The following is a 70,431-nucleotide window of genomic DNA, read 5'->3' on the forward strand; positions in this document are numbered from 1 at the left end:
GATAGCTCTCACCCAGGTCTGTGTCGTTTGTCCTGAAAAGCTTAATGGGCTGGCCAAGCTGTGTCACCATCTCCGAGCAAAGCCATATGGAGCATCGACCCAGACTCCCCGCTCAGCACACCCTGGATCTTGCCTCTCCAGCCTCCGTCCTCGTAGCCAGAATGGGCTCGTTAATGGAGTGGCCTGCGCATCTGCATGAATGACAGGCAGCTTCGTGGTCTGCTTGTGAGCTCTCCAAATTCAAATCCTAACTCCAGGATTAGCTCCAAACCTCGCCAGCCTACGCCCAGCACTCTTCTGATCCACCTCTCCCTGCCCCCATCCAAAAGCAGGACCACACCCTCCAAGATGAAAAAGAAAGAAACCCAAGGCAAGGTACCGTCAGGAATTATTATCCTGGCCGATGCCCTCTACACACACACTCAATGAAGTGAAAATTGGAAGCTGACTGTTCTTTCAGCGAGTAATTCAAATCCTGGCTCTGCTCCCCTCTCTCTCCCTGAAAATCAGACACATTGTTCTTGTCCCTTCCCAGTTTTCTGGTCTCCCGCTCCCTCCAGCTTCAGGCTCTGTGTTGTGCTGAATAAAATGAACATATTTTTTTCTATGAGGCTTCTTTTGGTTCTTCTCTAAGTCAGAAGCAGCTCAGGGGCTTCTGGGCCTCCTGGAGTGGAAAATGCACAGAGAGCTTGAGGTCAGGTAGGACCTAGCGACGGTAGGAGTGGTCGGGGGACACACAGTGGGCCAGGCACCTAGTGACATGAGCTACACGCATCAACTCATTTCCTTCTCAGAACAACCCCTTGGCGGAGGTGCCACTGGAACCCAGACAGTCCAGCCCAAGCAGCCATCCTCCTAATGCCTGTAATAGATGAACTTGGGTTTGAGGCCTAGCTCTGCCCTGCCTGCCACATCTGTGACCTTGGGGGAGTCACTGAACCTTTTGTGCCTTGGTTTCCTCACTTGGGGACAACAGTGACACCTACATCATGAGATAATGCAGATGATATATCTAGCATAGAGCTCAATAAGTAATTACTCTGATCAAGAAGTTCATGTAGATAAAATGCTAGCACAGCGTCCAGGCCACAGTTAGCACACAAACGTTCGTGCCATTTCCATATTTTCAGCACACACACACACACACACACACACATACACACACATCCATTTACAGCTTCTTTCTGAGATCTCCAGAGACACAGGGTCTGGTCTTAGTTCGGCCTCAAGGAGCTGCATGATTTTGAACAGCTTGCTTCCCGTCTCTGGATTTCTACATTTTCTTCCGTAAACGAGAAACTGTATAGTTGTTCAGAGGTGAAAACGCCTCCTCTGGTCTCTCAAGTATAGAATCCATCAGTTGCTGGAGCAAAGGGGCCCCGTCTCCCTAAGTCTGGGTGATGAGTCGCTAGACTGAGCAGAGTGGGGGCAGCCTATTCTTCACCCACCACCAGGCCTCGGGCTTGAGCAGAGGAGTACCCAGGAACCCCAGATGGGAGACAGAAACAAATGAGAAATGTTTACTTCACAGGCAGACAGACTATTTCCCCTCTTTGAAACTCCAGGCTCCTTTCTATAGATTTTTATTGGGCTTTTCACTTGTACATCATTTTTAGTTATGTTTCTGTGTTGGTCCAGGATTCAGCCTCAACGGAGAATGAAGGGCAAGGACACTGCCCAGCCAGGCGCCCTCCACTTGAGAGCTCCTGGTTACAATGATGTGGCCCGCCTCCACCATGTCTGTCCCTCAGCGGTAGTTGTCCCATCAGCCCAGGCTCAGCTGCAGCCCAGAGTAATCCTAACAACTGCACACCAGGGTGGTCCAGGCTGTGCTTTAGGTTGCATAAAATCTTCCTGCAGCTGGACAGTATTCCAAGCCAGCCTGGTCCCCAGAAGCAAAGAGGGCAGATGAGCAGGGCCACAGGCTGGACGCTGGCGCGTCACTTGCAGGTGGCGTAGTAGAGCACGCGCCCATTGATGTGGTTCCGGATCTGCTCCACGTGCTTCTCCAGCCCTGTCAGGTCCGCCGAGCGAAGCGTGATGGCCTGGCTCCCCCGAAGCAGCTCCGACTCCATGTCTGAGGGCAGATGGAACACCAGGGGGAGGAAGACGAGCTGGTGAGACACCTGAAGACTCCCAACCCTTCCTTCTCCTCCCACCCACCTGGACGCAGCATCTGCGGGAGAAATCACCTCCACCTTGAGGGAGTCTGGCCCCTAAGGCAGCTCTCTCCAGCCTCAGGCCTCTCCAGCCCCCATCCCACTCTTAGAGAAACATGGCAGGGGCCAGACCCAGGAAGCCCTTACCCCGAGGATCCTCTGCCCCTACTCTTCTCCTCTGCTCTAGGCAGAGTTGTCCCAGGCTGATGAGGGAGGCCACTGGCACCAAGATAAGAAACCCGCTATGTTGGACCCAGACAGCTGCCATCCCACCAATGATTCCTCAGGTGGGCACCAGGGCAAAAGAGCTGGGTGACCAGAATTCCTCCCCATTGTCTCTCCCCCAAAATGCCACTCCAGATAAATGTAGTCCTCCCCCTTCAGTCCATTCCACATACCACCACCAGATTATGTGTGGAGGATATGAAGGACTCCAAAGTGATTGAGTCCAGCCTGTCCCCCCTGTCATCCTAGGCAGAAGCCCCCTGTACCACATTCATGAGAGCTGGTACCCAGCCTCAGCCTGAACTTTCCAGGAACAGGGCCAGGGGGCACTGTCTCACAAGGCTCCAACTTCAGGCAGTTCTGCTTGTTAAAAAGTCTTCTCGTTAAGCCAGAATCTGAGCACATCTCGCTGCCACCCAATTGTCCCAGGTCTGTCTCCTGGGGTGTCGGAATCTATTCTTTCTGTTTCCTACATGGCAGTCCTTCACATGTCTGAGGCCCCATCTTCCCCAGATGAAACCGCCCTAGCTCCTTCATCCACTCCCCATCTGATATAATCACCAGGCCTTCCCTACATCCCAACCTTGGCCACCCTCCCTCTCAAGTGTGTGGGTTCGTCAATATCCCTTTTGAAGCTGTAGTAGCCTCCATTGAACTCGATCTCACCTGGGAGATCAGCAGAGTGTAACAGGGTTATTAACAGACTGACATTCAGCCAGTGGGTACCCACATGGACCTATGGGTTAATAAAACACTGAAATTTTTACAGTTGCTGTTCTGTTCCCCGACCCCCATCCCCAAAGGCTCCTTAAGCATGCTCCTCCCCATAACCCTGCAATTAAAGGTAAATTCCTGCAAGCAGGTAAATGCTTGCTCCAGTGCTACAACCTGAGCCTTTCTGGCTGGTAGGTGCAGGACACACCAGTTACTAAATATTCTTAATATCATCCTTGAGCCATTACTCCCTTTGTCTTGGCTGATTTGAATTTGTTAGCTCTTTTGGCAGGAGCAAAGGCACTTCTGACTTATATCAAGCTTACAGTTATTCAAAACTCTTGGGTCTTTTTTGGGTGAGTAACAACTCATACGTGTTTATCACTAACCAGTTATAAAGTGTTTAGCTATATTATCCACTGAGAAGCCAGACCTCACCTGAGCTATACTTGTGAGTTTAGGTCCAAACAAGGCCAGAGTGAGAGGGAATTTTTCTCCTTACTTAATTTTATCCTGTTAGTTTCAGCCCATCCTTTTAGACTTCTGAGACTGCCTTAGAATGCTGGTTCTGTTACCTAGTGCATTAACTACCTGTCATCCTCAGATCTGGTTAGCAAATTCTTTATCTTCATACAAGACACTGATGGACAGGGCCAGGGCATGCACTGACCCAGCCCTGGACTCCTCCATCTAGGTCAGCTCCTCTCGCCTCCCCCTTCAGTTGTGGCCGGCCACAGCCACTGTCAACTTGCCAGCCCGCCTTTCTCCATAGTGTCCATCTAGCTAGCCAAACAGATTTTTGTCCAAAGCTTTCTCTAAAATTCAAAGAGGCTCTGGTTTTGTCATTCACAGGGCAGTGACCCCATCATCACATCTCAGAGACTGAGCCTGAAAATCTCTGTTCTCCTTTCCGAGGAACCTCAGAACCCTTTCGAAAGCTTCTTTCATTATGGTTTGCCGTATTCAAAACCCTTGGATGGTTTCCTGCTGCCTCCAGGGCTGAGTCTACCCACCTCCTCCTGGCATCAAGGCCGGCCACGTGGACCAGCCACACTGGCTCCGTGCTACTTCTCTCCCACCTGTTCTCTCCTCATCAACCCTCCTCTCCAGTTGGGTGATCCCGCCTCCATCCTCAGAACATGTCTTGATGTCCCTTCTCCTCCTCACAGCCTCTTCCAGGCTTATACATCCTCCCAGGCCCACCTCAAATCTTATCTTTTTTGAACATTACCTTCCCTGAACATTTCTCTCTGACGTTATTTATCCTCTGAGCCCCTAGAGCTTCTATTATTCGGGCTTTTATCACAGTCCTCTTTGTGCTATTAAATAGTTCCATGAAGCTGGTGACCAATAGGAAAAAATGGGTTGCGAGCCTCTTGAGGGCAGGCCTAGTCTTTGTGAACATGTCCACATGCCTTAAAGCCACATTATATGCCTTGTACTTACTAGGTGCTCAGGAAATCCCTATTGATCTCACTGCCTTAGCACTGCTAGCTCCAAACATTAGGCCTCAGAAACCCTGGGTTGGGAGCAGCCTTCAGGGATGCCCTGAAGTCAAAGCCCCTGGACCACTCCCTCACCTTTCATCTTGTCCATCATCTCCATGGTTTCCCCAAACAGTTCCTCCGCCTCCATCTTGATGCTTAAGATCCGGCTGCCCGGCTCTCCCAGCGTGGGGCTCCGACCCAGCCGGTCCTTCAACTCAGCATACTTTTGCTTTATTCTCTCAAATCCCTGAAAAAGGAAGAACAGTCTCCACATCATCATCATCCCAAGTCCTAAAGACCTTTGGCTAAAGGACCTGATGTAACCCAAATCAGCACACAGAGATGAGGTGCCTCCTCATATCCGCAATGGGTTGATTCTGCCTATAAAAGCCCCTGGGCCACAAACCATACCTTAACTTCTGTATTTCCCCTCCCTTCATCTACAGTGCCAGCACAGGGCCAGGTACACAGTCGTCACTTAATAGTATGCTTGGCAGCTTGGCCATTGTACCGGGACCACCGGTACGCTGGAGACACTGAAACTGGCTCTTCGACCTTCTCTCTGATCTAATTCTGACAGTGATGGGGCTCAGGTTGGGCTAAGTCAAGAGTTTCTGTCTGGGCTGGATAACCATGACAGGGGACAAGCTCTGGATCAGGTGTCAAGAGACCTCCTTTGTAGATGAGCTTTAGGTCTGGACAGAGTCACCACTTCATCTGTGAGAGGAGAGGGATCGGACTGGCTGTTTCCAGCATCCCTGAACCAGCTCCACCAAAGGCATCCAGAGGGAGAATTCAGGTGCCTGGCCAGGTGCGCCTTAATCCTGAAGCCCCCGCTGGATATTTCAGAATAACTGGTACTCGAAGTGCTTTGGAGCCCATGGTCTTATGAAGTGTACAGAGTCCTGTCCTGCTCCTGCCGGCCATGCTTGCTTGGGCTAACTCTGCCCTCTAGGTACCTCCTGGGCACTCAGTGCCTGCTTGCTGGCCTCCTCTGCCAGCTGCTGGGCCTGGGCGGCCTGTGCCCGCTGCTGCCTGGCCTGGCGGCCGAGCTCCTCCATCCGTGCTCGGAAGCCACCCAGCTGCTCCATCAGGCTGGTCACCAGTCTTTCCGCTGGCCCCAGCACCTGCTGAACCTTTGTGGAAAAAGAGACCCGGAGTTTGGGGTGGGTCTCATAGGCAGTGACCTTCATTCTTCTCTCCTCCAACTCATCAGGCCACAAAAACTCTCTACAAGCAGGACATCACTATCGCCACCATCCCAATCCTCTATGTGCCCCCGGCATCCAGGCCTCCCAGTTCTCCAGCTCAGCTGACCAACCCCACCCACTCCTGCAGCAGCCATGAGAGCAGAAAACCAAAGGCTCAAAACCAGGCTCAAGGCTCATAGGCTCCCTTCTTCAGGGCCCCAGCTCAGTTTCCACCCGGGTCACTTCCTGGCATCTTCTATGCCTTGCACCTGAGTCTGAATGTTCATTCCCACAAGTGGGGGAAGGAAGCCATAATGCCTACCTCAGCAACCCTGTCTTGGATAAGCTGAAGGGAGCGGCGGGTGCCTTGCATGGTGTCCTGGGCCTCCTGCAGTGCCAGCGTGCCCTGTCGCAGGTTCCCCAGCACATCCTCCACCTGGCCCTCCACTGTGTGGGCTCGGCTCCTGGGGCCGGGGGAATGGAAGAGGGGGGAGGGTGGAATAGGTGCACAGTGAATGAAGAGATGTGGGATCCAACTCACTCCCCAGTCCAGAGAATATCATTTCCAGCCAAGATAAGAAGCCAAGTATTAACTCAGTAGCTTTTCCACCCCAGGACCCCACCAAGCAGGTTGTCTGAGGCAGCCTCTGGGGACGGTTTCCAATAAGGAAGACGAGGCTGTGCCGAATAAAGTTTCGGCTGGATGCTGTATATCGCTTCACCATCCCCCACCACAGGAAGCGCCTCCTCCCGTCTCCCAGCCCTCGGCACCCCTCTGACTTGCAGACGTTCCTCTCTCGCTTCCAGCAACAGAGTTGAGGGGCAAAGCCCCAGCCCGATCCTGGGAGAAGTTCAGGGCCCAGGGCCACACCTGGCCTGCTCAGCCTCCGCCTGGAGCCTGCGAGCGCGAGCGATGTCCTGCTTGGTCTGAGAAAGCACCAGGTCCACATTGGGGAGCCTGGCTGCGATGGCCTGGATCTCATTCATCTTCCGCAGGACTGTGGCGGAGTCTGTGGGCAGCCACAGGGCCAGCACGGCCTCACTGATCTCCTGGATGGTGGCTATGTCAGTGTCAGGGTCTGGAAGACAAACCATCCATTGGAATGGGGGAGCTCAGCCACCTCCCCAAAGATCAGAGGCCTCTCCAGGCTGACAACACCCGTGGGCAGCACCTCCATGCCATCTCTGCCTGGGCTGCCCAAGGAGCTGCGGCTCCCTCCCAGGCACACTCAGGCGCCCTGCTCTGAGGATTTCCGGGCTCGCTGCCGCGGGAGGATGGCTGTCGGCACAGCTGTGGCAACTGAGTGGCACCACAGGAAGCTTCAGGCTGGGGAGAAGGAGGTGGTACCAGGCAGCTGGTACTGAACAATGCCTGGAGCACAGATATAATCAGCCCTGAAGTGGGGAGACCAGCCAGGCACTGGAACTGCTTCCTTGGCAATAAGAACCCTTCCACGTGCCCCTCCTCTGGGGCAGAGTGCTCGCTTTTGCAAAGGCAGATCAAGATTACCTGGGCTTTGCTCACATGTCACCTTCTGAGAGGGGCCAGCCCAGGCCATCCAATCTAGGATCGCAACCTCTACCCTCTGCCAACACTCCTTACCCTCCTTCTCAGCTTTATCTTCCTCCCTAACATTTATCGCCACCCACATGCCGGACGCTTAACTCATTTATTGGGTTTTCCGTCATTTCCCCACTAGAATGTAAACGACGTGAGGACGGGGACTGGCTTTCACCCACAGCTATAGCCCAGCCCCTAGCACAGTGCATGGCGCTTGGAGGCACTCTGTTTGTACATTGAAAGAATGATTGAAGGGGCTCCAGTCTCAGGCCTCCTCTTTACTATTCAAGCAAACCGGGACAAGTCAACTGGCTTCGTTGAGCTCAGTTTCCTGATCTGTGAAATGGGAATCACGATGCCCAACCTCAAGGGATGATATGAAAAAATCAATTTAGCAGGAATTTCACAATCCAACTCTGGGTCAGAGAGTAAGGTCAGAAGTACAGAGATGGTATCTCCTCCCCATGGTCATTTTTACAGATTCCACTGGTACTGACACGGTAGGGAAGGGGGCACCCGCCCACGCAGATAGTTTGCCCTAGGACTTAACTCCTCTGGGGCCCACCCAGCCTTACTCTGCAATCAAAGTTTTCCTCACCAGCTGGCTACAGAGGTCCTAGACCCAGTCCCCTCCTCATGCCAGGTGGAAGGACATTCCTGGAAGGTGGAAACCATGCCTCTTTATTTGTATGTCCTTTTGGGGCCAGGGCAGCACACCGCAGGAGCTCAAGGCATAATTGTGGCTGAGTTTAATGAAGTGGGCTTTTCCCCAATTACGAGCTTTCACAGGGACCTCCCCATAGAGACCACCAACCTCTCACCTAACCCAGAGTCCTACTCTCAACGCGGCTTATATGTGCCTTCCCTAGAAAGCCTCTTACGGCAAGCACACCCTCACCTAGCGCCTGCCCTTCCTTTGTTCTGCCTCACTTCAGCTGCACCCGTGGGCTTGGTCTGAGTTACATTCAGTTTCATGGGTTTCTGAGTCTCAGGGTGGGCTCAGCAAACACTCACTGCTCCGAGCTGCAGGATGTGGGGAGCTGAGACTGCAGGTCAGATTGGCCTTGGGCCTTGCCCTCATGGAGCTTGAAATCTAGTGGGGCAAGGAAGCACAACCCTGAGTGACGGGGGTAAGCTCAGGGTGCTAGGACGGCTGTTACAGGGGCTCCTGACCCAGTCTGACAGGTCCAGGAAAGCTTCCTGGAGAATGAGATACCCAGGGGATCCTTAGAGGGTGTGTAGGAATTAGCCAGGTCGGGAGGGGTGGGGCAGGGCAGGGGAGACAATGCAGGGAGAGGACAAACATTAGAGAAGGCAAAGAAGCAAGGTGGGTGGTGGGGCGCTGGGAGGTGGTCCATCTCATAACGCAATAATCTAGAGTGTGGACTCCGGAGTGAGGTGAACCCTACCCGTACTCCCTCTAAGCTGGATGCTTCTAGGCAGGTTTCTTAACCTCCCTGTATCTGGAGTCCTCACATGCAAAGTGGTAGGCAGTCGGGATTAAATAATGTGAAGCACTTAGAACAGTGCCCAGCACTTAGTGAGAACTCAGTAAACCTGACCTATTATCTTTGTCACTTCCTCTGATGACCTGAGAAAGATGGTGTCCCCTCCCTCCTCCACTGGCCTTCCAGTCTCCCGCCCTCGCTGTGACCCTGCGCGCCCACAGCAGCTGGTACCCATGCTTCCTGCAGCGGGACTCTGGACCTTAGAATCCACAGCCATGGAGACTGTAAGAATTGTCCCAGGTCCCTCCCAGGAGCCAGGCCTCTCTCAGGCCCTGCTCCTTCTCTCTGCCCCTCATCCTGTCCAGGGACTCAACCTGAGATACAAGACACAAACTGAGGGGACAGCAGGGACCCCGCAGCCCGGCCACTCCCTGCCCATTCATGGGAGCCCAGACTGCACCCCAAGGACAGGCTTCCTGTCCCACCACCCCCTAGCTGGGGTTGATGCAGGATGGGGGGCCACCTGGCCTGCCTTACGTAGCTTCACTCAGGGAAGGTCTTCCTTATTTGTGAGTCCCATCCCCAAACTCTGGCCTGCCCTGCTTCTCTCCAACCCGCCACCTGCACCCCAGAGGGGGCTCTGGCCTCTTGAAGGAGAAGCACTGCAATAGTAGCAGGAAGAACGACTGTCATTACACCAGGCCGTCAGCTCCTGTTAACTGGGCTCCCAGCCAAGCACATTCCCTGGCAGGGACCAGAAATTTAATGATATCAGTTCATACTCCTAGGGCATCTTTAATTTGTCAAAACACATTTTATGTCGTTGCTTGACACCCGGAATAAACTTGTAAAATACTATCAGCCCCGTTGGCAGAAGCGAAAAGATGAGGCAAAGAGGAAAACAACTTGCCCAAAGTCCCACAGATTCCCTGAGTCCTGTCCAGGGACCTTCCCACTCCCCAGGTGGCAAGGGAGGAGATCGGGTTCACTTATTCAATCAATCAACATTGGGTGCTTTTCTGGGCCTGGACTTATGCTAAGTGCCAGGGACACAGTGAATAAGACAGACAGCCATCCCTGCCCTCTCAGAGTTGAGAGTCCAGTTGGGAGACAAACATTACACGTGCAGACAGGTGAGCTCAACAACAACAGGCTCGGAGTAGAGCAGTGAAGGTCAGACTCCAGAGGAGAATATGGGGGAGGGGGATGACCAGAGGGGGTGGTCAGAAAAGGCCCCCTGAGGGAGATATTTAAACTCAGACCTGGAAGGCAAGAATCAGCAGCCTTAGAGAGAGCATCCCAGGCAGAGGAACAGCAAGACCCTCCGAGGCTGGCAAGAGCCTGGCCTGTTCAAAGACGGTTTGTGAGCAAAGTGGAGAAGACACAGGCCATACCCAGGAGGTAACAGAGGCCATGGTAAGGAGCTGAGAGTTTATCCCAAGAACAAGGGAAAGGCAGTGAAGGATTTTAGGCATGAGTGGCATGTGACCCCGCTTACGCATTTTTCAAAGATGCTTCCGACTGTTCTGCTGAGAACGGGCTATGAGGGAGCAGGAAGGAGGTGGGGGGTCACCTAGAGGCCCTGCAGCCATCCAGGTGAGTGATGGGGGCTGGTCCAGGGGCATGGAGACCAGGGAAGGAAGTAGCTGACTGACAAGTGAGATGAGGGACAAGGAATGGGGCACTGAGGACAGGCGGAAGTCGAAACATCAGCCCAGGGAAAGGTGAAGACCAGCTCACCCGAGAGGAAGTCCCGGACCTGCTGAATGAGGAGCCGCGTGCGTGTGACGTCTTCCTCCATCTGGGAGCGGCTGGTGCTCACCTGCATCTCCAGGCTCTGAGCATCTGACTGCACCTGCAAGGTGGCTTCCTCGGCTGCCCTGATCTGCTGACACACGCTATGCGTCAGCAGTGGTTAAAGCCCCAAGAGGGCCTCTCGGCAGCCCCCGAGGATTCTGGCAGCACCTGCTACCCAAGATCTCCCTAGGAAACTTTTGTAACTAGCTCGGTTTGGCCCCAGAAGAAATGATGTAAAAACACTGGCCTCAAACTCTCTCTCTCACTTGCTGTAGGGCCACGGGAAAGTCACCCGACATCTCTGGGCTTTCGACTCCTGGCTGCAGAATGGGAGCTCTGACTCGCTTAGGGGCTCTGTCCCCTCTGCCTCCTCCACCACGGGCCCACCCCACCTCAGCCACACCTACCATCTGCCTGGTCTGCTGGAGCTGGGCGTTGAAGCCCCGCAGCTGCTCGGCCACCTGCCCTGCCGTCCAGAAGGCCCCACCTGCCCTGGGGAGAGCACCCCTGCAGTGGGAGCCACAGGCCGTGCCGTTGTCTCGGGGACACAGCTCCCCAGGGCATGCTCCCGGGGTGCAAGCCATCTCCCTGGGGCCCCCACAGAGCTGTGGAGAGATGGGGGGGCATCAGAGGGGGTCCCCAAGCCTCCTCAGTGATCACTCCCCTCCCACACCTGGGAAACAAGCAGCCAGACATCTCCACGGCAACTTGGGCACCAGAAACGTGTTTCCTTGGTAACTGCTGAACACACTATGCGGGGTCAAGGGTCGGGATGGGGGGTGTGTGGGAGGTCCACGTGGCCCCAGGGGGGAATGCGGAGCAACAGTCGGTGAGTGACAAGCTGGGGCGGGGGGCCTCTGGAAGTGGGGCTCCATGACAGGAGTCACCTTGTTGGCGGCGGGTGTCAGATCAGGCAAGGAAGCCATCTGCAGCCTCAGGGCCGCGAGCTGGGGGCCGCCGGCCCCTCCTGCTCCTCCCAGCTGCTGCTCCAGCCTCTCCGCCTCTCTCCGGCTGTCCCTGAGCTGCAGCAGCCAGCGGGAGCTATCCGCGACCTGCTGAGCAGCCTGGGATGACCGCTGGTGGGCCGCGGTCAGCATCCGGAAGGCTCCTGTGGGAAGAAGAGAGGGGACCAAGCTGGCCCTGGACCCGGAGGCCTGGAGACGGGGATGAAGCCTGGCCCGGTGTGGCGTCTGTGTGCCCCTCCTCACCTGAAGGATCGGCACTGCTTATTTTTTCAAACTGCTCCCTCTTGCTCTGATACATAACGAGGAGGCGATTGAAGCTTCTGTCCAGATTCTCCAGGTCTCCCGAGAGGGACAAGGTCTCCTCCTCTAGGGGCAGATCCACCTGCAGGCCCTGGAGAGTCTGCCTGAAGTGGGAGAGAAGCTTCCACTAAAATACAGGAAGGGGGCTTCCTCCCTAGAGCCAGCCATCCCCTCGGAGAAATCGCTACTGAGTCAGCAAAAAGAGACGCCGTCAGTAAAAGCCACAGAAGGGAGCCTCCGCAGGCTGGAGAGGATCCCGCTGGGCAAAAGCTAGCACAACCTCCCTCCACCCCTATGCGGGCAGATCCCTCCTTGGCGTGTGTGACCCTAACAGTCCCCGCTTTCCTCCGCCTCCCAACGTCGGCTTCCACGAGGAGCATCCCCCGAGCCCCTCCTCCTCCTCTGCTGCCTACAGGCCGACATCAGCCACCACCTGTACCCCAGGCTCCCGAGTCTCTCTTCTGCAGCCCACACCTCCCCACAGAGCTCCCGTAGCTGCAGCCCACTGGTGGTCTCCACCTGAAGGGGGTCTCCTGCCCTGACCCACCAGGGCTGAGCTTCCAGACGTTCCTCCCTCCCAGGGCCTTTGCAGCTCCACCCACCACCATTCCCTCCACCAGCCTCGCGTACTCCATGGCCGGGCTTTGCTCAGCACGGACCGTCCTTCTGGAAAGCCCCACCAGGCCTGCACACCCAGCCCACCAACCGCCTGCGGACTCCCTACTCAGTGCTGAGACCAAGGTCACTGGCACACCTAGATGGCTCAGGCCCTCACAGTCAGCAAGTGCTCAGGGAAAGCAAACTCATAAAAACTTCAGAAGGAAACCTCACTGAGAAGGCACCTCGGCTGGTGGGAGGAGACCGTGGGTGGGACTGCTCCCATTCCAAAGGCAAACGCAAGTTATTTTTAGAGCCCTGCCTCTCAGATGCCCTCCACAAGGCTGACTAATGCAGAGCTGACTCTCCCACGGGCGGCACCGGGCACTTGAAAGAACTCAGGACTTGGGCTCGTGCCTGTGCTCCCGCTGCCCCGCTCTGCCCCTCGGTGGCCACGTGACTCTATCATGTCACCTATCTGTGCCTGTTTCCTCATCTGCAAAATGCAAGGAATAACACCCACCACGCCAACCTCCCAGGACTGTCGTGACAGTGAAAAGAGAGGCGCCTGTGAGAAGCCTCGGTAGACAGTAAAGGGCTGTAACCGATGTAAGGAAGGACCAGTGTGCCCCTATGTGGACCCACGTGGCTCGGCAGGGAGAGGGAATGACCTGATGGAGACGATGGCATTGGCCACCTGGGCCACCTCCTGCTCCGTGACCAAGGCGCCGCCGAGGATGGCTTGGACCTGCTCCAGCTTGTTCTTCGTGTCCAGCATCCGGGACGCCAGGCTGCGGTCCTCCAGGCCCGGCCCAGGCCACAGGCTGGTGGTGGCATTACGGAGGCTGCTGAGGCGGAGGGCCCGCTCCCGGAGGCCGGCGTCGTAGGTCTGGAAGCAGGGGTGGCAGGCCACACACACCGGGTAGCGGTCACAGTAGCCTCGCTGGCACTGGTCGCAGCGTGGCCCGGTCGAGCCAGGGCGGCAGAGACAGCGGCCCGAGGCCTTATCGCAGCCTGGTCCCTCCGTTCCCCGGAAGTCACAGTCACAGGCTAAGGGGGGAGAAATGATGGTCAGAGGCCTGGGGGTCAGGAAGATCAGGTGTTTGTGGGGAAAGTCCGAAGAGGAGGTCTGACCTCAGGGTCTTTCACACTTAGAATAAGACAGTCAAGGCCAGAATGAAATCATGGTAACGACAGCAAGCCCTTACGTAGCACCTCCGACGTGGCAGGCCCTGTTCTGAGCCTCACCAGGCACACGCTAACGCTTCTGACCCTCACCACACATTCTGTGGCAGAGTTAACACGCTCGTTTTCCCATTTGCACAGATGAAGCGTCTGAGGCAGTGTGCCCCTTGCCCAGATGAGGAAACTGAGGCCTGAAGAGGGGGAGCAACTCCTCCGAGGTCACAGAGCTGAGAACAGACTCGGGTCTGCGTGCCCTTGTCACTACTCGTCAAACTGACTCCCCCTCAGGACTCACTTTCTCCACCTATGAAGAGGGAGAGGAGGATGTTTCCTGCAGATGGCTTCTGGGAAATGGTTTCTCAGGGGAGCAGGAAGCAAAGCAGCCCTCCTGTCATGCGCACATAGGGACATGGGGACGGCCTGGTGTCAGCCCCGGGGCAGCGGTGGGGAGCGAACGCTCCTATGGGTTGCCAGGGCCCACCCCGCGTGGACCAGTACGGGATGCCCTCCCCCACCACAGACCCACGTGTCCCCACCACGAGCCCACCCGAGCACACCCCCCCATGTCCTCCGCGTCCCCACTCAGTGAGCACACCTCGGCATCCCATAGCTGCCTCTCCGTAGGTCTTGTCAGGACACTGGCGGATGGCTGCAGCGTTGCAGGTCAGGCCACCAAAACCTTCCTGACAGGGGCACTGCCCTGTGAACTGTGCGGGGAGAGACCGGTCAGGGGGCAGAACTCCCCAGTGCACCCCAAAGCAAGGGCTCCCACGAGGACACAAGCTCTGAAGTCAAAGCCCAGGACAGCCCTGCAGAAGGTGTGCGAATGTGGCATTGCCAAAGGCTGCGAGCCACGGACGGAGGGACATTTGGTGGCCTCCCCAGGGGAAGGCGGACAGAAGCAGCCCAGTCTGACTTTGGAAAGACCCAGAAGGGCAGTGCGGAGGGGAGACAGAGGCTGGTGGGCGGGAGCCCTCCCTTGCTGAGGGGCCCATGCTCTACCCCGCCATGTACCTGGTTGCACTGGGGGCTGAGGGAGTTGTGCGGGTCGCAGGCACATGGCTCGCAGCCCCGGCCGCTGGCCAGCTTCCAGTGGTAGCGAGCACACTGGTCACATTTGGGGCCCACCACGTGGGGCAGACACAGGCAGCGTCCACTCTCCTCATCACACGGCATGTCCCGCCGGGCACCCAGGACGCTGCAGTCACAGCCTGCACGGGAGGGAGGGCTGCTGAGCTGGGGGGCCGGGCCACCAAAATCTTACCCCCAGAGGACGTGCACCAGGGAGGGGCACAGCCTGGGAAAAGAACGAGGTAGGGCCGTTCCCTCCAGATAACCTGGCTGACTCATAAGGCCACCGCACTTTCCCACCAGTCCCCACACCTGGCTGCTTGGCCACCTGCCTGCCCTCCCTCGGGAGGACTCTGTCCCACCTTCCACCTCAGGCCTGTGCTGTCACCTGCTGGAAGCCAGTGGCAAAGCACCCGGCACGCAGCTCAGTGAGTAGGACCGGTCACAGATCTGGTGGCCCGCTGGGCCCCCTACTCACGGTGGCAGCCCTGCGGGTTGGCATAGGTGAGTCCTGTAAATCCCGGCTTGCACAGGTCACAGCGTTCCCCCTGCACTTGCTCCTTGCACACACACTGCCCGGTCACTGGGTCACAGGGCGCTCCTGGCACTGCCCCATCCGGATCACACTCGCAGGCTGAGAGACAAAGGCAGCCACGGCAGGAGGGACAAAGAAGAAAAGCAGAGAGCACATTCGAGAAGCCAGGCTTCCTGGTTCAAATCCTTGTTCCACCACTTCCTGACTTACAACCTTACCACCTTAGTTGAGTTATTTAATCCCTCTGTGCCTCAGCTTTCTCACCTATAAAATGGGGGTAATTATACAACACTCATAGGCTCCTTATGAGGAATCAATGAGTAAGTGTAAAGCAGACGGAACAGTGCTTGGCACATGTTAAGTACTATAAAAGTTGTGGTTGGCATTATTGACTGAATGGCTACTCTGTGGCCAGCACGGAGCTGGGCACTCTTGCCTGTCACCTTATGTCATCCTCACGATAATCCTGAGAGGTGAGGATGCTTATCCCCATTGCACAGATGAGGAGACTGAGGCTCAGAGATGTTCAAAGAACATATGCAAGGTCACACTGCAAGCATGTGCTGGAAACAGAAGTCAAACTCAAGACTTTCTCACTCTTTCCATAAATAGATAAATATCAACAGGAAGTGAACCAACTTTCTCCCACCCCAAAACCCAAGCCCCTTTCATGGCTTTCAAAACGAAGACTCTTCCTTCACCTAGGAAGTCTTACCTGATGAACCCCACCCGGATCGGAGTGCTTCTATCTCTTTGCTCTCTCCCATATGAACTTACTGGCCCTTGTGATGTGTTAAGTCACTCCTGGGTGACTTACATGTTCATTGAATAAACATTCCTGGAGCATCAATTATTTGTCTGTCCTTGTGCTAGGGCCCAAGGATATAAGAATAACCCCTGCCATGGAGGGGTCCTTAATGTTGGAGGAAGCAGAAAAACAAAGAGCAAACCACACTGACTTGCTTAGAAGGGCACAGCTAAGTTAAAAACAATTACCCACAAGTCCTGACACACAACCAAGTCTTCATGCTTCCTGAGGGCCTGTATGTCCTTAGGGACGTGTGCTCTGTTGAGCCCAGAACAGATGGGGATTAACAGACCTATGATGCCTTGGGTCCCTGGAGCCCCTACTCACGGATGCAGGTCTCCTGAATGGGAGCACCAGGACGCCGGTTCCGGAAATAGTGCAGCTGACACCGCTCACAGTTCTTGCCCTCAGTGTGGTGTTGGCAGTTGTCACACACACCTCCATGTGTCCCCTGGCTGGCGGCAAACACGGCTGGGTCAAAGTGACATGTCTCTGAGTGTCTGTTGCAGTCACACCCTGCAAAAGGGATTACTAGGGCTGACATTTGAGCAGCACCGTTGCCGTGTACAAAGCACGTTCCACACTAACTCACTGGCACCCCAGCAACTCTGCAAGATGCTCAGGTCTGCGAAACAGGGCAACTGAGGCCCAGGGAGGCTCTTGTAATTTATTTCAGGTTATATAGCCAGTAAGAAAGGAAAATAGAGAACTCAGGCCTCTTGACTCCCAGTGTGGGGACTGACCCAAGAATAATACCCATGTTGAGCCAAAGAGAGAGCCCTTTGGATGGTCCCATGTCAACCCTCCCCCACTGCCACCTGCTGGGTCTCCTCCTGGGTCACTGCCCTTCTCTGGGCTGGGAATCTTTGTTGCCCTCATTTATGCAGGGAAGGGCCCGGCCTCCAGGAATCTAATTCCATGGATTTCAACTCTGGAGGCACATCTGAAGTAGAAAGAATGACAACAGGGAACCACGTATGTCCTACACTGGATAGGAAGTAGAAGGACTTAGAAGTAGAAGGAAGTAGAAGTAGAAGTAGTAGAAGTAGAAGGAAGTAGAAGTAGGAGGACCTGTGGTTAGCACGAAAGGCACGTGGCATCAGAAGCATGGACCAAATCGTGGTCCCTCCAGGCCTGGCTGAGGAGAAGGGCCAGGAGCAGTGGGAAGATGCAACTCAAACACTTTCTCAAATACCCTCTTTCCCCAAAGAGCAAGGAGAGCGTAAATTACAGAATGCAATTAGGTTTAGATTTAAATAATAAAGACTAGATTCTCCTTGTGTCCCCGATGCGCCAGCACCCCAACCAGCTGCTGCAGGGGAGGTGGGTGATCCCAGGCTCCTACTTTGGCATTCGTGGGGGTCCTGGTCATCTGCGGGTTTCCAGGGCTTGTCGTTGTAGAAGGGTGCACAGTGTTCACAGTTGGGGCCGGCGGTGTTGTGCTGGCAGACGCAGACCCCATGGACCTAGGAGAGGGGCCATAGGTTACCATGAATAATTATCACAGGAGCGTCCCAGCGATGGACTTGCCCTCTCTGCTCTGTCCCCAGGGTCCAGCTCAGACCCCAGGTCCTCCAGCCTTCACTCAGCTCCTATGACACTCCCAGATGCCGGCTTGTGTGGTCTGTGTGTGTGTGTGTGTGTGTGTGTGTGTGCATGCATGCATGCACACCTGCACTGCTCCTCCATTTAGGTTTTTAAAAGCTCAGCCCTTGCATTTGGCCATCCCCATGCTGCCCAGTCCAAAGCAGCACCTGTAAAGTGCTTAGACAGCCTTGTTGGTAAACTGTGATTCTAGAAGCTTGTGGGCCCTCTGGAGATGTACATTCCAACAATCTATGACTGCAGTTGTTTGGCTAATAAGACTGCAATGATGAATTGTTCCTAGACTCAATAAGGTATAAAAATAGAATAGCAATTGCGTGCTAATTGTCTTCCATATTAAGCTCACCACCAGCAGGCTGGCATCTAGGACTTGTATTGTGTTTGCTCCATCCTCATCCCCTACTCACTCCTAACGGCACAGCTGAGCTGAACTAGCCGCTCCCAGGACAAGCCCTACTTTTCTCCACCTTTTGGCCTGTACTGACGTTTTTCTTCCTGACTAGAAGTCCCCTCACTCTCTATTCACCAGCAAAATCCTGCCAGCTAGAACGGCATGTCCTTCACCTGGCTTGCCTTGTCTCTCTAATTCCATGGATTTCAACTCTGAATGCACTTCAGAATTATCTGGGGAGCTTTTTAAAACATACCAATGCCCAGGCCCAATTCAATCCAATCTCAGGGACGAGGCCCAGCCATCGGTACTTTATAAAGTGGTGATTCCATTGCGCAGCCAGATTTGAGAACCACCGGGGCTAGGCAGGCCGTTGCCCTCCTCTACATCCTCATAGGCCAGCAATCCTGCTCAGCCTGTGTTCTGGTCTTTTGTTTATGGACACTAATGGATGACACATCTCTGGCACTGGTCTCCCTCTGCCTTCCTCTGTAGCCTTAGGGCAAGCGCTGGCCCAGAAGTGGAAAGGATAAAGCTGCCCGATGCTCATGTCACCTGTATTTCCCTCAAGGGCCGCTTTACATGATTTCATCGTGCGCCTCTATCACTGGGGCAAATATCATAGTTGCATCTGTGAACAGAAGAACTGAAACCCCAGAAAAGTGAAATGACAGCTCCCTCTGCTTCTTGGTCCTAGACTCTCTCTCCTCTACTGATGGTTCTCAAGTTTGGTTTCACAGCAAAATCCCCTGGGTTGCTTCTTAAGCTGGAGTTTCTCTCTTCCGTGCCTGATGCATCTGACTCAACAGCTCTGGGGTGGACTTAGCATCTGTGTTAGACTCTGTTCTCTCACCCTGCCCCATATCTCACCCCTACATGGGACTTTACAGTCCCCAAACCAGTGGCTCTATGGCAGGATGTCAGAACCACCCTGGCAGGATGTTAGAATCACCCGGGGCTTTAAATAACAATAATAAAATCAGCGTGTATGAAGGTGTGGGTCTGGGTGATGTTTTTTAGCTCCCCGGGAAATTACAATGTGCAGCCAGTGCTGAAAATCAATGCCTTAATTTCCCCCACGAACACCCATGCTTATACTTCTACTTATATGTATGCTTATACTTACATATACTTCTATGTTACTGAATAAAAATAATTTCAAACCATAAAGCAGGTCCAAAGAAGTGCTGCAAAATCTGACCTTCGAAATGATAATCATTTAGAATCATTTTCACCATTGTTAAAATATTAAGTGCTCGAGTCTTAAATTTAGTGCCCTCCCTCCTTTATAGAAGCCAAAGACGCGTCAGTCTGCCCGGGTCTTGCCCCTCCCCTCTCCTTTCCCCCTCCCTGGGCTGTCACCTGCACAGTGGTGGAGGGGCTGGCAGGGGCTCTGGAATTGGGGGCACAGCGGTCAGCATGGCCGTGACAGAAACAGCTCCCCTGCAGACGCAGCTGGGAAACGGCATAGTAGGCGCTGGGAGGGTGATAGCCCCTCTGGGGCACAGGGGCCAGCCTGGTGAAGTTGACTCTCAAGTTTGTGATCGCCCCCAGCTCTGAGGGGGACAAACAACAAGGAGGGAGGGGGTAGAGATGGGAAAATAAAGAACGGGAAGTTAGAGGCAAATAGAGACTCCTAGGGCAGGATGAGAAGGAAAGGAATTCTGGTCGCACCATTCCATCTTCCTCAACCTTCCCACGACAGAAAAGACCCACTCCACCCTGGCTCAGGCCTTTTGAGCCTCTGGGGCCACCACAATACCCCTATGGGCTGAGCAGGGCAAGTGTTCAATCCAACCATGTTGACAGAGGTAGGAAAGACAAGGAAATGTCCATGATCTGGGTTGCAGCCATGTTTTGTTCCCCATCCACAGTCCCACAGGCTAGAGGAGTAGCCACACTGACCTTGAATTTTTTGACTTTGAGTTGCTGGGATCCCAGAGGCTAAATCCATAAGGTTAAGTTGGACCTGCAGAGAGAGGGGAAATGGAAGACCTGAGGAAGAGGTGAACTGTGGCCCAAGCCCAGAGGTCCTCCTTTCCATTCAATGCCCTGACCTTCTCATACTAAGGTCTTTCTTACCTGGAGCCTGAGATGACCATGGATGTGAGGTCTGCCAATCACTCTGGGGGAGGGAGATGATCACTGGGCCTTAGATGAGTGTGTGTGTGTGTGTGTGTGTGTATGTGTACAACCTCTCCTCTCCAGTTGGAAATATAGCTATCCCAAGAATTTCCTGATTTCCTTGGGTCAGAAGTTACAGTGAGACATATAATAGACATTATGAGGGTTTAGGGGATACTAATTTTCCAAAGACCCAGGATGAGTGAGAGGGTCCAGAGCCAAGGATGCATGGATGTGCTGACCGCCACACTCTAGACAACCCCAATTTCAACTATGCCGTTCTTACTTGATTAAAAAAAAACACTCATTGGATGTGACTTCAGCTGCATATCCCAGGAAGAGTTTTCACATCAACCTCCCACAAATCAGGGAAAAGTCCCGTGTTCTGACGTGTGGTCTGGGGCATGTGGTTACGTGGATCTAGATACGGCAATAACCAGGAGGAGTCGTTGCAGGGAAGGAAAGAGACGCACTGCCTACAGGAAAGGCAGCGCTCCGAGCAGCTCTGAGGGCTCCCCTGAGCCTCAGCCAGAGAAAGGAGACAAAATACAGCCCCTGAGGGTGGGAGCGAGGGAGCAGTGATGAAAGAAATGAAAGGATTTGACCCCAGGTGGGAGGATTCAAGGAGAGAGCTGGGTTGGGTTATGCAATACACTCAGTGTGTTTCTGAAATATCCTTCCTGGGCAGCAAAGCAGATGTGCAGCAAAGACGTGCCCAGAGGGATCATTATTGGGGAGCTCAGGAAAGACAGCAAGGCTCACTGCCTGGGGAAGGGGGTGGTTCTCATAGATTCTCCAAAGCCTGGTGACCATGTAGCGATGGGATGGGAGAGACCTCTCCCCGTGCCTACATTTTCAGGGTCCCCTCTGCCTACCTTGGCCCCATCCAGGCGCCTGTTAGGCCTCTGGGGCAGAGGCTGGCACCGAGCATCCTGCCAGCTCTGAGGCTGGCCCTGGCGGACCCGGGGGAAGGCAGACGTGCAGTCGGCAGCTAGGTATTGGTACACCTGCCAGGTCTTGCCGAAGTCCGAGGAGCGCTCGATCAGCATGCCAGCAGGCATGGGCCCCTGCAGAGACACACACAGGGTTGGGGCCTGAGTGACACCGCAGTGGGGACGCGATCACAGAAAGAGGCTCTTAAAGAGGGGCTGGTGGCCCCTGAGAACCACAGTGAGGAGGGAGAAAGGGGGCTGCATGGGACAAGTGGGCTCAGGGGTACCCGGGTCCAATTTTCCTGACAAACCACCGGCCCCAGCGGGTTTTCCCCAGGGGAGCCGTGGAAAGTGATAGAAGGCAGATCTGCATTCCAGGAGGCATGATCCCAGCTCAGCCCACCACCCAGGCGGCCAGGCCAGAAAATTCTCCCACTGCACTTCCCACAGCCAACCATTTTTTTTATCACCTCTAGCTCCCAATTCTGTCCCTCCTCTTTTTCCTCGCGTGGCCGTGGCCATAGTTCAGGTCCCAGTTGCACTGAGCCTGGGTTCCTACAACAGCCTGGAACTCAAGCCCAGCTTTTGTCCAGGTTCTCCAAGCCACGCTCCCCACTTCACCTACAGGGTTATCTGATCACATCACTCCCTGCATGAGACCCTTCCACGGGTCTGCACTGGCCTAAAGATAAAATGCAAGCCCCTTAGCATGACATACTGTCATGTCCCTACTTCCTCTCTCAGTGATTTCATCCATTTCTCATGGCTTTAAATGTTGTTTTCATGCTGACAGGTCCCAGCCTGGAACACTTCCTTGGGTTCATAAGCCAACCTCCACACAGAGAGAACTTTCTTTCTAAAATGTAAAGTGAGCCATGACTCCCCTCCCTCCACTAAAAACCTTCCAGTGGCTTTCCACTATTTTTTTTTCCCCAGCTTTATTGAGATATTATGAACATATCACATATGTAAGTTTAAGGGGTATCAAATGTGATGACTTGATACACATATATATTACAAAATGATTACTGCAATAAGGTTAGCTAACACTTCTATCCGCTTACATAATGACCTTTCTGTGTGTCATTTAACAGCTTTCAGGTGTCTAGTACAGTATTATTAATTATAGTCACCACGCCATACATTAGATCTGTAGAACTTATTCATCTTATAAACCTGGAAGTTTATATCCTTTGATCAACATCTGCCCATTTCCCCCTCCCTCCAGCCCCTGGCAACCACCATCCTTTTCTCTATGTTGATGAGTTCAGCTTTTTAAGATTGTGTATATAAGTGAAGACATGCAGTATTTGTCTTTCTGTCTGTCTCATTTCACTTAGCAGAATGTCCTCAAAGTCCATTCATGTTGTCCCAAGAGGCAGGATTTCCTTCTTTTTTCATGACTGAATATTCCTCTGTGTGTGTGTGTGTGTGTGTGTCTGTGCGTGTGACATCTTCTTTATCCATTCATCCACTGATTGACACTTACATTGTTTTCATATCTTGGCTATTGTGAATAACATTGCAATGAACACAGGAGTTACAGATATCTCTTTGAAAAAGTGATTCCATTTCCTTCCAATATATACCCAGAAGTAGGATTGCTGGATCATATGGTAGATTTATTTTTTTAACTTTCTGAGGAAACTTCATACTGTTTTCCGTAGTGGCTGCACCAATTTACATTCCCTCTAATGGTGCACAAGTATTCTCTTTTCTCCACACCTTCACCAACACTTATCTCATCTTTTTTTCTTTGGCTGCACCATGGGACTTGCAGGATGTTCCCCAACCAGGGACTGAAACCAGGCCACAGCAGTGAAAGCCCAGAAGCCTAACCACTAGGCTACCAGGGAATTCCTCATCTTTTTGATGATTGCTATTCTGACAGGTGTGAAATGACATCTCATTGTGGTTTTTGACTTGCATTTCCCTGATGGTTAATGATGTTGAGCATCTGTTCATGTACCTGTTGGCCCTTTGTATGTCTTCTTTAGAGAATTACCTATTCAAGTCCTCTGCCCACTATTTTTTTTTAATAGATCTTTACTGGAGTATAATTGCTTCACAATACTGTGTTAGTTTCTATTGTGCACCAAGGTGAATCAGCCATATATATACATATGTCCCCATACCCCTCCCTCTTGAACCTCCCTCCCATCCTTCCTAACCTACCCCTCTAGGTCACCGCAAAGCACCAAGCTGATCTCCCTGTGCTATGCTGCTGCTTCCCACGAGCTGTTTTACATTCGGTAGTGTATATATGTCGATGCTACTCTCACTTCACCCCAGCTTCCTTCCCCCTCCCACCCTGTGTCCTCAAGTCCATTCTCTATGTCTACATCATTATTTCTGCCCTGCAACTAGGTTCATCAGTACTGTTTTATTAGATTCCATATATATGCGTTAGCATACAGTATTTTTTTTTCTCTTTCTGACTTACTTCACTCTGTATGACACTCTCCAGGTCCATCCACCTCACTACAAATAACTCAGTTTCATTTCTTTTTGTGGCCGAGTAATATTCCATTGTATATATGCGCCACATCTTCTTTATCCATTCATCTGTCGATGGACACTTAGGTTGCTTCCATGTCCTGGCTGTTGTAAATAGTGCTGCAATGAACACTGTGGTACATGTCTCTTTTTGAATTATGGTTTTCTCAGGGTATATGCCCAGTAGTGGGATTGCTGGGTCGTATGGTAGTTCTATTTTTAGTTTTTTCAGGAACCTCCATACTGTTCTCCATAGTGGCTGTATCAGTTTATATTCCCACCAACAGTGCAAGAGGGTTCCCTTTTCTCCACACCCTCTCCAGCATTTATCGTTTGTAGATTTTTTGATGATGGCCATTCTGACTGGTATGAGATGATACCTCATTGTAGTTTTGATTTGCATTTCTCTAATGATTAGTGATGTTGAGCATCTTTTCATGTGTTTGTTGGCAATCTGTATATCTTCTTTGGAGAAATGTCTTTTTAGGTCTTCTGCCCATTTTTGGATTGGGTTGTTTTGTTTTTTTGATATTGAGCTGCATGAGCTACTTGTATATTTTGGAGATTAGTCCTTTGTCAGTTGCTTCGTTGGCAAATATTTTCTCCCATTCTGAGGGTAGTCTTTTTGTCTTGTTTAAGTTTTCCTTTGCCGTGCAAAAGCTTTTAAGTTTCATTAGGTCCCATTTATTTATTTTTGTTTTTATTTCCATTTCTCTAAGAGGTGGGTCAAAAAGGATCTTGCTGTGATTTATGTCATAGAGTGTTCTGCCTATGTTTTCCTCTAAGAGTTTTATAGTGTCTGGACTTACATTTAGGTCTTTAATCCATTTTGAGTTTATTTTTGTGTATGGTGTTAGGAAGTGCTCTAATTTCATTCTTTTACATGTAGCTGTCCAGTTTTCCCGGCACCACTTATTGAAGACGCTGTCTTTTCTGTATTGTATGTTCTTGCCTCCTTTGTTGTAAATTAGGTGACTATATGTACGTGGGTTTATCTCTGGGCATTCCATCCTGTACCATTGATCTATATTTCTGTTTTTGTACCATACTGTCTTGATTACTGTAGCTTTTTCTGTTTTTGTACCATACTGTCTTGATTACTGTAGCTTTTTCTGTTTTTGTACCATACTATCTTGATTACTGTAGCTTTGTGGTATAGTTTGAAGTTGGGGAGCCTGATTCCTCCAACTCCGTTTTTCTTTCTCAAGATTGTTTTGGCTATTAAGGGTCTTTTGTGTTTCCATACGAACTGTAAGACTTTTTGTCCTAATTCTGTGAAAAATGCCATTGGTAGTTTGATAGGGATTGCACTGAATCTGTAGATTGCTTTGGGTAGTACAGTCATTTTCACAATACTGATTCTTCCAATCCAAGAACATGGTTTATTTCTCCATCTGTTTGTGTCATCTTTGATTTCTTTCATCAGTGTTTTATAGGTTTCTGAGCACAAGTCTTTCACCTCCTTAGGCAGGTTTATTCCTAGGTATTTTATTCCTTTTGTTGCAATGGTAAATGGGAGTATTTCCTCAATAGATGTAGAAAAAGCTTTTGACAAAATTCAACACCCATTTATGATAAACACTCTACAGAAAATAGGCACAGAGGGAACCTACCTCAACATAATAAAGGCCATATATGACAAACCCACTGCAAGCATCATACTCAATGGTGACAAGCTGAAAGCATTTCCTCTAAGTTCAGGAACAAGACAAGGATGTCAACTCTCACAACTCTTATTCAACATAGATTTGGAAGTCTTAGCCACAACAATCAGAGAAGAAAAAGAAATAAAGGAATGCAAATTGGAAAAGAAGAAGTAAAACTGTCATTGTTTGCAGATGACATGATACTATACGTAGATAATCTTAAAGATGCCACCAGAAAACTACTAGAACTAATCAACGAATTTGGTAAGGTTGAAGGATACAAAATTTCTGCCCACTGTTCTTGAATAAATCTGAACTCCTGACCATGGCTGAAGAGGCCATGCTCTTGAGCCCTGCTCCCTCACCCCGTCTCATGCCACTGTGCACCTCCATCTCCTCAAGCCCTCAGTCACATTCCCTCTTCAGAGCCTTTGTTCATGTTGTTTCTTCTGCTTGGAATACTCCTCCCCCTCGTGGGTTCCTCCACATCTTTTCTTCTCAGCTTAAATGTCACTTCCTCACAGAGATCATTTTATACCTATCTAACATGCATTCTTCTGCCCACACTCTGCCCACCCCACCCCATCATTTCCTATTCCAGGATCTCATTTGTTTCCTTCGTAAATGTCACACAATTTCCAATTATTTATTTGTTGGTTTCCTGCTTTTTATTTTCCTCCTACCAGACCAGGGTTTCCCAAACTTGACACTGTTAATATTTGGAGGTGAATAATTCCTTGCCATGGGGTCAGTGCTTGTCATTTTAGGATGCTACGCGGCATCCCTGACCTCTTCTCACTAAATGTCAATAGCATACTGACAGCTGTGACAACCAAAATTTTTTCTATAAACTGCAAAATATCCCCTGCTTGAGAACCACTACAGTAAACCATAGACCCCCTTGTCTATCTGTTTTTTTTTTCTTGGCCACACTGCACGGCTTGCGGGATCTTAGTTCCCCAACCAGAGATTGAACAGGTGCCCTCTGCAGTGGTGCAGCGGAAGCACAGAGTCCTAACCACTGGACCACCAGGGAATTCCCCCACCTTGTCTATCTTGTTCACAGTGTACCCCCAGCATCTAGCACATAGTAGGCAGTAGTACATCTGTTGAATGAATAGATGAATCTTTCACCTACTTTCCTCCCTCCCCATTTACATCTGTAAACTCATCTCTCATCAGTTTGTAGCCTTCCACATCCCTACCTCTCACTACCGTATACACATTTGCCCCACCAGACCCTACGTGCATTCCTTTGTCCCCTTCCCCCAATTATATACCTTCTTGCCTCTTGCCTCCTGGCCTTTGCACTTCGCTGTTCTCTTTGCCTGGAATGAACTTACCCTTCACCTGGATATTACTGGCCTAGGAAGTTTCATCTTCCCCTGGGTGTATTCTCTGATCCACTCCCCCAAAGACAGATCAAGCTGGATGTCCCCCTCCTGGGCTCTCTAGCACCTCTTCTTACCAACATCAGAGCACACATCCCACTGTCTTGCTACTGGTTCTTTATCTTCCCTACATATACCAAAGCAACTAGAGGATCGTGATCTAGTTTTAGTCATCTTTTATAACAGCATATAATCAGTGTTCAATATGTGTGTAGCAAGAATGGACAAATAAATGAATGGGTGAGTGATGACAAAGCAATGAGACTACCAGTATCCATCCAAATGAATATTTCCCTTAGAAGTTGTCACTGTTAGAGACTGAGCATTTGTTCAAATGGCACTAGAATGTCTCAAAATCCTTTTGACCTATTCTTGAGGCAATGTTCTTAGAGCAACTTCCTCAGTCACATAGGATATTAGGAAAAGGAAAAGGAAAAAAAAAAAAAGTTCTGTCAGTAATGAATGAAAATGTTCCCTCCAAAAGGCACATCTCCAAAGGCTAGTCTAAAAGCAGAGTCTGAAAAGTAATAGCACTGAATGAGCAGATTGCTCCAAAAGCACATCTTACATGAGGATGGGCCAGTTCTTCACTGTTTGTTAAACTCAATCTCATCAGCAAAGTTATTAAAGCAGAGTATACCAAGAAAACACAACTGTATACTACGTGGCCAGGCCTTGTACAATTGGTCTTTGCAGAGCTGAATACATTAGACGGGCTAAGGGTGGGGGATGCAAAGAGGGAGAGGATATATAAGCACTACACAGGCAAGACAGGGAAGGTGGAGGCGTCACTGTTCTCCCAGAAGTGGTACCTCTGATGTCACCATGACACAGGCTCAGGGTAAGTGTCACCTCAGTCTGGGGAAGGAGGCCCACCCAGCATGTGGTACCATCACCTCCAGCCTGAGGAAACAAGGACCCTGTGCTCCCCATGAGTCCACGCCCACATAGCCCAGAGTCCCCCTCTCCGAACCACTGCCATGCCCAGGAAGCACACCTTAAAATCCATCATGATGTCTTGAAGCTGGAATTTCCTGTCTAGGTCCAGCTGCAGAGAGACAGGGCTCACATCTGGAAAGACAAAACGTAGAAACTTTAGAGCAAAGGATTTCTACCTTCCCAGGCTCTAGGAAATCAGAAACTCTCTAACCTTGATTTTCCAATTTCCCTCTCAGAGAAGAGGGGTACCAGTATGTTTCTACTTACTATCACCTATTCAAGATCCTATCTCTTCTTGGCCAAATTTCCTTCCCACCATCACTTGATGCCCTTAAAACCTTAAAGAGTTTCAACTCCTCTGTTCGACACAAATCTGTTCGCAAAGCTCAGTTCCATCAGCAAGCCCACTGTGACTAAGTAGAATGAAATTAAGGCATTTCTCTCTCTTCTGACCCTTTCATTAACCTCCAATAAATTCTTCTACCTACAGCATCTGAAAGACCTCAAATACAAAGAGAGAAGGTTCTGCTTGTCAACCACCCACGTCCCACTACAATAAGAAAGCCCTGGGAACCCCAAAGGGCTCCCGGGCACCCTCCCCATCCTGTGGGAGCCTCCACATGTTTAGGCCCCTGAAGGCTGTGGCAGGTCCTTACCATTCTGTGACTGCCACCAGCGCATGGGGCCCGAGGATGAGACCACATTCTCCACTCGGTGACTGTTGTAATTGTGAGGCAACCTGGAGTCACACTTGCAGCATTTCATCTGCCACTGTGGGACAAAGAGATGCCAGAGACTAAGAGGTAGGGCCAGTGAGAATTCCCCCCTTGTATCCTGAGAGCCCAGAACATTCTCTCCATGGAAATGCTACCCTTGGGGATCCATTGATTTCATTAATACACTTGGAAGGATCAACCTCTCAAAACAAGGCTACTGTTCATCTTTTCATTTACATCCTTTGGGTCCCCCCCAACACATAGCTAAGTAAATAGTAAATAGAGGTTGTAATTGGGAAAGTGGTATGAGGTGGTAGAGAAAAAATAATTTTCGTATGTGACATTGCCCCAAAGAGAAATTTGAAAAGGGTGCTAAGAGCAAAAAGAAGAAAGAAAGAGAAGCTCACATTAATTTAACATCTGCTATGTGCTATCTGTAGGCTAGAGAGTTTTCTAGCTCATCTCACTTAATTCTGGCAGCCTGGGGAAAGTCAAGTTTCTAAGGATTAGGAAGAGGGGACAGGAAAAAAGAACAAGGGAAAAAACTGAACCCCATGGGCTCCAGAGCAGGGCAGAGATGACCAAGAAGAAGAATACAGCCAGAGAACATGGCCCTTGTTCTTTCAGTTTGTACATAGGTGCACAAATGTGTGTGCACGTGCGCACACGTGCACACCTCACAGAGACACCATGACCTTACCCCAGGTCCCTCATGCAACACACATCAAACCTATTTTCCCTGAGTAACCATGGTCCCAAACCTTGTGCCCAGGAGAAAGAATACTGTTCAGAGGGCTCCCAATTGACCCACATGTCAAAGCAAGGCTTGGACGAGAACCTCCCTGACCTGTGAGTTCCTTTGGGTAAGGACCAGTGTACCTCCCCACACCTCCTGCCTCTGCGTTCCCCTAAGCCTCCACCCACCAGAACCAGGGGAAAGCTCAGGCAGCCTTCTCTGAGGGCTTCTAGCCCCTGAACCTCTGCCCTGTCCAGGGAAGGCACTAAGCTAAGGAAGCCGATGTTCAGAACGAGTGATGTCTGCCGAACTGGTGAAGCTGACAGCTCAGTCCCAGAGGGATTGAGTTAACAGGCTGAGTCTGTGCCTTGAGTTATAGAAACTCCTCACCCGACACCACTCTTCCCCCTGCACTGTTGACAAACCCTGGAACAGTGGAGGATGCAGAAGGGGAGTCAGGAGTCCTGGCTCTGTGAGCCTCTGCTTCCCATCCCACTTTCCAGCTCCCACCTCCAACCTGCAAAGCAAGTACCCTTCCTGGTACTTGGAGGTGTCCTCGTCATGTCCCAAAGTGCTTTATTAAACAATAATTTTTGGTATGATACAAATGAACTTACTTACGAAACAGAAACAGGCTCAGACATAGAAAACAGATTTATGGTTACCAGAGGGGAAGGAGGGGAAGGGATAAATTAGGAGTTTGGGATTAGCAGATACAAACTACTCTATATAAACTAGGTAAACAACAAGGTCCTGCTGTACAGCACAGGGAACTATAGTCAATCTCTTGTAATAAACTATAATGGAAAATAATGTGAAAGAGAATGAAAAATGATTATGAAATATAAAAAAACAATATTGGGGGGATGTTCAATGTTCTTATAATGGCTGGCACATATGCCTTTTATAAAACAGCACCCACTGTCCATCCCTTGCCCTGCTACATTTTTCTCCATAGTACTATCCCCACTTGACGTATTGTTCTTTTACTGTCAATTTATTTGCTCACAGTGTTTGTTTACGGTCTGCCTCCCCCTGTTAGAATGTAGACTCCAAGAGGGAAGAACTTACTTTCCTTTATGCTGTATCCCAGTGCTTAGCAAAGTGCCCAGCACTTAGTAGGCCCTCTATAAATACTTTTTGAATGAATAGTAAATGCTCAGTAAAAGCTGGCATTTTCATTTACATTATTACTAGACTCTCCCTTCCTGGGAGTTTAAAAGGAGGGGCGAGGGAGTGAGGAGGTGACAAATATCAGTATTAAGTGATTGGCGCACTTACCATGTGCCAGGTACTGTATCAGGGGTTTCAGTGCAATAACCTATTTAAGCCTCACAACCACCCTACGTGGTAATATTATTCCCATTTCACATGTGAGAAAGCTGAGGTTCCAAGAGGCTATGTGACTTTCCTGTTGATTGATAGCCAGCGCCAGCACCAGACAGGATCCCTCCTTACATCTTTCTCTTCTTCTCCTCCTCCCCTCCCATCCCCACCCCTTCCTTGCTCTTCTCTTTCTCTCTCCCTCCCTCCTTCTCTGTCATCCTCTCATTTCCACTAGGAAACCACCTGGATGCACAGACATTGTGGGAAACACGGTAAAGGGTAACAATCTCTGTCTCACCCAAAGGGCTTGGTCTGACCCTGAGGCTGACCATGGCAGAGCCTCAGACAGAGAAAGCACTCTGGGAAGAAAGCTGGCTTGTCAGGCTAACCTAGTTCAGTTAACTCGGAGACTGCAGATGTGTCAGTGGCTAAAATAAATACCTGAGCACTTAAAATAATCCTGTCTGGGCAAAAGACACCTCTTGCTGGAATCTGAGTCTCCTCTAGAATCCTATTTTGGTCCCTGGCAGCAAGCATGCCCTTCTCCCCATTCTGGCCAGTCTCTCAGAGGCAAACTTTTCCACTGCCCATCCTCCATCTGCACTCAGCACGTCCTGCAGAGAGACGAGGGCCAGCTGCCTTCCGGCGACCTGTCACCAGAGACCCCCCTGCTCTGTTGGGAACTGATCCCAGCCTGTTCCCTGGCCAAGAGAATGCCAGAAACAAGGCCCAGTTTCTTCCCTTGGGCCATGGGACACAGGAGCTAGAACAGCTCAACATGGGACTGAGGAAATGCCGTTGATATTCCCAAATGATGCAATATTACGTACCATTAAAAAGACTGTTGAGAGAAAGATTTTCATTGCATGGGGGAAATGCTTACATTATAATGTTTTACGAAAAAAAAATCATGTTCTCTGAAAAAAAGTTGGGCATAAGCTTGTATACATGTCATGATCACAAATATATATTCTTGAAGGAATAGAAAATATGTGGAAGGAAATACACCAATATATTAGGTTGAACCAAATGAAATGGCTGACATTCAACCATCTTGACCAACAAAAATGGCAGCTGCATACAGTTTTAAACTAATATCTCTGGGAAATGGCATTACGGGTAACTTTTTTCTTTGTTCTTTGTTTAATAATTTTAAACTTTGATGCCTTGGATATATATTAACTTTTATATTCAGGCATTATTGTAAAGCAAAACAAACTAAAAAGGCCCAGGGTACTCAGCGTGGGCTTGTTACCCTGCCTGCACCTTGTCTTCACAGCCAGTCTGGGGTATCCCACGCCTTCTCCACCTGCCTTCCACGTGCTCAGACAATGATGGAGGGATCAGATGGCCTCATGAGCTTAACATCTACGTGCCGCTTATCACAGTAACATAGCTAAAGGAGGGATTATCTCAACCCTCAGAAACAGGCTAAGCCATAAGGTTTGGGACGGGTATTTTAAGGAGCTCTGCTTGTCAACCAGCTAGAGGGATGGAGGCCTGAAATAAGGTGGCTTATGGCAGAAGCCCACATGAAGGCAAGCTGCGAATTTCTTCCCTCTCTTCTCTGGGCCTCAGTTTCCCTTCCTTTTTATTCTTGTATGTCTATAGGTAGTATGTGTATAAGAGTATGTGTGTGTGTGTGTGTGTGTGTGTGTGTGTGTGTGTGGTTCTCAACATGAGGCTCCTCCTTTCATATGTGTTACATTCCTCTGTCTCTCCCAGCTGCAGCTGCCTCTCTCTCTGGGGTCACTTGGCCAGCATCCCCCTGGCTGTGCTACTTCAGAGACACAGCATTGTTATCAATTCAGCCTGTCAGGCTTCCAGCCAGCTTGGCTCCTGTTCCCCTCAGTCTGGAAGGACTGGGCCTTTTCCCTTATCCTGGAGCTTTCTAGAAGCTCAGCCGTCTGGCCGGAAGACAAACCCTCCCAGAGAGCTATGGCGGGGGCAAAGGAGAGAGCAAGAGCCAGTGGGAGCCCGAATCACAATGGAGAGGGTGGAAAAGGGAAAGCAATGCAAATCAAAGCTCTGTGCTTTTGCAGAACATGGAGCTAATTCTGGGGGAAAAGAGGAAAACAGGCTCTGGTTATACGTGGTCCAACTCCCTCCCACAAGCAAGTCAGAGACTGCCTGTGTCTATCTAAGGAGCTGTAGTCAGGGTCATGGCTGCCAGCCAGGGCCAAAAGAAAGCCAGCGCCAAAAAAAAAGAAATGCAGCTGCCTACAGGAAGGGCATTCCCTCCACTTCACCTTCCTCATTGGTAAATTGCAGGGGGGGATGAGATAACGAAGCTCCTTCTTGCTTTAACATGCTATTACAATTCTCCCCCACTCCAGCTTATCTGCTCAGAGGTTAAACACACTCCAAACAAGAATGCAAAAGAAGCAAGAGAAAAATAAGACATTGGCCAAACACTGTACTAGAGAAACACTCTTCCCAGCAAAGTGCGCAGGGGAAGAGGGGACCCTCAGACCTTGGTCAGCAAGGCCTCCATTAGACCCCACTATGATCCACAGGCCTTACCATTTCTATGTCAGTGGATATTGCCAGGGAATTTTAAAAATCGAGACCTGTTATGGTGCCAGGTGGGAGGAGGTCCCCAGTGCTAGGAGGCACTGTCCTGAAGTAACATCTTGACCAAAGCCCTAATTCAACAGAGCCCTCATCTCCATCTAAACTAAATTTAGATAGCTCAATTCTAAAGGTGATGACAGAGACGATGAATGCCACACACCCCAAAATTACACTGCACCAGGCTCTGTCCTGAGCACTATACATACATTATCTCATTTTATGCTTCTAAAATCTCTGAGGTAGGTATATAATATTAAATGGTGGGTATCCTCATGTGACAGATTCAGAAAGCAAGTCTTAGGGAGGCTGAGAAATGTGTCCAAATCCACAGGGCTAGGAAGAGAAGAAGGAGGGATTCCTCTCCCAGGCTCTCTGCCTCCAAACCTTCTCATCGTATTCTGCTTCAAGGGACACAGAGGTCACGTGGCAACCATGGGAAATTGCAGGGACTAGAGTTGGTTTTCAGGATGTTCCCTCTCTTCTCCCCTAGTAAGGGCAGCCTCAACCTCAGCCCAGACTTCTACAGAAACAGAATTATCCCCCTAGACCTGATTGCAGAGAGATGGTTTGCATTCCTGGACCTCTGAAAGCTCTACCAGTGACAATGATTCCTATAGCCCCTGAGAGCAAAGAAGCAAGGTAGGTCTGCAAGACACTACCCAGAGAGCTTCTAGGAAATTGACCCAAAGAGCAAGGGGGTGAGAAGCCAGGCCAGCAAAGTCATGAGGCCACTCACATTTGTGTCCAGGTTTCCATCTCACTTTTCCACTCTCTTCCCTCTTTTAACCCCACAAGCCACAATCCCCAACCCATAACAACCAGGACCCAAAAATCTCACATTTCACAGCCCAAGTTTTGCTTCCCTCTGATCCAACTCTTTCTCTAAGTGTCCCTTTTCTTCTATCCCCTCAAAACTTACTCATTCTGGGTCTTATTCTCTTAGGGCCCTTTGCAAAAGCCACAGCTAATTTTCTGATAAGCAAACCCTTCCTGAAATATAAATGATGATAGATTAACAAGATGCCTTCCCCAAGGGTGTCTGCATTTTAAACAAAGAGCTCAACGATGCTTCATCCAAAAGAATAAATCCCCAATGGTAGGAGCTTTGAAAGTTTCATACATGCTAAGAACTTCTGGGAAATAGGAGGGCAGATATTCTGGTCAGAGACAGGCTCAAAGTCCTCTGTGAGCGGAGGACAAGTACCTCAGGATGGATATAAACACATCCTCACATCGTCACATCCTCTGCCTACACATTAGCCATGCTAAACGTCAAGAAAACAGATGACTTTCAAACACAGAAAGGCAGTGGTTGTCGGGGTGTGTGCCTGTGGGTGTGAGTGTGCTTCTGTGCATGTCTCTGTGTGTGTGTGTGTGTGTGTGTGTGTGCGCGTGTGTGCGTGTGTGTGTGTGTGGAGGAGGGGAAGTCAACTGGCTACTGCTCCTTAGCTTGTTTCCAAGAGATAAAAATGACAGCTGTTTGGTTTACACAGCTAATTAACCTGAGGAATGCACTGTGTAAGACTGTTATGAAGGCAGCTGGGTAATTAAGTTTTTCCCCAGAAAGGGAGGGAGTGGGAGATAAATAAAGCATTTAAGGGAACAGACACAACATTGGAGAAGACCTTGTCAGGAGCAGAAATCAGGGCTGGAAAACTTCCTGGTGAAACCCACTGGTTCCCAGGGAGCGTGCACCAGCCCAGAGATGACTGAAGGTCATGGCTCAGCCTCTGCCAGCACCCACCTGACAGAGACAATGGCCAACCCTCAGGGTCACATACAGCCCAGCCAGAAGTTGGCAGAGATGTTAGAGCTGAACAAACAAAGGCTGACTAACCCAACTCCTTCATTTCATGAATGGGGAAATGGTGGTCTAGACAGAAACCATGACCTTCTTGAGGTCACATTCCTATTTTAAGTGTCAGAGCCAGGACCAGACCTAGAGAGTCTTTACCCCCAGTCGGGTGACTTCATTAACCACGACCACTTCCAGATTTCCCAGCAGCCCACTGCAAATCAGATGGGCAGCGGTCACCTTGGAAGCAGAAAGTGGGCTGGCCCAAGGGCAGTTTGATTTCAATAAGTATGCGAGGGCTTCCCTGGTGGCGCAGTGGTTGAGAGCCCGCCTGCCGATGAAGGGGACGCGGGTTCGTGCCCCGGTCCGGGAAGATCCCACATGCCGCGGAGCGGCTGGGCCCGTGAGCCATGGCCGCTGAGCCTGCGCGTCGGAGCCTGTGCTCCGCAACAGGAGAGGCCACAGCAGTGAGAGGCCCGCGTACCACAAAAAACAAAAACAAAAAATCAATAAGTATGCGAGTGTGTGTCCTGATCGAGGAAGAAGAGCTCAGGAGCATGATTCACAGATGTGGAGGCCCCTGCATGCGGACACAGGTCCCCAGGAGGTGGGGAGAGGGGGATGGGACATTTAGCATCTTCCAGACACCAGCCCAGTGGTCACTTGGCTTCTTCCTTTATACAGTCCTCACAACAACTGTTTGAAGTGGGTGCTGTCATTATTCCTATTTTTCAAATGAAGAACTAAGGCTCAGAGGAAGCACAGACGAGAATGAGGGTAGGGAGACATCACAGACATTTTCATTCATGCCTTGGGTTTTAGGGAAAAACGGTGCAGTGAGTTTACTCAGAGGTTACCTAGGAGCTGGAAGAGAGAGAGCCAGGGGACAGGGTGGGACTGCAGCTTCAGGCCATTTTGATAAAGTCCAGCCTGTGTTCAAGCCTGGACAGTTAACGGGTAGTCAAGGTAGGTAGGCCCCGAAGGGCAAAGCTGGGTTGGGGTGGGCGTACAAGGCAAAGCTGGCCGAGTCGTACATCCATTGTCAAGGCTGCAATATGGACCCCAAACCCATAGAAGCTGGCCCTCAAGGCCAATAGGACTGAGCCAGTGAGACAAAATTAGGCAGAAGAGGTGACATACTAACAGGTTAAGATTGACCCACGAGAAAGGAGCCACACTCTGGGATCAGGAGCTGGGAGACACAACTTTGGAACAGGAAGGAGTCCCCACTGCTCCTGAGTTTCTTCGGGGTTGGCAGGGGGCAGCGAGCAATGCTAAAATGTCCAAGAGTCATAAATCCCTAATGCACTTACATTCATGCCATACCAGTAGGCAGGCAGGCAACAGGTGCTGGGTGATTTTTACTGGGCTCAGGGCTCACCATGTCACCCCTGCATGAAAATAGAACAGAGGCAGTAACCAGAGGCTATGACTTAAGGAAGGTATGTATGTGGAGGTGGGAGCTGGTAGACAGGGATGCAGGGGGACTGAAGGGGCAGGCCCTAGGAATGCAGCTCTGCACCATGCCACCTTCCCTTCCAGCTGAGGCTGGCCACTGCACCCCCATCTCTAACTACTGAGAAAACTCAATACCTATGTGTTTCCATCAGAAGTTTGGGGGTCCCAGCACACATCCAAACTTTCCCAATAGCTCACAGGGATAATAAGAGCCACCTGATGGAGTATTGTGAAAATTAATTGAGATAATTTATATAAAACTCTTAGTATAGTGCCTGAGACATATAATATGTGCTTAATAAGTTATAGTTACTATAATATCATTTAATAATAAAATAAACTTAAAAACTGAAATTGGAACTCATCAGAGTCAAATCTGGATTCCTAATTTTCATCACACAGCTGCCCCTGCACCAAGTGAGGGTTCAGGGTACACCTGTACAGAGGGGTATCTGTGCCTTTAGCGTGTGTCTTCACTGCTGGCAACCAGTGGCCTCTAGGTGGTTAGGTAGGGAAGGGAGAAGGAAAGAGAAATCAGAAAAGGCAGAGAGGAGACAGGTGGGGGAGAGAAGTTGGGTCTGAGCAGGCAGCTCATTCCCAAAGAAAATTGGAGCAAAGAGCGACCCTAAAGACCATTTCTCTAACACTCATTCATGGAAGAGGAAAGCAAGACTTAGAGAGGGGTAATATTTTGCCCAAGATCGCACCACAAGTTAGTGGCAGACCTGGGGCTACACACTGCACTCAAGATGCCCTATCCTCCACTCTTCCAAGAGGTTACGTGGATTTATTCCCCCTCATAGAAAAAGGAAGAAAAGAACCAATGCTTCTCAACTTTCACAGCACCAAAATAGCTGAGATTTATCCATCCCCATGGTTTCAAAAGTCTAGACTTCTCTTTTGCAAGCACCCAGTTTTTCTCTCAAGGGTCTGCTTAAGAGCAAGGGAAGCAGTTGGCTCCCTGGGGCATTTGAGAGAGGCAGAGGGCAGGTCAGGATGAAGCCAAAAGCCCAGCCTAGAGGGAAAGAGGCTGTCCAGACAGGGCTGTGGCCGAGGAACATCCCAACACAGGGGATGTGTATGATCTCTCCTTGCTTCCCATCCCAGAAGACGGATCAGCCCAAGGAAGGGAATCAGCAGAGGACTCCCTGAAAATTTTAGACATGGCTCAGTGGCACAAGATTGGAGGATGTGTGGGAAGGCAGCAACTAAAACCATTCTGTTGCCTAGAAATTCAATACTGCCAGGTCTCCTGATGCTTGTGGAGTAATCTGGGCTCACAGGGAGGACTCGCCTGATGCTGGCCATCTTACCCAACACTGTCAAATGGGCTTTCCCACATCCAAGTGGGTGAGATGCAGAAACCACAGCCATCTCTGCTCAGCACCTCCAAAGCCACTATGCAGTACCACCTATGATTAAAAAGTGACCAAAAGAACACTGGGACTGGAAGGACAGTGAGGCCAGAGATGGGATCAGATACCATCTCCATGGTCCTAAGGACAAGGACCCAGAAGGAGGAAACCACAGACAACCCAAGCCTCCTTCATGGCCATTAATCTCTCTCACTCCCTTTCTCTCTCTGTCTTTTTACCCCAAGAGAAGCAGAGGCTCAAGGGAAAACCACTCCCTCACTCTTCCCTTTGTCCAAACCTCTGTTTTGAGGGCAGAAAAATGGCCAGATGAGACAGGCAGCTGGGAAACAAGAAAACACTGAGTGATTTCCACCTTGGTAAACACAAGGAGCAAGGAAAGACCCCAACCTTGTTGAAGGGAAAAGAAAAGAAAACCAAAGTTCCTACCAGAAAGGTCCAGAGGCAAAGTAGAAGAAGAATCACAATGGATCTTTGAAAAAAATCAGTTGCCTAAACAGGTGATGATAATTGACGTAGGTCAAAGAGTTCCAGTGCCTGGATTTGCTCAGCTCGTTTCCTATCAGCTGAGCCACTGAACCTCCTTGCTAACCTCAAGTCACTTCCTTGTTTGTCTCACTCATCTGTGCCCTTTAATTTGAATATTTCCCCAGCGCAGGGTGGGGAGGGATAAATTAGGAGGTTGGGATTAACAAATACACACTGCTATATATAAAACAGATAACCAACAAGGACGTACTGTATAACACAGGGAACTATGTTCAATGTCTTATAATAACCTATAATGGAAAAGAATCTTAAAAAGAATATAACTCAATCACTTGCTATACACCTGAAACTAATACAACATTGTAAGTCAACTATACTTCAAAAAAATTTTTTTTAATTAAAAAAAATTCTACAAAAAAAACGTCTCCCACTTCTCCCGGAGTGGTGAAACATGTAGACCAAACATGCAGAGGCTGAGAGGTAAGTCATACGTGATGACTGCAAAACATAGAAGGATAAACTCCAGCCTATAATCATTTGGTAGCTCCAGCCACACCCTTTCCCCAACACTAGCCAAAGAGATGGCAGCAAGGGAGGGGCCATGGCACAGCTCGGTTCCCCCTTCAGCAAGAACACAAGCCTTGCACACATCCCAGCATCTGTGCTCCACCAGCCTTGACGCTGTCCACCAAAGATGGCGCCTTACACTCCACGCACCTAAAGGATCCCCATCTATCTGATTGCTTATTCCCGAGAATTGGAAAACTGTCCTGCCCAGGCCCAAGGGCTGAGAAAAACTCCAGCTTTATCAAGCAAAAGAGAGAAAGGAGTTATTCCGCTAGTTCTGAGTACATTTTCTCTTGCCCAACAAAGGTGAAAATTCCTTACAGGCAGAGATTCGGTCTTAACGCTTTTCTTGCACTGCGTGGATCTAAGCTGATACCAAGTCCACTCTAAGTATTCAGTGAACAGATGGCAGGCTTCCCCACCCCCGCCCCAGCTCGCCTTCTTCCAGCCCCCGGAGGCCATGGAGGAAGAGCCTACCTCTCCATACTGGGTGCAGTAGGTCTCAGGCTTGGCCAGGCCACAGGTAGATGAAGCTCGGAGAAACCGGGTCCTCCCAATGAGCAGGTCCCCAACGGGTGGATAGCAGGCCCCACGGGAGCAGGCTTGCTGGGCACACAGGACGCTGGGCAAGACTGAAATCACAGGGGGTACAGGGGTGCAGCCTTGAGAGAAGAGGGTCTAGCCGGCCACCCCAGTGTGCCTCCGGGAAGCCGACGTCGATCGGCAAGAATAGACCCTCTTCTCCACCTTCTTCATGCTCCCACCTGCTGGTGGTGGGAATAATCGCAATCCTGATGCTGTTTGCTAAAAAAGCTGATTTTATAGTCTGTAGCCCCCAATTTAAATAGAAAGGAGAAACACTGATAACTAAAAAGCCCGGATGATCCTGAAATGTAGCATCCACATGTGGCTTTCTAGAACAGAGCTGCAGTCACACGCTCAGCCACCAGGATATGGCCCACAACTCTCCTCACCTGCCTCTGTCAACAGCCCAGAGTAGCGCTGGCTGCTGGCTGTTTGTGGAACACTGGGAGATACCTGCATGCTGTCTGCTCCTTTATCTGTAAAGGTGACCCTGCCATGCTTTGGGAGTACCCAGCTGCAATTCACTGAGCACCAAGAACTCAAGCCATGATGGCTCTGGGACCAGCTTGAGAGTGACAGGATGGGAAATAAACCATGCAGGGCACTGGGGGAGCCACAAACCACCCTCAGGTAGCAAGAAGACATTTGGGAGCCTCTCAAATCATCTTCTTCAAAGACCCCCAGGACAGAGAAACCTCATGGACATCCCAGTAGACAAGTGTCCCAAACCCAAAGGCCCCAGGGTGACTGGTGATGCTCACACTTTGGTAGACCATCCTTCTACCCACGGCTGTCCCCTCCCTGGTATATGAAAGCGCCTGGAAGGATGGGAAGGGATATTTACCAAAATACAGGAGAATGAGCGGCCTCATCTTCAGCCAATGGGATGATCCCCGCCCAGGACCTCACCTGGAACAGAGCAAAGCAGCCTGGGTGAAACCATGCACATCCCTAGGGTGCACCAGCCCTTTTCTGTTTCTGGACTCATGTTTTCTCAGAAGCCTTTACCTAGGGTCTTGACCTAGGACACTTCTGAGCAGCAGGTGCATCTGTAGCCAAAAACTTGGAAAATGCCAGCGACCTGGCCCCCATCCCAGCTGGCATGTGACTCCCAGGGTGCCCTGGGATAATGCCACCCCCTCCCTGACTCCAGCTTCACCCTCTGAAATAGAGGGGAGGAGGATCGACACTGCCCTACCCCACATGGTCAGAAGGACAACGTGGGGAGCAGGAAAGAGCTGGACCCTTTGCAGGAGAAGTCCGGGGCCTTGATGCCTCCCCAGGAGAGAGAAGTGTCCTTTCTCAGGGCCTGGCCCGCCTACAGGCGCAACGATGAGTGGGTCAAAGAGGCTGAGGACCTGGAACTGAGCCCTCTCCTGCTATTGGCATGGTCTTCGGTACCACACAGAGCCACCCCAAGAGTGAGGCTGTGGTGGCCACATCTCTGGGCTGAGCATGATGGAAATGATGGAAAGGCAGGCCTAGCAGTCTTTAAAACTGAGGCAGGCCTAGCAGTCTTTAAAACTGAGTAAGCAGAGGAATGGATAAAGAAGATGTGGCACATATACACAATGGAATATTACTCAGCCATAAAAAGGAACAAAATTGGGTCATTTGTAGAGACGTGGTTGGACCTAGAGACTGTCATACAGAGTGAAGTAAGTCAGAAAGAGAAAAACAAATATCACGTATTAACGCATATATGTGCAATCTGAAAACACTGGTACAGACGATTTATTTACAAAGCAGAAATAGAGACACAGACGTAGAGACCAAACGTATGGATACCAAGGGGAAAGGGGTGTGGTGGGATGAACTGGGAGACTGGGATTGACATATATACACTATTGGGACTATGTATAAAATAGATAACTAATAGCACAGGGAACTCTACTCAGTGCTCTGTGGTGACCTAAATGGGAAGGAAATCCAAAAATGAGGTGATATATGTATACGGATAGCTGATTCACTTTGCTCTACAGTAGAAACTAACACAACATTATAAAGCAACCATACTCTAATAAAAACTTTAAAAAAGAAAATTAAAAAAAAAAGTGAGTGAGGATTTCATCTGAACTGGAAGCAACACAAAATGTCTCCAGTGATGGGCTGGGGCTGTACAGGAGACATGGGGGTTGGGAGGCCACAGAACAAGGATTCTGAAGAAGGCTAGGGGTGGATAGTCAAAGGGCCATAGAGGCAAATGCCCCACCCTGTTCATGCAGCGCCCACCTCTACCTTGGATCAGATGCTCACTCTGCTCCAATGACGCCCCAAAACTCCTCTGGCTGGGATGGAAGGATGGGGGGTTGGAAAGGCAGGGGCAAGGGGGGACCAGGGACACTCCTACATCTTTAAATCCTATATCCTAACACTTCAAAATCTTTCCTTCCAATCCCCTACCAGAGGAGTCAGGGGCCCAGGGAAGAGACAGGTGGCCTGAGGTCACACAGCCAATTGGGGCCTAAGAGGGAGACCCATCTTCTGGCTTCCTCCAGCGCTATCTCTGCTCTCCCATCCAGGGGCTGGAACCACACCCACACCCAGAACTAGGCATTCTGGGCAGACCTTAGAAGAGCTCTAGTGGGGCCAGCCCACCCTCTCCTTGTCTCTTTGTGTTCAGCCCCAGCTCTGAACCTGCTTTCTTCTAAGTCACTGAGATGCTTATCAGTTGTGAAAAAGAAATCCAAACAGTGGCAGACATTAAACCTAGCCTTTGAGTCTTAGCTGGCTCAGCTGAGTTCCCAGGAAGAGGAATGAATCCGGCCCTGCACAGGCCCCAGACACCCAGATACACAACCCTTGTCCCGCATCCAGCCCCCACCAGGCAGGTGAAGGCAGGTAACGTACCTCACTCCGTGCTGCCGCAGTTCTTTCTCCAGATCACCTCTCTGAGAGCGCGCCTTGAATGTGGGAGTCCTCTCTCCTGGCTCCTAGGTTTTAAACAACGGCCTCACCTCTGGAGACGTCCTGGCTGGGCGTCACCCACTGCAGGGCGGGACTCAGGAATCTGGCAGCTGGCACGCCCATCTGTAGTCACTGCGCCCTCACCCTCACCCCCAGACAGGACTGGGCAGGTGGGTCGGTCGCAGAGGCCTCACAGCAAACTCGGCAGCACCCGCCTGCCTGTGGGTGCCTTGTGGGGGGAATGTTAGTGATCTTTGGAGACCAGGATTCCTGGCGGAGGGGTGGGGGTGGGGGAAGGACACTGGCATTTGTGACAGGCACTGCACTTGGTACTTTCCCAAGGCCCGTAGAGGTCAGCCTCCTCTGGTGTCCTGGACCACCCTGGACAGAAGACCAAGCAGAGAACACAACGATCAGGGCTTCTATATAATGTGTTATAGCCCCAGACCGGTCACTGAGCTGGAAGGGAAGAAGATGCAAACATCCAGGACCCTGGAAAGCACCAGGCCCCTCCCAAGGGAAAACAAAAAAAATGGAAAATCCCTGCTTCTTGGGGGATTAAAACGCTATGGTTCATCAGGAAGGGGTCAAAGCCCAACTCACCCAGGAAAAGCTTAAGAGGAATAAACAGGAATGAACTCTAAATATCTCCCTTCAGGCTCCCTCGCAGCCTTGGCAGGGAGCCCAAGGACAGGTAACTACCTGTGAGTCACGGCTCTCAGCTCAGGAAGGGCTGCTCTCCTAGCCCCTCCCACCCTGGGCAAGAATGCCTGCCTGGAGGGCCAGAAAACAGACCTGACCCTCCTAAGGGATGGAAAGGAAGGCTGAGGTATAATTGGACCAACTTCCCCTGACCTCCTGCCAGGCCTGAGAACACAGCTTCCTTTGTAGGACCCTAGGCGTGCTCCTGGCTTACGGCTTTGGGCTGAGAGCTTCTGTAAATGGCCCATATCAAGAGGTTGGTCTTGGAGGACAGTCTTCCCCCCAGGTTAGGGTCAGAGGGCTTTTAGAGACATCTGGAAGGTCACCCAGTTCAGATCTTGGCCCCAGAGAGCCTACCCTGGCCTTGTTTGGACATTATTGCCTCAAAGTTTCTATTTAAAGGAGACTCTTAACGAACCAGTCCAGCCTGTCAGTGTCTCCTCAGCAGGAAATTCTCTACAATTGAAGGGTTAAGTCCAAGAAACTGGTTTGAGAACGCTTAAGGGGGAAACGTAGGATTTTGTGGATTAAACGGTAACCTGGGCATTTCTAACCCTCAGATTCTAATGTAGCCCAAGAAGTTTAGATGGGCAGGAAAAATACTATAATTAGCAAATGGGCAATAAGTTGTTTGGATGCAAACGGACATTCCATTAAATGTTCGTGTCTTGACCCTTGTAAACATTCCAGTGAAATGTGGCCTAATGAGCCAGGATCAGTAGCTGGCCCTCCTGGGCCCTGCCTCTGCCATAAGAACACAGACACACACCCCTCCAGTCCCCCACAGGGAAAGGTTACTGCTCACACCCTCGAGCTTTAAGCCCACCCATCTATTCTCTTTCTCTCCAACTCCCTGAACGCAAGGCTTCCAGGAAGCTTGCCCCTCATGGAGCTGTCCATCCTCTGCCCACCACCAGGAAGAGGATGTGACAAAGAACTCATGAATAGTTAACTCAGTAGAAGAAGCAGCCGTTGCGATGCCATATCCTCAGACAGGTGGGGTGGGAGTGCGATGGGAGGCTGGGCCCTTTAAACCCCCCTCCTCCTCTCCCATTATGAGGCCAGGAGCCCAGGTAAATAGCTATCTCAGACTTCACAGGCTGGGGCAGGTCCCAGAGCAGTTTGGCTTCGCAGAGGGAAAGGCAATTGCTCTGTGTGGGCTCGTCACCCCACCCCCGCGTTCCCGGCCAAGTCCAGGACTTTGTTTCTGCAGACCTCAGGGAGGGCCCAGCCAGCCCACTCCTCAGGGCACTAAGCACTCCCCAGTGGGAATCTAGTCCCCCCAGGACTGCAGGGCCCCAGGCACAGGGTTTGAACTTCAGAGACAAGAAGCCTAATCTAGAGACAGAAGCTAGAGTAGGACCTGGCCAGGGCTAAAGGCAAGGTGGGAGCATTGCTCCAACACCATCCCCTGCGTGTCCCCTTCCGCTCCCACTGCCCGCCATCCTGCTCCAGAGCTCTCCACTCATTCCTCTCCGAGCCTTGGCTTGTTAGAACAAGGAAAGTGGTGCTCAGGAATGTGGCCCTCCTTGACCCTCGTTCCTCTCGTACCTACATCAATCCATCTGGCAATTCTGTTAGCTCCTCTTTCCAAAGGCAACCTGAATCCACTTCCATCCTCCTGGCCTGAGCCCATCTACCCCAGGCTTCTGCAACAGCCCCCTAACTCCTAACTGTCTAGTCACACAACCAGGTCTTGTCACTCCCCTGCTCAGAACCCTGCACCAGCTCCCATTTCAGTCAGAGTCTTGAGGCCCCATGTGATCTGACACTGCCCGTTTCTTCACCTCTACCACTACTCTCCCCCCCAAATCCTCTCCCTCCAGCCACATGGCCTCCTTGTTCTGCCTCCAAATTACCAGGTTGCTTCTGAGTTAAGCCTTTTGCCCCGGCTGCTCTCTCTGCCTGGAACGCTCTTCCCCCACATTGGCAAGCCTACTTCTCTTACCTCTTTGAACTCTTTTTTCAAATGCTACCCTCTCAAGGAGGCCCACTCTGACCACCCTATTTAAAATGACAACAAACTTCCTTGCCCCTCCCTGTCCCCCACCCCTAGCATTCCCAACCCCACCTACCCTACATTATGGATGAGTTGTTTTGTTTTGCAATACTTACCAATTTCTAACCAACTATACAATCTATCTATTTATCATGTTTATTTTCTCTCCCTCCACTGGAATGTAATGCCCAAGAAGGCAGAGATTTTTGTCCATTTTGTTCACTACTATTTTCCGAGTACCTAGAAATAGTGTCCGGCTCATAGGAGGTGCTCAATACTTGTGGAATGAATGGATTCACACACTGCGGAAATCATTGATATAATTTAAAGAGTTCCTCATGCCCTGTAGGTATAGTTGCATTCTCAAAGGGGACAGTCTGGGCTTTTGCTCACCAGAATGGATGACTAATAGTGGAAATTCCTGCATCAGTCAGCTGCAGAGGGCGGGGTGGGGAAGGTCTCTTTGGAGACACCTACCCCCAGATTACAGAAATGCACCATGTCAGTGCAGGCAGTCTCCCTCTCTGCCTGCTTGTCCGTTGTCCCTCACAATATCTCTGACGGGGGGAGGGGGGGTGGCCAGAGAAGCTACCATCTCCATTACCCATCTCTCAGGCTCAAACCATCTATGTTGCCAGGGAAATCAGCCAAGATCTGATTAATGAGAGATCAAGAGATAGGGAGAAAAGAAAGGAGGGAAGGAGGGTGGAAAGGAGGAGAGAGGTTGAGAAGTTAGGATAAGAGAACCTGGTCCAGGCTGTGGATGCCAAATCCCAGGTGTTGGAGGAAGGGGCGCCGGGTGACTAAGGCTTGGGCATCACCCAGATCCAGTGAGTCATGGCTGAGTCCTTGTCTGTGGGACTGGGTGGGCTCCAGGAAGGGTTCTGGGGATTTGTCACGTGACTAAAGCTGGCGTGTCTCCCCTTCTGCACAACCGCTCAGCTGCCCAGACAAGCGGTCACTCTTTGTGCACCTCTCCGAGAACCAGAGAGAGAAGGTGGGGAGCTCAGGCGGGAGCCCAGCCTCGGGTGGGGGCCAGAAGAAAGACAACGGGACCCTGGGCTGCCATCATGGGATGACTCTATTCCGTAGAGTCTGTCTCCCCCGACCCTCCCCTTCCCATCCTGAATGTCCATCCAACTGACAGCGGTGCACATCAGCCTGGGTCTGAGGTCTGGGAGAAATCAGGCAGTCAGCCTAAAATAAGCACAGCTAACATTCTCTGGAGAGCTCGCAGTGTGCCAGGCACTGTTCTAAGACCTTTATACATATTACCTCATTTAATACTCACTACATCTCTGTGCAGTAGACGCTTAATTATCCTTCCTTTGCAGATTAGGAAAATGAGGCACACTTTGAAGAACTTGGTCCCAGCTAATACGTGGTCATTTGAACCCAGACCAGTTTGCTTGGCACTTAAGTTCTTAACCATTACTTTGAGCCTAAGATGGCCTAAACTCCCTGCCTCCACCCTTGGTAATCCTTGACCAGAGTCCACCAGACTCTGAATTTTATGTTTCCCAAACCTAATCAAGACCCAGTAACTGAAAAAGGGTGTTTTTGGAGCACGAATGTCGACTGGAGACTCCTGGGGAGACACTGATGCTATAGAAACATCCAGAACAGACACCCTTCAGTGCCTTCCTGTTTGTTTTCCACGTAGACAACCTCTTTTGTGTTGGAGATGGAGATGGATGGAGACGGTGCTGGCCTCCAGATGCCCCTTCTCAGAGACTCCAGCACATACATACCAGCAGGGTTTCCCCCTCATACCAACAGGAAGCTGCTCTGAGTGAGGACGTGAGCAACCTACAAGGGGTGGGAAGACAGGGGAGGTGACCAGAAAAACATCACGGAGAGCTGACAAGTTTAAACAAAAAAGATTGAACATGATGACACAACTTCCCCTTCACCGAAGGAAGGGGATCCCCTCCCCAGAGGTCAGGCTTCTGGGTCAGGGGCCCCAGTTTCTTCTATCTCTTAGGTCCTAGGGTGCACCTCCAAATGTCACCTCCCTCCTGAGGGGAACTAACGCTGGCTCGTGGCTCCCCAGAAAAGAGGGAGGAATATCTTGACCATTCTGCCACTTTCACTGCCCTCCCAAATCCCCGACCTTCCTGGGGTGACAGGCTGGCTCAGACCACACCCCCTCTCTACCATTGCCTCTGGGAACTAGCTTCTTGGGACCCAAGTCCAACCTCTGTAACCTTTGGCCACAGATTTGCCATGTGGAGCTGGCCATGTGGCCTGAGAGGAGAGAGACACACACCTGAAGGGGGCAACTTGTGGCCACAGGTGAGGTCAGGAGCATCTGGGAATGCCTGAGAGGGACCTGGCAGCGGAGGTCGGGGGGGGGGTGGTCTGCTCCCCGTGCTAGCGGAGGGCTGCCTCACGGGACTTTAAACTTCCAAATATCATCCCTAAAAGGGCCACTCAATTTCCTAATGTTCAAATTGGCATTTGAGGGCTGAGTATGGAGAAATGAGCCTCCTGTGGTTTGAGAGAGAAGCATGGGTGAGTCTGGCTTCTTGCCTGGAATCAACCCCACCTAACAGCTTTGAAGCAGCACCTCCCTGCAATGTGTGTGGCCACATCGGGTCTCTATGGACTTGAACAGCTCTGAAATCCAAGACCTAGCTCCAGCTCTGTTTCTCAATAGAAGCATAAACTTGGGAGAACACCCCACTGAGCTTCAGTTACATCATTTGTAAATAAAGGTGCTGGATTTTACTGGTTCTCAACCCAAGCTGCCCTCAGAATTACTTGCAGAACTTACAATATCTTAGGCCAGGCCCCAGCCAGAGATTTAATTGGATGGCAGAGGGACAGGGATATTGAAAATGCTTTTAAACGTCCCCTGAAGCCCCCTCCAGCTTTAAGATGCTCTGCTCTCAGGGGTGGTAGTTTAGGACAGCAGTTAAAAGCCTAGACTTTAGAGTGAGGGAGATGAAGGTGCAAGTCTTGGCTCTGTACTCACCAGCCACATGACTTAGCACAGCCAAAGCTACTTGCGTTGCTACTACTCCAGTGGGAGTAATAACAGTCTACCTCATGGATCTGTGTAAAGATCAAAGGGGACAATGCACAGGTAACTCTCAGCCAGGTACCTGGATAGAAACGTGCTCTATAAAATGTCTGTCACCACGTGTGCGTCACACACACAGGCGTTGGGGCGTGAGTAGCAGTCTTTGCAGCTGTGCTTAACAGAAAGCAAATACCATTCCATCCAGATGTCTCACAACTCACTTACCAGGCAGTGGGCCAACCTGGGCTGCCCCCCTCCATCTCCTCCAGGGAGGCCCCAGGTCCCACATTCCAATCAGCTCCTTAGGGCTGCAAATTCCTGAAGAGCAGTGATCTGGACGAGAAAGGAAGAGGGGGCACTCGGCGGGCCAGACGAGCTAAGCTCCTTGAGAGCAGCGTGGTGCTTCCGGCCTACCTAGACAGGGAAAGACAGGATGTGGGGTGTTTACAGAGGACAGAGGGCAGAGGAGCAAGCTGAAGTATGACAGACGTATTGTTTTATGGCCTCCAAGAGTTAACAAAACCAAGAGTCCAACCCCTGATAAAGAGAGGAGTCAAAGCTGGTCTGGACAGCAGTTTGTTACTTACCTCGGGGCAATTGCCCGGCAAGTCGGAGGGCTATAGAGAAAAGGCGCTTTCTTTCCCAGGGGCTTCTTACACGGATTAAATTCTGGTCTATGTTCTATCAGACAAGGGTGATGAGACCTTATCTAATCTAATTCCTTCCCTTTAAAACGTCATTCAAAATTGACCCTCTTCGGATCTAAAATACTGATAAAGAGGTTTTAATAGCCTGGGCAAATGTTTATGAGATATGGTTTTCTGGGGGGAAAAAATAAGAAAACAAACGTGCATAAAATCTACTTAACTCTAAAGACAAAATAATACTCGTGTCCATCAACAAATGAATGGATAAAGAAGATGTTATATGTATATACAATGGAATATTACTCAGCCATAAAAAAGAATGAAATATTGCCATTTGCAGCAACGTGGATGGACTCAGAGATTATCATACTAAGTGAAGTAAGTCAGACAGAGAAAGACAAATATTATATGATGTCACTCACATGTGGAATCTAAAAAATAGTACAAATGAATTTATTTACCAAACAGAAACAGACTCACAGACATAGAAAACAAACTTATGGTTACCAAAGGGGAAGGAAGGGGGAGTGATAATTTGAGAGTATGGGATTAACAGATGCACACTACTATATATAAAATAGAAAAACAACAAGAATTTACTTAATAGCACAGGGAACTATATTCGATATCTTGTAATAAACTATAGTGGAAAAGAGTCAAAAACAGAATATAAATATATATGTATATATATATATAGGTATGTATATATATGTATATACACTTTGCTGTACGCCAGAAACTTAACACAATATTGTAAATCAATTATACTTCAAGTTAAAGAAAAAGAAAAAATAATAGAGAGAGGACAGGGAGAGAATATCCAAAATGCTACATTTCCCATCTCTTTATATTCCTCTGTGTGCTCTCATCTTCCACAATGAGGATATTTTGCTAGAATAATCAGTACAAATAAAGCAAAAAGTTTCAGGAGGAGGAGAGTGATTTTTGTCCACCTACAAGTGATTAATCTTTCTTCTCTTTGCTCCCTCCTTTGTCCTGAACCTGTCCACTAAACCCACAAGTTTTCTACATCATTGTAGATTTTGTAAGGTGTGGTTTCCCCTTCTTAAGAAGTATTGCTTATTGGGGCTGTTAGGTTTATGTCAAGAAAGCACTTAACACAGTTTCTCAGTAAATGTGTAAGAAAGTAAGGCATCACTCTAAACACCATATCTACAATATCTCATTTAAGCATCACAGCAGCCCTTTAAGGTGGCTCTTTGAAAGGACTTATTATTATAACTTTTTTGCAGCCCCAGCGTTATTTGATAACTTGTTCAAGGTTTCCGAGTGTTATTGACTGAATGTGAACCCTCAGAAATTCATATGCTGAAGCTCTAACACCTAATGTGATGGTCTTAGGAGGTGGGGGCCTTGGGAGATAATTAGGTTTAGATGAGGTCATGTAGGTAGAACCCTCATAATGGAATTAGTGCCCTTATAAGAAGAGGAAGAGACACCAGGATTCTGTCTCCACCATGTTGAGAACGCAGTCAGAAGGCAGTGATCTGCAAGTCAAGAAGCCAGTTCTCACCAGGAACCCAAACTACTGGAACCTTGATCTTGGAATTCTAGCCTTCAGAGCTGTGAAAATGAATGTCTTGTTGCTTAAGCCACCCAACCATGGTATTTTGTTAGAGCAGCCTGAAGTGATGAAGACACAGAACTAGTGTTTTAGTCAAGTTAGGCTAGGCTATGCTGCAGTAATAAACTAACCGCAAAATCTCAGCAGCTTAACACAACTGACAAATGATTATTTGTTGCTTGCACAGAGTATGATGCAGAACAATGGTGAGGGAAGAGGTCCTCTGTTCCACACAGTCACTCAGGGACTTCCACCATCCTGCATCTGCACCAGCCAGGACACATGGTCTTAGTGGCCTCGGCAGCAAGGTTATAGGGGCACGGAGGAACTCTCCCCAGTTACTCCAGGGTTCACAGTTATGCTGCTTACAACCTACTGGGCAGATCTACTCAGAGGGCTCCTAAGTGACCTTCCTACATGCCCAAAAGAGGAAAATGAAGTAGGACTTTGTGAACACATAGCACTATCCACCACAACTAGTATATGGTGAAACCAGAATTCAACAGCAGATCTTTAAGCTTCCAAAATCCATGCTCTTTCCACTACAACATTTGGCCTCCCAAAATTGAGAGAATTTGTTTTTCATTTAAAAAAAATTTCATGATAGGATAATGTGTAGAATATGACTGCTCAAGGATACTGGCAGGAAAATTGCCCATAGTGAATGTTTTAGATTTGCAAAGCCTAAAGCATCACAAGATTGCCTCATGGAAAACCTTAAATACAGTGAGATCTCTGTAGGTTGTACCCAGACGGTAAATATCTATGAGACATATACACCACTCCAGTCTTTAAGAGAAAAACCACTGGTGGTGAGAGCAAATCTTCAATGAGAAGATTCTGGTATGTTGTAAGGTGACCAACCAGCCTAGTTCACTGGGGCTCTTCTCGCTTTAGCCCTGAAAGTTCCACTTCCCAGGACACTCTTCAGTCCCAGACAAATACTTGGTCACCTGGTTGTACATCGATACTTTTTCACCCTGACAACTTCTGAAGGTGTCATCTCAGGTGGCTCAGTAAACTTTGAGTGCAGATGCACAGTGATCTAAGAAAGTGAAGTTGGCCCTGAGCCCAAGAAAAACCTGGGTGGAAATAGCACATGAGAATAAAACTCTCTCACAGGAAAGAGCTCAGGAAGCTCCTGTGTGGATATTGGCTCACCTCAGCACAGTAGTCCTCTTCGAGGACTTGGGGGAAGAAAAGAGTATGACTCTGCTCCTACTGCTGCAGCCTGATGTGCAGGAGGCTTTTGCCAGCCAGATCACATCAAGGACTCATACTGAGTTTATAGATACATTAATACCTCTATCTTTTTCAAGTCAAATGCCATTAAAATAGGTCAGTGGTGTCCTGAATTTGTGCTATTCTTGACATGCATGTACTCACAAATGCACACACACAGGACACACATGCCTTTGCACTTTTTCCTATTGCGTTTCATCTTGTAAATTTTGGCTAAGCATTCCATTTACAAAGTTGGATTTGGCAAGTACTTTGACCTATACACTCTCCGTCATCTCTGGGTTAAAGTCCAGAGTCCACAGCCAGGCTCTTGGAGTTCTGCTGAAAAAAAAGCTGTCTTTTTGGCCCTAATTCACACAGCCCCGCTTCGCACAAGTGCTCTGATCCTGCCGTTTCATTCCCTTGACCACACTTAGGCTTCATTCATCTGGCTCTGACTGTCTACACCGCCTTTCCACCCTTGTGTACTTGGCCAAATGCTAAATCCAAGACTCAGATCAGATGACTGGAGAGGTGATGGCTTCTCTGTTATTTTCTGTAAATTCTTCCCAAACTCCATCAGCAGACCTTACCGATACAATTCAAGTAGCAACCAGTTCTGTTCTGTCTTGTAGATCCCTTCTACCTCAAATTTACATACTTACAGCTATTCAACGTTTAGTTATTTTGTGATTTGCTCCCACACCTGGATTGCAAACTCCTTGAGGACAGGGGCAACCCTTGGCCACTCTTTTTATCTGCTAATGAGTGCATCACCCACTGTCTGCACATCGTTAAGTGCTCAATGAACACATATTGATTTATTAGTATGAATCCTTGGGGCAAGGAGAAATCTACCAAAAAGTGTTCAAAGTATATGACGCCATGAGTTGACACTGCACAACCATGAGTTGATACCTATAACTCCCTCTCAAGACAACATAGACAGAAAATCATCCAGAAAAAGAAATACCTTTTTTTCCCTTAAGAATTAGAACCTGAGAAAATTCATGAGGAGTTGATCCACTGATGAGCAGACTTCCAAGGCTGTGCTCCCAGTCGCATCCACAATGGCTGGTACTTGGGGACAGAAAGGCCAGGAATCAAACTGTCTGTACTTCTGGTGTTTGGAACTGAAATACTTCTGGGATCAGTCACGGATCCAGGTCCTCAAGATGTTCAAGCCCCAGCTTTTAGAAGCCTGAGAGGTGAGGAAAGGTGTAAATGTGGGTCCAGGGGAGAGGAGGGCACAAATGGAGAGAGAGTCTTGGGAAGCAAGAATTCCTAAACATGACTCAAGGACTCTTGGTCACTCCCAGATAATCAGGAGATGTGTAGCAAAAGGTCTGTCGGTCCTTGCCTGTCCTTGTGCTGCCAATGAAAATGTGTCCTGCTAGGAGTTTCAGGCCCATCCCAACCCTTGGCCAATGAGGGCCAAGTCTGGTACACTAAGAACTCTGTCCCACAGCCAAATGGGTCTAGGTGTACCTGCTTGTCTAAGTCCATTTACTGGGCATCAGCAGTGTCCCAGGAGCTGGCATGAGCACTGAGAGGGGCTTCTCTCATTTACACCCCTCTGTGTATCTGGTCTGCTGCTTTTCTGGCCTTTCTGCCTGGGTCTCTGACAGGACCTGTTCTCCCTCCAGTTGTCCTTGAGGCCCGAGCTTAGGTCTGAATCCTCCCAGCAAATCAGCCTGCACATTGACACCCCTCCACCCACAGCTTCTGCCCGGTCGTCATCCTCAGAGCCTGGGCTTTTCTTCCAGTTTCTCCTCACATCTCAGCAAATCCTTCTGGCTTCTGACCAAGAAACTCAAAAATATCCCGAACCATTCATTCACAAAATAAATATTTACTGAGCACCCACTCAATGCCAGGCACCCACTGACCTAGTAGTAAACAAGTCAGACACATACATCCCTGTCCAGAGGGAGACTACTGTCTCATGGAACACAGACATTAAACACATAATTGCCAAATAATTCATTAATTATGCAACCAGAATGACCTCAAGTTCTTTAGCCATCCAAGTCACTCTTTCCTCTATTATGTGAATAACCCTAATTCTAAGGATTCTAAGGAGATGCTAACAGATAATGCAAATTCATTCCAGTAATTGCTTGTCCTCAAACAATCCTAGCTCCCTTTTTACCATTTCTCCATGCTGCCCCGATCTCTCCAGCCTATTTTGGCCCCAAACACAAATGTATGATCCTTTCTCCATTCTCCTAAGAACAAAAGACATAACTGCTGAGCTTGAGAAATTTTACTGAAAGTTTGAAGGTGACACAGGGAAATTACAACCTAACAATAAATACTAGCTTCCGCTGTCTCCAGAATCCATCCAGCATCATAGCCCATTCCTGCTGCCATCTCCCTCCTTAGCTCTAAGCCTTCCCCAGGTTGCTGGAACCAGGGTCCTCCCTCCTGGGGAGCAACCATTCAGGAGAACTCCTTTTCTGTGAACTCACTTCTCCCATCTCACCCCATGAAGATAGCCGTATACAGGGTAACAACCCAAGTTGGCCCATCTACCTTACACTTAATCTACTCACTGCTACTTGTCATACTTCAGCCTGCATTCATTCACTCTTTCATTTCAGAAATAATTACTGAACATATATTTTATACCAGGCATTGTGCTAGGTTAGGACAAACATATACAGCAGCAAACAAAACAGACTAGATAGACCCTGCCTTTATGGAGGAGACAAACAATAAAGAAGTAAACTAGAAACTAACTCTGACAATTACAGCTTTCAATGATTTTTATGAAATATTTTTAAAAACCAGGATGACATGATAGATGGGGGTCTCAGGATGTTGGGAGTACCACTTCAGAAAGGATGGGTAAGAGAATTCTCTCTGAGGAGGTGACCCTTGGGATAAGCCTGGGAGATTTAGGGCTGAACACTACAAGGCAGCCTAAACATGTATTTAAGGCACCAGCAAAGGAGAGGCAACAAAATTTCTTCTGAAACATTTTATATCTAATATATTTTTAAAGACATTGCAATAGACACCTTGGGCAGAATTAGAATACTGTATGTCTCCCTTACCCATATTTTATTTTATTTTATTTTATTTTATTTTATTTATTTATTTATTTATTTTTTGTGGTACGCGGGCCTCTCACTGTTGTGGCCTCTCCCGTTGCGTAGCACAGACTCTGGACATGCAGGCTCAGCGGCCATGGCTCACGGGCCTAGCCACTCCGCGGCATGTGGGATCTTCCCGGACCGGGGTACAAACTCGTGTCCCCTGCATTCGCAGGCGGACTCTCAACCACTGCGCCACCAGGGAAACCCTCCCTTACACATATTTTAAAGTTTAATACCGTTTTTATTTTGATTTACTAGGGCAGATTAGAGCATTCAATCCTTCTTTTTAATTAACTTTTATTAAGTATGGTTGCTTTACAATGTGGGGTTAGCCTCCATTGCACAATAAAATGAATCAGTCTTACACATACAGATATCCCCTCCCTTTTGGACTTCCCTGCCATTTAGGTTACCACAGGGCACTAGGTGAGTTCCCTGTGCTATACAGCATGATCCCATCAGTGGTCCTTTTTATACATAGTATCAATAATATATATGTGTCAATCCCAGTCTCCCAAATTCTCCCACCCCACCCCTTTCCCCCTTGGTATCCATACATTTGTTCTCTATGTCTGTGTCTCTATTTCTGCTTTGCAACTAAGATCATCTATACCATTTTTCTAGATTCCACATATATGCGTTATTATATGATATTTGCTTTTTTCTTTCTGACTTACTTCACTCTGTATGACACTCTCTAGGTCCATCCATGTCTCGAAAAATGATCCAATTTCATTCCTTTTTATGGCTGAGTAATATTCCATTGCATATATATATACCACATCTTCTTTATCCATTCCTCTGTCAATGGACATTTAGGTTGCTTCCATGTCCTGGCTATTGTAAATAATGCTGCTATGAACATTGGGGTGCATGTGTTTTTTTGAATTATGGTTTTCTCTGGGCATATGCCCAGTAATGGGGTTGCTGGGTCATATGGTAGTTCTATTTTTAGTTTTTTAAGGAACCTCCATACTGTTCTCCATAGTGGCCGCTCAATTTACATTCTTACCTAGAGTGCAAAAGGGTTCCCGTTTCTCCACACCCTCTCGAGCATTTATTGTTTGTAGATTTTTTGATGATGGCCATTCTGACCGGTGTGAGGTGGTACCTCATTATAGTTTTGATTTGCATTTCTCTAATAATTAGTGATATTGAGCATCTTTTTATGTGTTTGTTGGCCATCTGTACCTCTTCTTTGGAGAAATGTCTATTTAGGTTTTCTGCCCATTTTTGGATTGGGTTGTTTGTTTTTTCTGATACTGAGCTGTATGAGCTGCTTGTATATTTTGGAGTTCAATCCTTTGTCAGTTGCTTCATTCGCAAATATTTTCTCACATTCTGAGGGTTGTCTTTTCGTCTTATGGTCTCCTTTGCTGTGCAAAAGCTTTTAAGTTTAATGAGGTCCCATTTGTTTATTTTTGTTTTTGTTTCCATTACTCTGGGAGGTGGGTCAAAAAAGATGTTGCTGTGGTTTATGTCAAAGAGTGTTCTGCCTATGTTTTCCTCTGAGAGTTTTATAGTGTCTGGTCTTACATTTAGGTCTTTAATCCATTTTGAGTTTATTTTTGTGTATGGTATTAGGGAGTGTTCTAATTTCATTCTTTTACATGTAGCTGTCCAGTTTTCCCAGCATCACTTATTGAAGAGGCTGTCTTTTCTCCATTGTATATTTTTGCCTCCTTTGTCATAGATTAGGTGACCATAGGTACGTGGGTTTATCTCTGGACTTTCTATCCTGTTCCATTTATCTATATTTCTGTTTTTTGTGCCAGTACCATACTGTCTTGATTACTGTCACTTTGTAGTATAGTCTGAAGTCAAGGAGCCTGATTCCTCCAGCTCCTTTTTTCCTTCTCAAGATTGCTTTGGCTATTTGGGGTCTTTTGTGTCTCCACACAAATTGTAAAAATTTTGTTCTAATTCTGTGCAAAATGCCATTGGTAGTTTGATAGGGATTGCACTGAATCTGTAGATTGCTTTGGGTAGTACAGTCATTTTCACAATATTGATTCTTCCAATCCAAGAACATGGTATATCTCTCCATCTGTTTATGTCATCTTTGATTTCTTTCATCAGTGTTTTATAGTTTTCTGAGTACAGGTCTTTTGCCTCCTTAGATAGGTTTATTCCTGGGTATTTTATTCTTTTTGTTGCAATGGTAAGTGGGATTTTTTCCTTAATTTCTCTTTCTGCCCTTTCTTTATTAATATACAGGAATGCAAGAGATTTCTGTGTATTAACTTTGTATCCTGTAACTTTACCAAATTCATTTATTAGCTCTAGTAGTTTTCTGGTGGCGTCTTTAGGATTCTCTATGTATAGTATCATGTCATCTGCAAACAGTGACAGTTTTACTTCTTCTTTTCCAATTTGGATTCCTTTTATTTTTCTTCTCTAATTGCCATGGCTAGGACTTCTAAAACTATGTTGAATAACAGTGCGAGAGTGGACACCCTTGTCTTGTTCCTGATCTTAGAGGAAATGCTTTCAGTTATTCACCACTGAGAATAATGCATGCTGTGGGTTTGTCATATATGGCCTTTATTATGCTGAGGTAAGTTCCCTCTATGCCCACTTTCTGGAGAGTTTTTATCATAAATTGGTGTTGAATTTTGTCAAAAGCTTTTTCTGCATCTACTGAGATGATCAGATGGTTTTTATTCTTTATTAGTATGGTGTATCACATTGATTGGTTTGCGTATATTGAAGAATCCTTGAATCCCTGGAATAAATCCCACTTGATCATGGTGTATGATCCTTTTAATGTGTTGTTAGATTCTGTTTGCTAGTATTTTGTTGAGGATTTTTGCATCTATGTTCATCAGTGATATTGGCCTGTAATTTTCTTTTTTTGTGATATCTTTGTCTGGTTTTGGTATCATGGTGATGGTAACCTCGTAGAATGAGGCTGGGAGTGTTCCACCCTCTGCAAGTTTTTGGAAGAGTTTGAGAAGGTGTTTGCTCTTCTCTAAATGTTTGATAGAATTCACCTATGAAACCATCTGGTCATGGACTTTTGTGTGTTGGAAGATTTTTAATCACAGTTTCAATTTCATTACTTGTGATTGGTCTGTTCATATTTTCTATTTCTTCTTTGTTCAGTCTTGGAAGGTTGTACTTTTCTAAGAATTTGTCCATTTCATCCAGTTTGTCCATTTTATTGGCATATAGTTGCTTGTAGTAGTCTCTTATGATCTTTTGTATTTCTATGGTGTCAGTTGTAACTTCTCTGTTCTAATTTCTAATTTTACTGATTTGAGTCCTCTCCCTTTTTTTCTTGATGAGCCTGGCTAAAGGTTTATCAATTTTGTTTATCTTCTCTAGGAATCAGCTTTTAGTTTTATTGATCTTTGCTATTGTTTTTTTCATTTCTACTTCATTTATTTCTGCTCTGATCTTTAGGATTTACAGCATTCAATATTTTCAGGGATTAGAACCTCTGAAGGCTTACTCAAGTCCTAGGAGATACCTGAAAAGGGGGTTCTAGGCAAAGAATGAGCAAGTGCAAAGGTCCTGTGGCAGGAAAGAGCTTAGCTTCTTCTACAGGTAGGAAGAAGGGACAGGAACAGTATGATTGAGGTGGGAGCTGAAATGGGTGGGACATGTGGGCAGGGGCCTGGTCTCAGACAGGGAGTGGTTTTAAACACTGGTTATGTAGGATTCCCTGATCTTTTTTCTAAATTTCTGATGCCCAGGCCTGACCCCAAGAGAATTAACTGGTCTGAGGTGGGGTTGTGAAACTGGTATTTTTTAAAGTCCCTTGGATGATTCCAACTTGCAGCCAGGATGAAAAACCACTGACATGGGGCCTTATAGACAGTCAGAGAGACAGAAAAGTGAATGGTGAAGAATATGGACCCTAGAATCAGACAATCTAGTTTTGAATCCCATTTCTGCCACTGACTACCTGTGGGATCCAAAGCACATTACTTAAGCAAAATGGGGACAGTAGTTTTCCTACTCTGCAGAGTTATTTGTAGGATTAACAAGCTAATACATACAACGGTCTTAGAAAGCATGTATTAAGGATGCAATGACTTCTAGCTTTGGCTGCTCTATGTGAGCGATAATGGCAGCTTGGCCCAGGTTGGAGGCGCTGGAGGTGAAAAGACAGAGTCAAATTGTATACTTGGAAGTAGAACAAATGGGACTTGCTGAAAATTGGCTGACAAAGATGAGGAAAAGAAGGGAATAAAGGATGGTTTCCATGTTTGGGACTTTAGCAATTGAAGTGGTAACATTTTACCAAGATTGGGAAGACTAGGAGAGGAACAAATTTTGAAGAAGAAAATCAGGAATTTCATTTTTATCTATTAACTTAAAGACACTCTATTAGATATCCAAGAAGAGATACCTGTTAGACAGCTTAATATGTAATCCTGGAGCTCAGGAGAGAGGAATAAATTTCAGAGTCATTAACATATAGTGCTGTGCTGTCCAATATGCTAGACATTAGCCACACTTATAAGGTTATTTAATTTAAATTTAGATTAATTAAATAAAAGTACATATTCAGTTTATTAGACACTCTAGTCACATTTCAAGTGCTCAACAGCCACAAGAAGCTAGTGGCTACCATTTTGGACAGCGCAAATACAGAACATTTCCATCATTGCAGAAAGTTCTATAGGAAAGTACTGAGTCTCAATCCATGGAACTATAGGAAATCATCTATGAAGTGGTTCACAATTCTGGCTACACATTAGAATCACCCCAAGGATTCAGAATCAATTCATCTTGGGGAACTCCCAGGCAACGGTAGTTTTTTAAAGTTCCCAGGATGATTCTAAAGTGAAGCCAGAGCTGAGAACCACTGATCTAAGAAAATAATGTTGGTAGGGCCCTAGGGTACCCCAATATTAAGGGCAATGATTCTCAATCTTGGCTGAACATTGGAATCACCTTTAGAGCTGTAAATATTACTAATGCCTGGGTCCTGCTTGGAGAGATTTCTGATTTAATTGGTCTAGAGTGCAGCCTGGTCTTCAGAAACTTTAAAAGCTCCCCAGTTATTCTAATGGACATTCAAGGCTGAGAACCACTGATTGATAGAGGAGAAAGGTGTAATGAAGAAGAGCTTAGAAGAATAAAATAATGCAGTACAATGAAAAACAAGAGAGTGCAGTGTCCCTGAAGCAAAAAGAAAAAAAGTGTTTCTAGAAGGAAGAAATGGTTCTATCTGTTGAATACTAAAATTCAGTTCATTTAATAAGCATCCCATTGGATTTTGTTGGGGTGGTGCTAATGGGAGCCAGATGGGAGTGGGTAAAAGAATGAATGGTTGATGAAGAAATAAATACAGTGATTGTAGACAACTGTTGATACACAGTTTCAGTTATGAAGAGGAGCAAAGAATGCTGGCAGCAGCAGGATAGTGATTTGGGGTCATGGACTAGGTTTTTTAAGACACAGAGTATGTTTGTATGCTGAGGGATACTATAATAAAGGAGAAAATGATTATTCAGGAAAGAGGAAGGATCTGGCAGGAAGTTGACTTCCTATCCAAAATCCCTACCCTCCTTCCTCCTTGCTTAAAGATCCCCAGTGTTTCTCAAGTCTTCAGGGCTGTTGTCCTTTCCCCAGTTCAAAGATTAGCCTTAGCCAGTGATTCTCAAACTTTAGCATGTGTCAGAATGACCTACAGCACTTTTAAAAACACAGCTAGTCCTGCATCCAGAATTTCTGATTCAGTAGGCTTGGAGTAGGGCTCAAGAATTTGCTTTTCTCACAAGTTCTCAGGTAATGTTACTGCTCTGGTCCCAGGAACAATCTTTGAGAACCACCAGTCCAAGTTCATGAAGGTTATCCTTTCCTTCATAAGTAGTCTTAGGGATGGGAATTTAATGCACTTCTGGCCAATGAAAGGAAGTCTCTAGGAAGATTCTAGGAAAGGTTTCTTTGCTGATAAAAGAAAAAATGAAAAACAGTCTCTCTCCTTTCACCAGATGTTATCATATTGAATGCAATGCCTAGAACAGTGGCAGCTATCTTAGAAACATCATGTGAGCCGGACTGTGGCAATCTCCACAAGATGCTGAAGATATCAGACTAGAAAGATGGAAAGAACCAGGTTTGTTTGCTTTTTAATAATGTTACACTACTGAATTATTCCTGGAAACCCTGTCTTGTGAAATAATATACTTGTCTTATTGTTAAATCATTTTGAATTAGATTCTTACTTGCAACCCAAAGCAACCTAAGTTTTGTGTACATTCCCAAGACCTTAAATAGAGGAGTCCGGATGAGATTTAGGGGCACCTCTATATAGAAAGAACGGAGGATGCTTCCTCCCTGGTAACGTGACAGAAGGTAGAGAGTGTGGGTACTGATGCAGATAGATTTGGTGGTTGAAAAATGAAGTAGCTCCGGGCTGATTCCTTCTATCTTACCAGGGCAGGAGGTATCAGGGAAGAAGAGGATACAGCCTGTTTAAGAGGTGGGGAGAAAGTGTGGAAAAGTCTTTTTAGAGAATAATAAAAATAACTGACTGGGAAAACATAAGTTATAGCTAACTGTTCATTTGAGATTTGTGATCTTAAATTTATAGAAAATAAGCAGTCAGCCTAGTTTGACAAATTTCTCCAATTTCTTGGGTGTAGATTGATATAGAGCAGACAGCTGACTCTACCACAGTTAAGTCTTTCTGGGTAAACATGAAAGAAACAGAGAAGGACAAGGAAGGACAAGGTGTCTTCAAAGAAGTGCTTATGAGGATGGACCACAGAATCAAAGCCAGATTCTCCTCATCCCGGGGAGTCTTCCCCAATCCTCATCAAGTTTTGATTGGGTTTTCTCCTGGCATCCCAGCAGGAGCTCCAAGCATACTGCTTGTATTAGTTGTCTATTATTGCATAGCAAATTACCACAAACTTAGTAGCTTAAAACAATATTCGATTATAGGCTTTCACTTCTGTAAGTCAGAAGTCTGGGCACAGCAGCTCAGGGTCTCCCAAGGCTAATATCCAGGGGGCTACAATCTCATCTGGAGCTCAGGGTCTTCTTTCAAGTTGACGTAGTTGCAGGATAATTTAGTTCCTCATGGTTGTAGGACAGACAACCCATTTTCTCACTGGTTGTTAGCTGGGAGCCACTCTGGGAGGCCACCCACATTTCTTGCCACATTGCCTCCTCCATCTTCAAAGTTAACAAGGGAGATTCTCCCTCACTTTGAATCCCTCTCACACTTTGAATTTCTTCTTCAGGAACAGCCCAATTCCTTTTAAGGGCTCACATGATAGGTCTGGTCCACCTGGATAATCTCCCTTTCTTAAAATTAGCTGTGCCATGTAACATAACCTAATCATGGGAGTGACTATCCAATCATATTCACAGGTCCTGGGGATTTTACAGGGCTTGTTCACCAGGGGCAGGAATCTTTGGGCCATCTTAGAATTCTGCCTACCACACTAGAAAAGAGTCCTTTTAAATGGGGGAGAATAGACAAACCTGACAGAAGAATCCCAAATAATGTAGATACTCTCCCCTCCAGGAGATGGAACATAACTCTCTGCCCCCGAAATGTGAGCCATGCACAGCGACTTCCTTTTAAGGAGTACACTGGAGAAACCTGACAATCACTACCTGAGCCTGAAGGTCAATGTCAACAGTGATAAGTCACATTGATGTCATGTACCCTTGATATGCTGTGATGGGAATGTCATCTTACCTTTGTGATCTTCCTCCCCCAAACCCATAACCCCAGTCTAGCCATGAGAAAAACATCAGACAAACCCAAATTGAAGGACATTCTACAAAATACCTGCCCAGTACTCTCAACACTGTCAAGGTCAGTGGAAACAAGGAAAGTTTGAGGAACTGTCGCGGTCTAGAGGAGCCTGAAGACATATAATGACTAAATGTATTGTGATATTCTCATGGGACCCTGGAACAGAAAAATGAAATTAGGCAAAAACTAAGGAAATGTGAATAAAGTATTGGCTTTACTAAAAAAAAAAAAGAAAAAATGAAGGGAGGAAGAAGGAAGGAAGGAAGGAAGAAAGAAAGAGAAAGAAAGAAAGGAAGAAAGAAAGAAAGAAAGAAAGAAAGAAAGAAAGAAAGAAAGAAAGAAAGAAAGAAAGGAAAGGAAAGGAAAGGAAAGGAAAGAGTACTTTATCACAAGAGGGCTTCTGACCTAGATTCTGGATATGAAGGGAGAAAATCAGATTTTGTGATACATACCCCTAGAACTGAACTACTCTGGAAGCTGATTTAGGAAATAAGACCTATTGCTCTGCTTCACTACCAGCCTTATGCAAGCATCAAAGTTTCCTCAATCTCCAGACTTTCAACCTTTCCCTCTTCTCTCTGTCCCTTCATGGGGTGATCTCTCCCATTCCCAAGATCTCATCCATCCCCAACTCACTGAAACCTCTCAAATCTTCAACTCCAGACCTACCCTCTCTCCAGAGCTCCAGATTCATGGTTTACATACAACTCTCTGCTGACCATCATTGCCTGTATGTCCCATAAACAGCCCAAACTTAATACATTCAAAATGGAACTCATTCTCTTCCTCACCAAATGTGTTTTTCCTCTTCTCTTCTCCAAGCCTGGGAGTTACCTCCAACTCCTCTCTCTTCCACAGTCTGCCAGTTTCACCTATAATTTATCACTCAGATCTTTCCCTCTGTCCCCACTGCCTCTGTCTTGGTCCACTCCCTCACCACTTCCTGCCTGAATTATTCTAACAATACCCCACTCGCTGCCTCTAGCTTGCTCCATTCTCATGTATTCTTCACTCTACCATAGTTATCTACTTAAAATGGTAACCTTGTTGAACTCTTTTGCTGCTTAAAATTCATCACTGTTTCCCATTGCCTACAGGATAACCAATTCAATATAAGACAAATTGATAGTTAGGATTAAACACCTGCCTCCTGCATACTATTTCCTGCCATTTCCCCAAACCCATCCTTTATGCTCTAACACCAATCTTGCCTAACTTCTCTTGGACCATGCAATGTACTCTCATGCATCCTCCCCTTTTCGTGTGAAGTCCTCTCTCATTCCTGAATCCCCAACCCTGAACCCCTCCTTTCCCTCCCAGAATCAGTGAACACTATCCATCCTTTAATACCCTAAGCTGCTCAGACATCCACTCTTAGGCCTTCTTTGACCACCTCCTCCCCAAATTGAATCAATACACTTCTCATTCTATTTGTTTACCTGGTATATAGTTCTATGATTGTGCTTATCCTAGTATTCAATACATTGTCATAACTTATTTAACGTTTGTGTCCTCTATTTGACTATGAGCTACTTGAGGGCAAGGAGAACTTTGTATTCTGCTTTTTTTATAGCTATACATGACACAGTATCAGACACACAGCTGGCTTCAACAAAGGCTCTGGACCTTATTGCTGCCTATACCACCTAGGGAATGCAAATGTCTTGGGCTAGGATAAAGGACCACGGGAATTGCTGACATGGAGCAGAAAGCAAAGACAACTGAAGCATAACCAAATAATAGCTGAACCAACTGCTTCATTGGTGCCAGACCACTAAGCCCTTCATAGTGCCCTAGCTCAGTATTCACCACACCCCTTAGTTGGTGTTAGCATCATCCTCACTTTACAGATGAGGAAATGGAGGCTAGAGAAGTTAAGTCACTCGTCCAAGGTCAGACCCCGGCAAGAGGAACCAGGACTTGAAGGAACCCAAGTGTGTTTGACTCCAGAGCCCCATACTCTTAAGTCCAGCTAGCACTTGAGCTGGAAGGAAGTTCCTTGCACTGATTCAAACCTGTGAAGGACAGTACTGGGCTTGTGCTATGTGGGCAGCAGGGTGCCACTGCTCCCAGCCCATGCTGCCTGCTCCAGCAGCTAGTGTCTCTGCTTGGCCAGAAGCTGTGAGGGACAAAAGCAAAATGTCTGTGAAGGGTCTATCCCTCGGTATTGATTTGTCAAGGCCCTGGGGTCCCGGGGGCAGGTAGGAGGGATTCCAAAGGGTAAGCCAGTCACTGCAATGTCAGACACGAAGTTGGGAATGGAAGTAAAAGGTGAGGGAGCCAGAGTGGAGAGGATCGAGCCAAGTTGCCAGGTCTTGGGCAATTTCAAGCCCAAGGCTCTGAGCCAATGACAAGCCACTGTGCCTAAAATAACCTCCCAAGAGAGTCTTAACTGACCATTTTGTAATCATTATCCCAGGTCTGACTTTTAGGTCAATGTCATTCGCATTGACTGGACCCCTATTATACGTTAGCACCGTGAAAGGTACAAAGACCTGGTCTTCTGCAGAGACAGGGGAAGCGCACAGGACACAATGAGAGCGCTGTATAAAACAATACATAATGCAGTGCCAACCTGTGTGGTCCCAGCCACAAAGCCAGCTGGAATTCGCAGAAAGGAAAGAGCAGAGTGTGCTGGCACAGGCAGTGGGGGCTTCTTGGAGCACAGGACCTGAAAGGAGGAAGACAGAGTAGAAGAGAAGAGCTTTTCGGGTAGGAGGAAGAGGGGGAGCAAAGGTGAAGCAGCAGCAATGAGAAGGAATTGTTTCTTGGGCTGTATGAAACCCATCTGTGGAACGAAGGATTCTTGTTGGAGAAGAATAGTATCTGAAGTTAGATGAGTAGGGAAGATCAGATGATAGAGGTCTCGGATCCAAGAATATTGATCAAGTAAATTTAACGTGCAGAATCCAAAAGTTCGTCACGTGGGCAATGAGAAATCATCCGGGCTTTGAAAAAGGCAATTAAGAATAAAAATTTAGGGCTTCCCTGGTGGCGCAGTGGTTGAGAGTCCGCCTGCCGATGCAGGGGACACGGGTTCGTACCCCGGTCCAGGAAGATTCCACATGCCGCGGAGCGGCTGGGCCCGTGAGCCATGGCCGCTGAGCCTGCGCGTCCAGAGCCTGTGCTCCGCAACGGGAGAGGCCACAACAGTGAGAGGCCCGCATACCACAAAAAAAAAAGAATAAAAATTTAATTTTAGGGAGATTTATTTGGTGGTAGTGTTTGAGATGGATTAGAGACGAAAGGACTAAAGGCAAAAACAAAAAAAAACTGTCCAAAAAAAACAAAAACAAATAAACCCTGAATGCTTCCTGAGTATCCACTGAAAGTCTGACTGCATGCAAACTTAATAAACATAGTCTATCCCCTGCCAGTCCAATGGGGAAGAAATTCATTAATCCCATAGTTACCTATTAAGGACCTGCTATGTGCCAAGGATTATACTGGGTCCTGGGGACACAGTGAAGAATAAAACAAAACTCTGGCCCTCATAAAGGTTAGCTTCACGTGGGTGTGGAAGACAACACAAAAGCAAACCAATAATTACATCAATGTAAAGCCAGGTACGAAGTGCTAGGAAGGAAAATAAAGCAGGGCATTGGGCAGGGAATGGTGTGATAAACAGGTCAGGGAAGACCTCTAAAAGAAAATGTCACAATATTTCAAACCCAGAGAACAGGCAAAATGGAGATGCCACCGCTAGAAATAAGAATATTGAGAAGGTGACTCAGTTTGGAAGAGTACAGAGAAAATGGGGAGTCTTGTTTCAAGTGCGGCAGGCTTGTGTTAAAAGCAGGATATCCACACAGAAATGTCAGGACACTAGAACTCTAATGTACAAGATCAGAGGAAGATAAATTAGGTTAGCCATGTAGATTTTAAAATCATCCATTGATATTTCAGAGATAAGAACCTTCTCTCCAAAACTAATTTACATGAAATGAAAGTAACTCAAGGACTGAAAAAATTGGAGTATAAGATACACAAATAGTTTTATCATAATTCCTGTGATGATCCCCATGCTCTAGCCTCCTGGAACCTCAGGAATTGGGCAGTGACTTTGATAGGCAGCAAGCTAGTAACAAAATAATAATACTATAATTGAGGCTCATACACAACCAACCATCCAAAAGCCATCTGTCCCCTGTTCCTTCAAACCCCTAAGCACGGTTGTTGGGATAGCTCTATCCCTCTTCTGAACTGACTCCTCGGACCATATGTTGCCCCTTTGTGATTGCTTCTTCTGCTGATACTTCTGAATGTTTTAATGTTTGGGAGAAAGGGATTTGGCAAGCAAAATAAACAAATTTTAAACTGACCAATCCTGCTTTCCTAGAAATGGCAGGAATTAACATTGGGATAGACTCATAGGCTCCAGTTTGCCCGGAACAGTTCCTGTTTCCGCACTGTAAGTCCCATATCTTGGAGAAACCCCTCAGCCCTAGGCAAACCGGGACGGTTGGTCACCCTACAACTGGTATGACCTTGACCGCTATACCCTATGTCTGACATGCATGATGCAACACAAGGCTTTACATCTCTAAAGAGACAACAGCGCAGTCAAATCACATGCTTAGTTTCCCAAGCCCTCGCCAAACTGCTACCCTAGGAACTGGGTACTCTTTCCTACCCAGACAGAGGAGCTGTGTCAGAAATTTCTAGGCATGTGGTGACCCTGGATTCCTCAGCCTTCTATTCCCACCATCTCACACTCAGCTCCAGCTACCACCTAAACAAGGAACACCAAATCCACCAGTGACCCCAGTCCATGGCACTGGCCACCCTCTCCGCCCAGCCCTGGCCAGCAAGCTGGTAGGGCCTGGGGCGGTGGACAAAGTCGGATTATCAGAGAGGGACAGAGGAGAACCCATCTGAGATGGTGACGTGCTGTACTGCAGCAAATCACAAGAAAGGGGAACCCCATATACATTACAGTCTGCTGACGTCGGGAGGCGTGCAGTTTGCGTCTTTGAGTTACAGAAATACTAGAAATGCTCACTGAACAGTCCATTTCGGAGTTTTGGGTCCAAAGCTCCAAAGGGCTGACTCACCGTCAGAGCAGAAATCACGTGAAAGCCCTGGTATTAAGGTGTACAGCATACGCTCATTCAGAAGCCGTAGTATTTGAAACTCATACAGATCTTGGGTAAGCTCACAGATCATTTCCGCCGGTTATTAGAGGCTTCTCCAAAATTATAAGGAAGGTTCAAAGAAAATGCCAAGACTGATATTCATCCCCCCTTGTTACAGAATTTTCCTGCCTCATGAGGTGAAAAGAATAAATAAGCAGGGGACACAAGCCTCCAGGAATCATCCCTCTTTGGCCCTTTGTCACCTTGACTGCTTGTGTACATATTAAAATGTAGAATTTCAAATAAGTTCTTTAGGTATCCTTGCCCAATCTGCACACACAAATCCTACTAACTGAACTACTAATAGCCAAGGTGAAGGGTAGACGTAACTGTTGCCTTTTTAAAATGAATTGTCTAGGAAATTGCCTCAGACCCCAAAGAAAGATTACTGTTAAAATTTCCAAGGACCCAATACGTGAGCCCTGCAACAGCCGTTCCTGGTCCCTCCCCGCAAGGCTCAGCCTGACCGACTTTGCTGTTGCAAGATTGCATCACTGACTTTTGCAATTTTCTGGCCAGTCCAATTTCCCCCTCCTCTCTTTGCCCTCTCCCTTTCTCTGCTTGAAGCGCTTTTAGCCCAAGGTCTCTCCTTTCCCCTACTTGCTAACTAACTCTTGTGTATGGATAACCAAAGCTAAACCAGAACACCCGCCGCAAAGGTGATGAAGTTTAATCCTAGTTGAAATCAACCCTACCCTCCTCATGCTTCCTAGAGTACTCTCTACTCTTCAGCTTCTTACCCAAGCTGCCTACTCTCACTCTTCTGTCCCTAAACTGTTTCTATGCTAAGTGGAGCTGGTACGGTGGCGTTGCCCCCCCCAGATCCAGGGAAGTGGCATATAATTATTGAGGAAAGTAATGAAATATTTGCAGTTCAGACCAGCAGACAAACTTTTACCAACGGCCCCCCCTTCCATGTTCACCTCTCCCTAGCCCCCAACTTCACTTCTCAAGTGGGAGTGGGGACAATTTGGATTTAACGGCAGTTCCCTGATACACAAAAGTACAGATACAAACACCTACAGGCACAGAGACTGACATCACACACACACACACACACACACACACACACACACACGCCCCATCTGTGCATAAAGGGCGCCCTCAATGAATAGTTATCTATCAAGTGACCCTAGCGATGCAAGCACCTATGAATAAAACCAGTCAGACCAGAAATAAACAGTATAAGCACAAAGTGCATTACGCAAAGCCTGGAGACCCATTCTGATCATTACCCGGATCCCTCCCCCCTTGCCTTCTACCTCGGATCCCTATACGTGTGGGAAGACGACAAACCTCCTGAATAAAAACTAATTTTTCAGTTAGATAGAACCCCTTATAAGGTGTCCTTATAAGGGGTCCTTCCAGGCTGCCCCGGACGAGGGAAGCACCCACCCACACGATTAGGAAAGAGGTCAGGGGCTTCCCTGGTGGCGCAGTGGTTGAGAGTCCGCCTGCCGATGCAGGGGACACGGATTCGTGCCCCGGTCCGGGAAGATCCCACATGCCGCAGAGCGGCTGGGCGCGTGAGCCATGGCCGCTGAGCCTGCGCGTCCGGAGCCTGTGCTCCGCAACGGGAGAGGCCACAACAGTGAGAGGCCAGCGTACCAAAAAAAAAAGAAAAAGAAAGAAAGAGGTCAGAAATGGACGTGGATACCTCCCTGGGCTCTGGGTCCTCACCCTTGTACATCCAGGCCCGCCCTCCCCCGCACCCCGGGCTCACACAGCCGGCGCGACGTGCACATCTCGTGGCTGACTCCCCCAGGGTCCTTGCCCCGCTCCTCCCCCACCCTCCTCTTCCCGCCCTCTCCACTCTCTGGCCGGTGCAGCACTGGCACCAGCCCAAAGAGCCCAGGAGGCGGGGCTCGGAGAAAAACATATAAGTGGCCCCGGGGCGCTGACCAGGTGTCAGTTGCGGAATCTCCATCCGGAAGACCCGCGGCTACCGAGGAAGGGGAGAAGGAGGCGGAGGAGGAGGAGGAGAACGCAGAGCCGCGGGACCCACGCACACCGTGACCGCCCACCCGGCTTGCGCTGCCTGCTGCTCGCTCGACGCCCCTAGGTGAGTCCGGCGGGGAAGAGCGCGGCGGGGCGCGGGGTCCCGGGTTGGCTCCCCTCTCTGCAGGCCTACCCCGAGAGAGCCGAGTGAGGGCTGCTCGGGAGGATGCATCCGTCTTTCGGTGGCTTAAAAGCCCCTTTTCTGCTCCGCTTCTCCCGCAGATCACTCCCACCCCGAGAGCCCGGAGCCGAGATGGAAACTGTCCAGGAGCTGATTCCTCTGGCCAAGGAGCTGATGGCGCAGAAGCCCAGACGGAGTCTAGTGAGGCTGTACGTGCTGGGCGGCGTGCTGGCTCTCTTCGGCGCCGTGCTCGGCCTGATGGAGACCTTGTGCAGCCCCTTCACGGCCGCCGAGCGGGAGCGGGAGCGGGAGGCAGCGGTGGCCGAGCTGCAGGCCGCCCGGGAGCGAAAGGCCCTCCGGGCGCGGGCCCTGCTGGAGAAAAGCAAGCAGCTGGAGGCCGTCCAGGGCTGCCGGGCCCCGACCAACCGGCTGCACGCCTCGTAGGAACCTTGGGGGCCGGCGGAGGGAGGGGGAGAGAGACACACAGGGAGAGGAGAGTGAGGCAGAGCGCGAGGGTCGGGCTCGAGTGGGCGTCTCGTGCTGTTTGGACTGACGAGAAGCTACTGATTTTAGAACTGAACTACCACGTGGATCCACCAAAAGGCGTTTGGGATTGAGTTTTGCTGCTGTGCAGCACTGCAGAAAGATGACATGTCCAAAACCTTCCAGCTATCTGACCGCATCCAGCATTTTGCACGAGGGTGAACGGAGGAGAAATGCTTTTTATATTATTATTGTTGTTATTGTTATTATTATTACAGTGACCACCATTTTGCATTTTGAAATAAAAAACGTTTTGTAATTATATCTCAGCATCTGATTCCTGAGGGGCACGGTTTTCTGAGGTGGGCAGCAGGGAGGGCGGGCATTTTGGCGGAGGGGGTCTTCTTAACGTGAGCCCAGTGGAGAGAGCAGTTTCCTGAAGGTCAGGCAACACTTGCTTCAGGGCTGTGGACTCATATTGATGTTACATGCTTATAAGTCTGTTAAGGATTTGTTTTTGCTTTGTGTTAGGAATGGCAAGAGAGAAACTTTTCTAAGTCCTACCGGACTCAGCATTTTAAGATCAGAAGATA

The 70,431-nt window shown here is 48.5% G+C and overlaps 2 protein-coding genes across 2 annotated transcripts; one reads left to right on the forward strand and one right to left on the reverse strand.

Moving 5' to 3' along the window:
* Positions 1-1,940: 1,940 nt before the first annotated feature.
* On the reverse strand, positions 1,941-42,085 carry LAMB3 (laminin subunit beta 3; the record flags this gene model as incomplete). The annotated part of the gene is made up of 23 exons (XM_082864346.1): positions 42,036-42,085; positions 40,030-40,094; positions 39,078-39,232; positions 28,223-28,337; positions 27,625-27,698; positions 21,038-21,229; positions 19,944-20,007; positions 19,401-19,594; positions 17,388-17,508; positions 16,370-16,558; positions 15,178-15,333; positions 14,643-14,839; positions 14,224-14,335; positions 13,115-13,493; positions 11,790-11,950; positions 11,469-11,689; positions 10,989-11,186; positions 10,525-10,669; positions 6,647-6,854; positions 6,098-6,239; positions 5,545-5,721; positions 4,679-4,832; positions 1,941-2,077 (listed from the first exon to the last, which is right to left on the reverse strand). Exons 2-23 carry the CDS (start codon positions 40,055-40,057, stop codon positions 1,941-1,943), a joined length of 3,519 nt encoding a protein of 1,172 aa, XP_082720472.1. The 5' UTR covers positions 40,058-40,094; positions 42,036-42,085.
* Positions 42,086-68,590: 26,505 nt separating this feature from the next.
* Positions 68,591-70,154, forward strand: G0S2 (G0/G1 switch 2). The gene is made up of 2 exons (XM_082861007.1): positions 68,591-69,298; positions 69,457-70,154. The coding sequence occupies exon 2, from the start codon at positions 69,488-69,490 to the stop codon at positions 69,797-69,799; it is 312 nt and encodes a 103-aa protein (XP_082717133.1). The 5' UTR covers positions 68,591-69,298; positions 69,457-69,487; the 3' UTR covers positions 69,800-70,154.
* The last annotated feature ends 277 nt before the right edge of the window (positions 70,155-70,431 follow it).

The sequence above is a fragment of the Leucopleurus acutus genome, assembly GCF_964270905.1.
Source record: "Leucopleurus acutus genome assembly, chromosome: 2".
In the NCBI taxonomy this organism is placed as follows: domain Eukaryota; kingdom Metazoa; phylum Chordata; class Mammalia; order Artiodactyla; family Delphinidae; genus Leucopleurus; species Leucopleurus acutus.

Excerpts from the sequence above, each read along its gene's own strand:
- G0S2 (XM_082861007.1), top strand. The coding sequence starts at position 69,488 with ATGGAAACTGTCCAGGAGCTGATTCCTCTGGCCAAGGAGCTGATGGCG.